Source organism: Mus caroli, unplaced genomic scaffold, assembly GCF_978045245.1.
Source record: "Mus caroli unplaced genomic scaffold, Mus_caroli_1 scaffold_19, whole genome shotgun sequence".
NCBI classification, from domain to species: domain Eukaryota; kingdom Metazoa; phylum Chordata; class Mammalia; order Rodentia; family Muridae; genus Mus; species Mus caroli.
Window position 1 is genome coordinate 16,261,568 of NW_028227274.1, and position 72,089 is coordinate 16,333,656.

Consider the following 72,089-nt stretch of genomic DNA (forward strand, 5'->3'; position numbering starts at 1 on the left):
AGGATTGAATATGCTAGAATAAACCCTTAACTCCCCTAAATAACAAAAAAAGACTAAAAACAATCCAGGTATATAAGACACAATAAAATTTGCAAGTTATTAAAAAGTTAAAAGTTGTTTGAAGTTCAAACTGAAATGTTCTTGCATGCTTTTTCTAATCTCATAAATGAGCAGACCATGAAAAAAATAATTCATATTTGTAAGTTATACAGTATTGCAGAGACATAAGACTGAATTTGTATACATTTAAAATGGCCAAATGGAGTTAAGCTAAAAAATAGAATTAAAAACAGACAGAATTGGTAAATCCGTAAGCAATTCAGGATAATTAAAAACTATTTCAATAATTAATAAGAGAACAATATTTAGCATTCAAACTACTTGCATAATTAACACAAAACAGGAAGAAACCTCATGTATATGTATATGTATATGTATATGTATATGTATATGTATATGTATATGTATATGTATATGTATATATATAATCTGTATCTACTATACAAAGATATATTTTTGAAGATAAACAAGAAAAATGGAACTGAGTAATTCATATACATTAACTTTCCTTTTTTTTTTTTTTTTTTTGGTTTTTCAAGACAGGGTTTCTCTGTATAGTCTTGGTTGTCCTGGAACTCACTCTGTAGACCAGGCTGGCCTCGAACTCAGAAATTCGCCTTCCTCTGCCTCCCAAGTGCTGGGATTAAAGGCGTGCGCCACCATGCCTGGCTACATTAACTTTCATATGCATTATTAAAAAAAATAAAACTATTAGCATTATATAGCCAGCTTTTCTATTTCTAGTAAAATTAAATTCAAATAATAAAGGTGTTAATGTAAATTAGGAGAGAATATTAAGAAATTCATTCCTTAATAATTCAGAAGTAAAAATACTAATGATAGTTTATCACATTAAGGATACTTTGTTATTAAAAATAAATTATTTTCTTCTACAATATATCCTGATTATAGTTTTCCTCCTTCTACATCATCCTTCTAGGTTCCCCCTCATCTCCTTTCCCCTCTGAATCCATTAATTTTCTGTCATTAGAAAAGAACAGACTTCTAAGCGATAACAACCAAACATGGAAAAAAAAGCAATTTAATAAGAGAGAACAAAATAAATGATGTGGAGTTTGGCAACACAACAGGAGGAAAACAGTCTCAAAAACAGTCATCAGAGTGAGAAACACACTTGTTCTCATAGTCAGGAGACCTATAAAAATACTAAGCAAATACTTGTAATATATAAATATACAGCATATGTGGAGTAGATGCAGTAGGCCCCATATTTCATGATTCTTTCTCTGTGAACTCATATGCACCTTGATTACTTGATTTAGATGGCCTTGTTTTCTTGGTGTCCTGCCTCTCCTTTGGTTCTTAGTCTTTTTCCTGCTTTTCCTTGGAGTTTCCAGAACTCTCAGGGGATGGATTTGATAAGAATCCATCTAAATTTGATAATTTAGACCCTCTATCCTATTTGATCTCATGTTTTTCTTTTGTTACATTCCAACAACAAAGAAACTATAAAATAGGGGTCAGAAACCATGTAGACAACAGCTCAATTTATCCATGTTCAATGAATTGTGTGTGTGTTTTCCTTAGCAATGGCACCCACTACCATTTTCAGAAAATGTCCTTTGTCCTAGAAACAGTTTAGAATTTTGGAGATTTCCATGGAAACTGCTTGGTCAATAACTCAATTGAATGCAACCAAGTCCTGCCACTGAAGTCTTGCCTTGGTACAAGAAAAGGGCACTTAAAGCTTCTCATCTTCCATTCCTAGCAGTCCTCACTAAGAATACCTTCACAGATTACAGGAAGGTCCCACTGCATTAGGTTTTGACACCACATTACAAATACTCAGCAATACCACCTGTATATCACCCCACTCTGTGTGTGTGTGTCTGTCTGTCTCTCTGTCTCTCTCTCTGTCTCTCTCTCTCTCTCTCCGTCTGTCTCTGTCTCTCTGTCTCTTTGTCTCTCTGTCTCTCTGTCTCTCTGTCTCTCTATCTCTACACTCCAACTTTGGCTCTTATTTCAACCTGCTCCCAGTCCACCTTCAAATCTGTTCTATTTCTGTCTGTGAGGAAGATAGAGATGCAATGATGAGAAAAATATATACCACATCAGCATTCAGACAGGTCCCAGAAGAGGAGATAAGGTACACACAGAGAAGAGTAATAGATGCAGGAGTAAAATATTATGACTGGGTGAATCCTGCATCTCTAATTGACTAGCAACCAGGGTGTTTTTTTTTTTTTTAATTTATACAGATTCCACAAAAGAGATAAACTTGTGATTTCAACAGAAATACAATTATATCAATATTGTCCCTGGACAAGTGCTAAAAGAATAAAGAGAATAGGTGTTCTTAAATCATTTTAGACTACATGAGCATTTGTGACATATGACATTCTATTCTTCAGGAAAGTGCAATATTAAACAGATAGGAACATATCTTTATCAGGCTAGGTGAGTTCCTAAACCCTGAATAGTTGAAGTACAACTTGTGAGTCAGCCTACCTTAAAGTTTGAATGTTCTCTTAGGCTGCAGGCTGACTTGTTCTCTTTGTTTGTTTCCTCTTTGTTTTTTAGTTAAAAGATCTCACAGTAACTTAATGTAAGTTAGTCTCTTTATGATTGGCAAATTCTTTTATTTCTTTTATATTAATATTATACCATATATACTAACTAAGGATGTTTTCAGCAGACTATCTTTTTTATTAAGTTTTTATTTTCTAGGGGAAATGTCCTGTAGACATTTCTCTCCCCCAGTCTTGAAACACAACAGTCCTGTAGACTACATATAAGATGAAGATTATATCTTATCTGTTCTTAGGGGCTAGTGTGCCAGAAGAACTCTGGGACTATCCAACATTTTTGTGCTTTTCACAATCTCCATGGCAAGGAAGACTTCTGAGTAAGACAGGTCTGGTTACTTACATGAGAGTAGAAATAATTTTCTGGGAAATGACATAAATGAATTATATTGTAAAAAAGCCCCCCACAAATGCAACAGGTAGAGATCAGAAACCCGAATAGAAGGCAGTATAATGGCAAAACAGCCTTCAGCTCAGCTTTGCTGGACTGTACCAAACAGCTGTGCCACCTGACTGTCTCTCATAGCTTTCCCGGCTGTGCCATCTATTTTTCAGGTTCTTAATCAGGCTGAGTTTTTTCTAATTTCTTCCATTAGTCCCCATGTTTCATGTTGTCATTTTTAATAGATGAATAATATTGGATTATATAAATTCTCTTTATTCATTCTTCTGTTGAAGTACATCTAGGTCATTTCTAGTTTTTGGCTATTATGAATAAAACCACAATGAACATAGATGAGCAAGCATCCTTATGGTAGGTTTACACATAATTTGAGTATATGCTCATGGGTAATATAGATGAGTCTTGAGGTAGACTGAATCCTAACTTTTAGAAAAACCACCATACAGATGTCTTTAATACCTGTAATTCTAGCAGCAACGGAGCAGTGTTCCCCTTGCTCCGCATCCTTGTCAGCATGAGCTATTACTTGTGTTAATTGAGCTCAGCAATTTTGAAATGTGTGGGATGCAATCTGAAAGTAGTTTTGACTCACATTCTCTGATGGTTAAGGATTTAGAACATTTATATTTTATTTTTTATTGGTTATTTTCTTTATTTACATTTCATGATATTCCCTCCTCCCATTTCCCCTTCACAAACTCCCTATCCCCTCACCCCACCCTTGCCTCTACGAGAGGATGTTCCCCAACCTACCTACCCACTCCTGCCTCAGTGACCTAGCATTGCCCTATGCTGTGGGAGTTATGTATGGAGCCTCCACAGAATCAAGGACCCTTTCACAGGACCAAGGGGCTCCACTGCCATTGGTGCCAGATAAGATAATCCTCTACTACATTTGCAGCAGAATCCATGAGTCCCCCCATGTGTACTCTGTGGTTTGTGGTTTAGTCCCTGGGAGAACACTTCTTTGAGGGTTCCTCTGCCATTTGAGATTCATCCATTGAGAATTTTCTGTTTAGATCTGTATTCCATGATTTAAATGTGTTATTTTAATTATTGACATCTGCTTTCTGAAGTTCCTTCTATATATTGAATATTTGTCCTCTATCAAATGCTCAGTTGACAACATTTTTCCACTCTGCACACTGTTGTTTTATCTGATTGAAATTGTACACAGAAGCATTTCAGTTTTATGAGGTCCCATTTATTAATTGTTGAACTTAGTTCCTGTTCTATAAATGTTCTGTTCAGAAAATTATCTTCTCAGCCAATATATTCAAGGTCTTTCCCTACTTTCTCTTTTGTCAGGTTCAGGGAATTTATATTTACATTGATGTCTTTATCCAACTTGGAGCTCAGTTTTGTGTATGGTAATAATTATGGATTTATTTATTATTTTACTTGCAGATATCAAAATTGGACAGTAACAGTTGTTAAATTAAATCCAATAATCAGTATATTACTGTAAATGAGGCATGAAAATTAAGAAATTTACTCCTTAATAATTAGAAAGTAAAAGAAAACATTTGTAACTGTATCACATTAACAGTATCCCTATTGGATACTTTAAATATCCAATTTACACAATGCTAAGATAATTTGGTTTTATTGGAAATTTTAATAAACATATTGATTTATTGGAAAAGCAGAACAAGGGGCTGGAGACATCATTCAGTGTGTAAGACAATAGATGTGCTTGTGTGACAATCTGAATTGAAATCCTAAGCACTAATGCAGAAAGTCTATGTGATTGCTTGCACTATAATTCAAAACTGTGGGTCAAAGACAAGAGGATCTCACAGTCTTGAAGGCCACAAAACTAGATCTAATAAGAGATGTTGTTTTTAGGACATAGAGTACTAAATGAAAAAGCATAACATTGGAAATTAGAAATCTTTCTTTGGCCTTCATGAACTTGTCTACACTGGTGCACTTACCTGAATATAGAAATATAGAGAACACACATACACACATACATACTCACAGGCACATGCATACACACACACACACACACACACACACATAGAATCACACACACCGTGTGAAGTTTCATAACTTCCACTTATACCCATATATATGAAAAATATATACATATATGAAACTATATGAACATATATAAGAAAAGTCCAAATTGAAATTTATTATAGCATAATTAACAAGCATGAATAGCAAGGCATATTATTAATAGAGAATTTTAAAATTTATATGGATTATTTCATTGGTTTCTCCATGGAAAGTATTAGGCTAAGAGTGACAAACATCAAAAGTATGGCCTACTCATGTTTGTTGAGTACTACTGAGCACTAAATACATGCTAGTATGCTTTTTTCTTTTATTATTTTATTTGTTTATATTTCAAATGTTGTCCTGCTTCTCAGTCCACCCCCCACAAGTCCCCACCCAATTCCCCCTTCCCTTCACCTCTAAGAGGGTGATCCTACACCCTCCCACTCACTCCTACTCCACCCCTCTAGCAGCCTCTTCTCTGGGGCATCTAGCTTCCACAGGACCAAGCACATACCCTCCTACTGAGGCCAGAAATGGCAGTCCTCTGCTACATATGTAGCAGGGCCCATGGACCAGCCCAGGTATGAGTTTTGGTTGGTGGCTTAGTCCTAGAGAGCTCTAAGGGTCTGGATTAGTTGCTACTATTACTCTTCCTACGGGGTTGCAGTTTCTGCAGTCCTTCTCCTAACTCTTTCACAGGGGTCCCTGGGTTCAGTCCAATGGTTGGCTTTAAGTATCTGCATCTCTCCCAGTCAAATGCTGGAAGAACATCTCAGAAGGAAACCATGCCAGGCTCCTGTCTGCAAGCACAATATAGCATCAGTAATAGTGTCAGGGTTTGGTGCCCACCCATGGGATCGATCACAAGTTGGGGAGGTCATTGCTTGTCCTTTCTTCAGTCTCTGCTCCAGTTTTGTCCCTGCGTTTCTTTTAGACAGGAATAATTCTGGGTCAAAAATTTTGGCGTTGGATTAGTGTCTCCATCCATCCACTGAGAACCCTAACTATTGGAGGCAGTTTCTTCAGCTTCATCTCCACATGGTTGGGCCCTCAGCAAATTCCATCCTCTTTGAGACCTGGGTGCCTTTCACATCCCTGGTTTCTGGAACTCTCTAGTGGTTCCTCCCATCCCCCACCCCACTCTACTGCATATTTCTATTAATTCTCCTGGACCTCTAGGCTTCTCTGCTGAATCTGCCAGTCTATATCCTGCTCTTTTTCCCCTCCCCTTCCCTTCGCCCACCCTGGTCCTTCCCTCATTCTGCCTCCCATGAATATTTTGGTTCCCTCTCCTAAGTGGGAGTGAAGGATTCACGCTTGAGTCTTCCTTCTTGCTAAGTTTCATATGGTCTGTGATCTGTGTCCTGAGTATTCTGAACTTTGGGTAATATCCACTTATTAGTGAGTATATACCATGCATGTCCATTTACATTGGATTGCCTCACTCAAGATGATATTTTCTACTTCCATCCATTTGCCTACAACATTAGTAATGTCCTCATTTTTAATAACTGAGTAGTATTCGATTGTGTGAATGAACCACATTTTCTGTATCCATTGTTTGGTTGCGTGACATCTGGGTTATTTCTAGCTTCTGGATATTATAAATAAGGCTTCTATAAACACAGTGGAGCATGTATCCTTGTGATATGGTGGAGTATCTTTTGGGTATATGCACAAGAGTGGTATAGCTGGGTCTTCAGGTGGAACTATTTCCAGTTTTCTGAAAAATCACCAGATTGATTTACAGAGTGGTTTTACCAGTTTTCAATCCCACCAGCAATGGAGAAGTGTTCTTCTTTTACCACATCCTCTCCAGCATCTGCTGTAGCACCAGTTTTTGATCTTAGCCATTCTGATTGGTGTAAGGTAGAATGTCAGGGTTGTTTTGATTTGCATTTACCTGAAGACTAAGGATATTGAACATTTCTTTGGGTGCTTCTCAGCCATTCGAGATTCCTAAATTGAGAATTCTGTTTATATCAGTAAACCATTTTGTAATTGGGTTATTTGGTTTTCTGGATATTTAGGACAAGAAACTGAAACTGCTATTTTTGAACAATATCAAATATATATTCACATGGAATTTCATTTCAATTTTAACAAAACCAAAATTAAATAAATGAGTCTAAACAATTGTGACTAAAGTTTATTTGTACTTCTTAAACATGGTGCAAGCCAGAGATCTCCCCAAATGCATGTAGAACAGTGCATTGAATGAGCTCCCTCAAATATGCTTTACAAATTCCTTTGCTTTCCAGTCAGAAAAAGAAGAAACTGTGAGCTCTGAATTTGTACTCTTGATCTTGGTTCTGACTGTCAATCTCATGAACACCAATCATTATAAACAAGCCATCCTTCAATATTTTACTACATTAAATTCATATCTTGAAATATTTATATCTACATCTTTATCTGTATCTATACATATGTATCTATCTGATCGTATATTTATATATAAATTTTAATTTCGGTTCTATAACTTATGTAAAGAAAACCTACATCAAAAGATCTGACTTTGTAGTAGATTTTTTTAAAAACTTTTCAGTAAGATTTTTCTTGAACTTGAAGATATAGGTAGTAACACATCAAAGTTAAGAGTTTTTCATCAATTCATGAGGGAAAAATAACAATTTTAAATTTAAGTTATATCAGTCATAAAATGTGAGTCCTCAACTTGCTTAGAACTGACTCAACTTTATAAAAAAGGCTGTGTCAGGCAATATTTTACATGTTTAAAATTGTTATATGAAAATATGTTTAATCTACTATTTAATATTAACAAAAAGTAATAAAATATACTTACTAAAAAAATCAACTCATCTCAAAGGCCTTATTTTAAAACAAATAACCATATGAAATATTTGTAACATTAAAAGACGGAATACTAAAGCAAGATACACAATTATATCATAAGCTCATACCTAAATAAATGATTAATTTATTAAAAAAAACCACAAAAATGTTGGTTCAAAGAGTTTGTTATCCATTTGAAGAGATATAGATATAGATAGATGCAGACATATAGGTATAAAGTATTTATAAAGAGGAAAATAAAATCTACCTTTGAAAATATGAGAAACTGTGTTCTCTGGTGTGAAAGGACAGTAGAGAAACTCTAGCTTGAACTAAAGCCACAGGAGTTATTTGCCAACAGCAGTTCTTTAACAGAGGATGAGAGAGAGAAACTACCAAATGAGGACAAAGGAAAGAGGGCCAAGCTCAAGATCTCCACTCTTGGCTTTAATCACTGCTTTTGAATGTCTTGAAGAACCTCCCCTCAGAGAGCCATCTTGGAAGGTAGAAAGAAAAGATCACTCGGATTTTTCAAACTATTGACAAGAAAATAGTGAACAGCTTAGTGTTGAAGGTCTGACAAGTCCTATAAGTTTTCCTCAACAAGGCAAGAAGAGTGTGATATAAAGACCTGAAAGGGGTGGAAAATGGCTGACTCATGCAAGAAATGAAGATGGCTCATAAAGAGTGTGTGCAGACTATTTAACATATCACAGAATATTGAAACTGTAAGGGAGATGTTAATTAAAAACACTAAAAACGTTCCATCAGTGTGAATTGTAAGTCCAATCATCCCTGCTCTCCTCCCTTCCTTTTCTTGATATTTCTGAGACCAGGGGCAATGACATTTTTCAGCAGACAATAATCACACAATATGTCTGCCCTAACTTTTCAATATAAACAGGTGTCACATTGTTTGCCCGAGCTTTTCTTTCTTTCTTTCTTTCTTTCTTTCTTTCTTTCTTTCTTTCTTTCTTTCTTTCTTTCTTTCTTTCTTTCTTCCTTCCTTCCTTCCTTCCTTCCTTCCTTTCTCTCTTTCTTTCTCTCTTTCTTTCTCTCTTTCTCTCTCTCTTTCTCTCTCTCTTTCTCTCTTTCTTCCTTCTTTTACTTTTCAGCTTATGCTATCCTAGACTTTTGACCTCATTTCCAGTTTTCTAATTCTCTTTCTGTTTCTTTAAGCCTATTTTAAATGGTGCTTTTAGACAAAATCTTTTCTAATACACATTTAGGCCTCTGGCCCACAGAGATTCTTCTGCATTTAAATTGCACTTGAGGTAAGAACTACACAATGTAGTACTGATTGATTTCTTAATGTTCATAAGTGGTCATCCTGCTTCACTTCCTGATGCAAAATAGAGACATAATTTCCTCTTATCTTTTTATGTACCCTTATTGCACAGAATAAATCAAAATTCAAGCAGCATGACACAATTAAATACATATTCTTAAAATATTATATATACTTAAATTAATTTTGTTCTTATTTTCATTTGACTATGGGTATAATCTGGTGTTAAACTAGATTTTGGAGTTATAGGATTAGGAGTTCTGGAAGGGAACACAATTCAATTTAACCAAAGAAGTGGTGAGTTGAGCAGAGTCCACAGACTTGAGGAGCCCATTTTTTCTGCTATGTATAAAGCAACATGAGGAAGAGCTAGCTATGCTCCTTAAGTTGCTATGCTCCAGAGGGTGAAAGAAGGAGCCTGTAATGCATATTACATTGCTAACCTGATCAATGCTCTTTAAGTTCAGCGAGAAACTAGCTTTGGAACAAGATTGCCTCATCCCACTTTAGAACGTTATGCCAAACATCCTCCAAAGCACTGATCCTGTGTCAAGTTGTCATCTGGCTCTGGTAACTGGGAGAAGCTGCAACTGGCTATTGTTATTAAAACCTTTTTAGCATACAGTTGGGAAGGAAACAGCCTCATGCATCCTGAAAGCATTGGAGAGGGGTAATGGACAAGGACAGGTGAAAATATACTGTGTACATAAATAAAAATTTCAAATATACAATTTTAAACTATTATCATAATATAAAACATTTGTCCTAGAGAAATATTGGAATGTAAACCATACCCAACCTAGGTGACTATGGTTTAGCCCATAATATAAAAGTTCTTATTATGGAAACGAGTAATGGAAATTCATAGGAAAGTCATCCATGGGGAAGCAGATAGGATCCTCTTTTGCTGATTCTTTGAATCAGGAATTATACATGGCCATCTTAACAGAGATTCTCTAGTACATTTTTGTATCATGTTGTAGTCCCCACATTTGATGAAGATATATGTTGTTTGTTCTTTCATTTGGGTCACTACAGCACAGAGTGGAGATTCCTTCTATCTGTTACTTCATAGCTATTCCTTTAGTTTTCTTTGAGTTATACTTAATACATTCACTCACTGAAAGCCCACATCACAGAACATATATACAAGCAGTGGGTTCACTGGATGGAAAACACTCTAAGAAACTAATGTGTCCAAGGAAAATAGCTTTCTCTCTGTTGTTTCCTTATTTAATGTGGTAGTGTAGCATTAGCCTTTTATGAAATTAAAAGAGGAAATTTTCCTTGGTAATACATATATTAGGAACCAGATGTGTAGAGCACAGAGCAAAGGACAGGAGTGTTCAGTAGAGCTAAAGCAGTATAATAAGGATTGACAGCTAGTTTATTTCTTGGTCTCATTCTAGCCTGATAGTAGTACAAATAAAAAAAAGTAAAAATCCATTCTTTTCTTTAGATCATTGAAAGTTGGACCAGATTTTAGAGCTTCTGTGTTTCTATTTTACAGTAGTATTTCCACAGAAAAGCATGGTCATATCCATGGATAGGATGTCTATAGAAGTGACATAAGTCTGGAAGTAGTATTTTATTTCTGTTTTGATTTTATTTGATGGTATTATTGACTTTAGAATTTCACCACTTACATATTTTTTCATAGACAAAGTATAGTTTACATATGGCCATGTCTCTTTATAATACCCTTTCTAACAATGGTTACCTAAAATAATGTTAAAATTCTGATTTCAAAGCAGCAAACAAGACTATCCAATGATTCATCCTCTAAGTGTCAAGATAAAGATTTAAAGTAATTAAATCATGTGTGTTTTTGAATCCTAGAAAGAATATCAAACATGTTTGTTTGTCTACTGTAGGTTTTGATTGCTTTGGCTGATCTGTTGTCTCAGTATGTGCTAGCCAGTTTGTGTCAACTTGCACAAATTAGAGATATCTGAAAGGAGGAAATCTTAATTAAGAAAAATCTGTGGGCCATAGTTCTACAAATAGGAAAGAAAGGCACTGGATTCTCAGACAATGCTTCATGATTTCCCGTCCTCAAAAGCTGAATATCAATAGCCTGGGTAGAGATGAAAGCAGAAAGAGAAAAACACTTTCATAATGAATCTGCTCCTGCAGTATCACTATAACCCACTTTATTAATCTATTTAAGAGAAAGAACTCTTATATTCTCTTCACCTTTTAATGACTGTGCCTACCAATACTGTTACTATGACAATTAAATTTCAACACATGTCTTAGAGAGGCTATCCGAAGCCCAGTACTTACTGTCTTTAGAAGCTACTTGATATATTGTCAAGGTAACCAGTGTGGATTAGAAAAATAGGAATAAAGATTTTTCACATAAAAGACCAGAGCACTTTGGCTTATAGCCTTGGTTTAAAGAGATTTTCTGCTAAGGGAACATAACTACAAAATTGACTAGGAAAAACAAATAATTTCATAGAGTTATTTGATAGAACTCTTTGTTCCCAAAAACATGAGACGAAATGATCAACAACAAGAGAACATAAATTATAACCCAAAATAACTCAGGGCTCTAAAATATATATCCAGCATAGATGAAATCATGGCCCATAAATACTGATAAAGTTCTTTCCAAGGACACAGAACACATTAAGAGCAGTAAAAATAAATCTTCAAATGAGGCAAAATCAGGGTTCTGATGGACATGCTTACAAGGGTACCCATCACTGGACGTGAGTCTGGAGTCTTCCCTATACTTGGGACAAGAAGCTAATGCCCTTACCTTTGCTGTTTGCTTTTCCTGTACTTTCCTGTTTCTATTGTAGTAGTGCATTTGTGTACTATATGAGAAGATGCTTAGTCTTACATTGAAGGACCCCAAACTTAGAACTGACTTTGGAAGCTGAAGGCTATTTTATCATTTTCATGGGTCTTTTAGTACTAAAATCTACAGCAGAGTGCATTGTTCAGCCTTCTCATAGTTATAACTAAGTCATATAGAGTAGAAACTACCTACCTTTAGGAGTCAGTTTTGTTTATTTTCACCAGCCTTATTGAATCATGTAATGAACCATATTTTTGTGTTCCAATATATATAAATATTCATGAAATGCTGACTACTATTAAAGTAAGAGTCATTTGGACATCTTCCAACATGATCTATCTCCTTTTTGTAAGTTTTTGGTATATGCATTTATATTTTTGTATATATTTAAAAAGACCTAAGAGATTAACACTGCACAAGTTTTAAAGACCATTATAATTAACTAATAACTATGTTTTATTGAAAATGTTTTTCAATAGATCTTTATGATTTGTTTACTTAGCACAGTTAATACTTTATACATATTGAATAATATCACTTAATTATACCCATCCATACACTTTTGCAAACTTCATTATCTTATCTGATTCCATAAGTCTGACTATCTTAGTCTTACCATAGGTTATTTTATTTAACATACTTTCATCTAAGTTGAGCAAAGCTGTCTTGAGTGGCAGAATTACATTCTCCTTCCCTCCTCCTCCTTCACCTCCTTATAATGAAAGCTTGATAAAAGACATCTTTCCTTACTTGTTCATGGTGGTTTTGGTCAGAAAGGTCAAAATACAGAGTTAGACCAAGTATCCTTCATTAGATGCATGGATTAAGTAAATGTACAAATGCAAACAATGAAATAATATAACTAGCTTAATTTCTTATCCTGTATTTCAAACTGTTGGTTGCTAAGCAGATATACAAAGAGCTCCTGCATACTACAATTTAATTTTTCTTACAATATAAATTACAAAATATCAATACAAAACACATTGATCTACTACATTGTACATAACATCAATCATATTTTACAGGAAGGAAAGCAAATTTTTAATTTTCTTAATTGAATATTATTTGGTGTTTTTGTTGTTCAGAGAGTAATGTAACAACATTTAACCAATTTGGTTTCAACCTAACCTAATATTAATGAATTGTATCTTATGTAGGTATAGTCATAATATGAAAATAATTTCAAATTACATAAAAATTAATAAAACAAAAAAGTTTACACATGAAAAGATATAGAAAGAGTTTGTGTTGAAGTTCTACAGTGAGACAGAGAAATAATAGGATATATATGTATATAAGAGGGATTGATTAGGCTGACTCCTATATTCAAAGAGGAATTATCATCCTACAATAGCTATCTTCAGGCTGAAGATTCAGAGAAGGTGGGTAATGTTCACTCCAAAAAGGAAAATTACTCACAGGAAAACCAAAATCAAGGAAGTATCCTGTCATGTAGCTTGACTCAGACCCCAAATGCCGGTAAAGCCCTGGAGTGCTGCTGACACAATCTCTACTCAAAAGCTGAAGAATTAGTCTCATGCCCACTTGGAATAGTAGCAGAAAAATATACCACCGAGAGAAAACTTCCTTCTTGTATTCATGTTTATAGGAAGGATGACACAATTCTAAATATAATAATATTTTGGAAGTCAAAGGTGGCTTAATATGTTCCTTTGATTAGGAAATCAGTGTACAATAAAATGATACATCATATTAAAGGATTTTGTGCAAGAGTGCTAGAGTGGATGAAATCTAAGTCTAGGACTCTAGCTTCCACTGTAGGGAGTACTGAAGAGAAATGGATTTGTTCATATTTGATCTCTTCATTGCCAATACCCTCATCTAATTAAGACAGAGGTAAATACATGTAGTATGAATTTTTCTCAGAGATATTTATGAGGTATGTTAACTTAAGTGATGGTTAAACATATTAAGAAAAATATATATTTATATAAATATTTTAAAAATTATATATAAAACAAACACATACATATATGGTTGCTTTTGGAACTCAAACTCAGTTTGGAGTTTTGCTTTGCAAAGTCAAATGCACCTGTGTAGTGCCAAGGACCAGTCTTGGCTTGGAGAGGGGTTCTGAGAGAAGGGGTGTCTGGGAGCTTAGAAACAAATGACTCCAAATCCTATGGTGGTCCCAAGCTGTCTACACACTAGCTTACCTCCTGTGGATGATAAGCAATCTTTTATTTTACATATCAATCCAGTCCTTTACTTCAAGTTTCCTTTTGATTATACTATAAATCAGTCTCTGATGACTCTAGCCTCTTAATTCTTACTTTAACCCTGCAAAAGAATTCAGAGATCTGCCTGTCTTGGTTAAGCAGAGATGCTAAAGTAGCTGGGTGGGACCCTGTCTTAAAATTACCATGTTTATCATGAATGGGTCTAACCTTGCTCTGTACCAGACTGATCCTGGACTCAAGAATTTGTCTGCCTTCATAAGCATAAACAAAAGAAAAATAACAAACAAACAAAAACATAGCTGGGAGGAATCTCTTGTATCCACCATTTCATAAATCTCTATTTTCTTCTTTAGTATATTTTTGACAAGTTAACTCATAGTGTAGATGCCCCTGTTCCTTTAGATTCATAAAGCCCCTCATGTAATTCATGCTGGATCCTTATTTTTTGCATAGTTGATAAATTATATATTTTCAAATCCTTTTTTTCAGAGTTCTTTTCCACAGACTTACAGGCTGTCTCAAAGGTCCCAGATTTAATATTTTGTTGAAATTTTAACCTCACCTTCACTTCTTGGACTCCATGCTGTCTGATTTTCATGGAGCCATTAATGTTAACAAAGAGATATTCCTTAAAGGAGGAAAGTAAAATATGTACATTGTTATATAAACAAGCCCCATGCCCATGGCAGCCGTTAACACTCTTGGAGGCCCAGTTCCACTGGCTTTGTTTCAGGGACAGGAACCATATTAATCTGTCCTCACCAAGGCCATGTGGGACGCAGTACTATAGGCATCCCACCTCACTCTTATGTATGGGAGAAGGGCAACAACGCGCGCGCGCACACACACACACACACATGTAACTTATTAAGTGTATATAAAAGCAAAATACTAAGAATGTAGAAATATCTAATTTTATTAGTTGACTAATTTAATAGTAACATGGGTAGCAGTCTAGGCCAAAACCTTTCCATCAAATCAGGTGATACTTTAGGCAGGCTACTCCCATCAGGATGTTCCCCACCACCCTCAAGTCTCCAGTTCTGCCTGTCTTCATAGTGTGTATCCTATGAATGATCCTGTGATCATTATCTTTCTCCCCCATTCTTCCACTGCTTGCCTAAATGTTTTGCCTCTGGCTAATTACTTAAGTCATTAATTACTTAAGTGAAGGTGGTAAAAAAAAACTCAGAACTAGAGTCCTTGCTATCTGAAATTTCATCAGAGGAGGGTAAGATAAGATTATTAGGAGGTGAAGATCACGTTCAACTATACAGCAACTTTAAAATAGGCTACAAATGAGCCTCTCCTCTTCAAAATGCAAAAGACTATATACATAATAAATATTAACCTTTAAATCAGGTGGTATCTTATCACAATCAACAAAAATAGAAATTATATAGAAACACGTAGAACATTTATATGAATTATAAATGAATTTATATGAATTTATATGAATTATAAATGTTCTATAATTATAGAATAAAGTGTATAAATTCTAGACCAGGAGTGAGTTGAAGATTCTGGAAACAATAAACTTCAACACTGTATATTTTACTTTCTTTTCTAGGAAGATGTCATTTATTTTCATCTTAGATGTTAGTGAAACTTGTCTTTTATTCATAAACATTCTGGGAAAGTGTTTTCAGTTAGTAATTCTCCTTCAGTGTTAAGACATTCTCCCTTTCTAACACTACCTTTGTAAGACCAAAGCCAGGCAGTTTTATTTATTTTTTTTTTTAAGATTTATTTATTTATTTATTTATTATATGTAAGTACACTGTCGCTGTCTTCAGACACTCCAGAAGAGGGAGTCAGATCATTACGGATGGTTGTGAGCCACCATGTGGTTGCTGGGATTTGAACTCCGGACCTTTGGAAGAGCTAAGAGCTGTCGGGTGCTCTTACCCACTGAGCCATTTCACCAGCCCCAGGCAGTTTTATTTTGAGTGAGCTTAGTAAGATGTTTTCTGATAGAGGCTTTTACAAATGATAAAGGCACCCAGAGTGCTAAATCCACTCCAATGAAGTCTGCGTGACAGGCTTAGAAACCTGGAAGCAGTCCCGAGACAGTTTCACTGAAACTTAGCCTCCTGGAATCTTGGCATTCCCAAAGTACGTACACTTAAAACCTGTCCCCACGTTAGTCTGGTGTATGGATCCGTGTGCTCTCTTTCAGTATTATTTTATTATAAATGCTTTAAGGATGGATTTTGACATATAGCTAAGCCTTCACCAATGTTCCAATGTCCTAGAAAGTCCTTGAAGCCAACCCTGAGCTTGGAATTCAATAAGAATGTTACCTATTCGATAACACTCAAATTTACTTCTAGTAGAGATAGTGAATCTAATTAGGCATTACAATTTACTTGAATAGAGCTAGAAAAGCTCAGGACTAGCCTACATAGTAATTACTTAGAACAATAGCCGAGTCACACTCAAACACAGGAATACACAATGGCCTAGGAAATAGATGGGTTGTACTATTATTCATGAAAGGATTAGTAGAATGGAATTCCCCTGGTGCAGGTTTTTCACAAGGCCCAGAGGAATAGCATAATCAAGTATTTACTAAAGAACCCCTGGTGGTGGGTTTAATAATAGGCTAGCATTGTATCAGAGCATTCACCTGGCTCCTGTGTTTAGCTGATCTTAATTAAGAGTTGTTCCTATTCTCAGTTGTAAACAAGGACTGGATCCCACCATCTTTTTATGTATGCATTTTCTTTGTTTTGTATTAAGAACCAGTGTACCTTGACAGATGTATTTGCCTAGATTTCTTGTTTTTCTTCTGTATTATAAGATTGGTGCTCGCTTTGAGAAAATACATCCAGGCACAGCACTCCCTATGTCTGTTTGTTACCTTTTTCATCTCCAACTCTATGCCCACCTATCCAAAATCTTAATTTTCCACGGGTTGAGAGAGGCCAACTGGGGGCCTGTCCGTGGCACCAGAGGTGTCTGCTATGTGGCCAAATGGTTGAAGACACCTGTGGCACCAGTACTAAGCAAGCATGAGATGGAGGAATGGAAGAGAAAGAAAATGGATAGGTATATGCAGATGGACAGAATTCTGAAGACAGGCAGAATTGGGGACTTGAGGGTGGTGGAGAGCATCCTAATGGGAGTAGGCTGCCTATGCTGTCACCTGATTTGACAGTTAGGTCCTGACTTGTACTACCATTAATGTGACTGCCAAAGGCAATGTGGAAGTCCCTGGTCTGGACTGACTCCTGGAATGATTTCTATAGCTAAGGGGCTATATAAATTTCACACATAACTCACCAGCCACAGACCTCTTAGAGGCTCACAGCAGGGCCTTGTCCCACTGGCAGGAACCCTATTACTCTTTTCCCACCAGGGCCACACAGGCCTCAGCATATGCTCAGGTTAATTTACCCTAGGCCATACATTTCTTTACCTTAGAGTACAAATAGCTTGAAGGTCAACAGTTATCATTCAGGAAAGCCGGACAATTGTAGAATGATCTAAGATGACAGCCCAAGTGGCTACCGGGCAACCTAAAATGCATTGCAATCTGACATTTATATTAAATGACATATAATCCATGACAAGAAGCAATGGAACTTAAAAATCAATGGCAGTTGAGAGCTCCGGAGATCAGAGCAGAATTTTATGATTGAAAATAGACAACCATTTGCCTTCCCTAATTCATTTAGATCCTATCCTCTATACCTGTGACTTCTTAGCTCTGAGGAGCTCAAGCATAATTCTGCAAGTGAGGTTTCCAACTTTCCATTCTTTGTCCACTGAAGAAAGTATGTTTTGGAAGCTAAACTCAGTTGTGGGCTTGTTTTGCAAAATTCCAACTGACCCCAGTAAGATCTTCAACTCACTCAAGGAGGGGCGACAAATTTGTTGATAGCAATTTTATGTATTTCTTATGCCTGATATCTCAGGGATAATCTACATATTTTTTCTGAAATATATCAAATAAAGTAATTATAAACTGGTGTTATTATCTACATTGATTAACTATTTAAAAAATTATTTTATTTTTTATTTATTTTTTTATTTTTTCAATTTCTGTCCCAATCACTGTTTTCACCTCCCAGTCACCATGTTTTTTTTTGTTTTGTTTTGTTTTGTTTTTTGGCAGAGTATTTTCTAGATCTGAATCATGGCATCAACATTGTGTTTTATAAAAAAGAAAGAGTCAGGGTATGTTTTATACAACTAAGTATCACAGAGAGGTGGGAGCAAGTGCACCTGTGGACATTCCTACACTCTGAGGTACCAGTTGTAAAACAGGTATAGTGTAGAATAGAGTTTATTTAGAGCATTGGAAGGGGAGTTGAGAAGGGCATAGAGACAAAGAATGGGAGAGAGACATAGAGAGAGAGAGAGAGAGAGAGAGACAGAGACAGAGACAGAGACAGAGACAGAGACAGACAGAGAGACAGAGACAGAGACACAGAGAAAGAGAGAGAAAAGAGAAGTCAAGAGGAGGAGCTGGCCAGGAACACAGGGAGGGAGGGAGGAGGGGAAAGGGGAAAGAAGGAGAAAGGAGTGAGGGAGAGAAGAGACTCAGAATAAGAGAGTAAGTGGGTGAGGAGGGGGCAAAAATCCTCTTTTTTATTAAGCCAGTCCTATTTGACTTTTGCTAGGTTAACTGCTGGGCAAAGCCTAGAAGGAATGGTAACACAACCCCTCTCACATCTTTCCCCATCCTTCCTTCCCTTCTCCTGTGAGCAGGTGGGGTCCTGCTGGGAATCCCCCCACCCTGTCACTTCAAGTCTGCAAGGCTAGGCACTTCCTCTCCCACTGAGGCAGCTAAGCTAAAAGAACATCTCCATGTACTGGTAACTACTTTTGGGATCGCCCACACCTCAGTTTGTGACCCAGATGAGGACCAAGCTGCACATCTGCTACATATGTGTAGGGAGGCCTAGGTCTAGCCTGTTTTTGTTGTTGTTTTTGTTTCTTTGTTTGTTTGTTTGTTTGTTTGGTTGGTTGGTTGATAGTTCAGTTCTGAGATCCCCAGTGGTCCAGGTTTGTTGATTCTATTGGTCTTCCTGTGGAGTTTCTATCCCCTTAGAGGCTGCAATCTTCCTCCTACTCTTCTATAATTAACCCCTAACTCCATCTACTTTTTGGCTGTGGGTGTCTATCTGTTTGAGGCAGTTGGTAGGTGGAGTCTCATAGAGGACAGCCATGTTATACTCCTGTTTGCAAGCATAAGAGAGTGTTACTAATAGTGTCAAGGATTATGCTTATCTACGGGATGGGTCACAAGTTGGGCTAGTTATTGGTTGGCCTTTTCCATTGATTAACTTTTAAAAATTACTCTTTAAATCTTTATAGTCCTAAAATAACCAAAGATTTAGTTAGATTTAGTGGGAATTTTGTTCTGCTTTGTCTATTGTGTTGATCTCCATTGTTTTTACATTTTTATCTTGTAAAATTGGTCAAACACATACGAAATTAACAAATGTTAATTATTTTCCTCCTTTCAATCTTAACCCAATAAAATGAAAAAAGAACCAAGATCCTAGCTGGATTTTTTTCTATGGGGCTATTCAAAACTGAAGTTGCTGATTAAAGATTTGACATTTGCATGATGTATCTCAGAGGAGAAAAAATTATGAATGAAGTCATGAGATTCTGGAAAAACAAAAATTCTCAAGAGGTTCATTTCTTACATACTTTTATGCTTTGTCTCTACAAATCTAAGATTCTAAAATGACTAAATGACCTACTTGTCCAACAAAAAATGATTGAAAGCTATAAAAATATAACAACATGAACTAGCATGCAGGTAGGATTCTGAATTTCTAGATGTTTTTATTTTAATTTATATCAAAAGAAAAATTCTACTTTTTTGGAAAAATTGACTAAAATATTAAAATCTATCCTATATTATATATTTGAAATCTCAGCTCAGTTCTACTTTTAAGTGACATCATACTAAGCTTATTAATTTATAAGAAAATATGATTCCTATCCTACCCAATAGACATGTTTAAAAATCCTTCCCAGTACATAAATAGATCAGTGTTGGGTGCCTAGCTCACACTGGTCATAATCCAGTCCCTGTAATACTAAGGGCAAGACACACACAAAAAAAAGACAAAACAAATTACCTATTTACTTTTTCTGTTTGAATAAGTACTAATCATTTATTACTATTTTGTTTAATGTTTAATAGTGCTTGGTTAGCAATATCTGCCTATAAAACATATGATCATGAATGATTTTTATGTCATTTTGGGTATTGATGATATCAAGAGCCTAGAAATATATGTATATACACATATATCACTATATGTATATTATAAGTGATGTTTGATATAAAAATACATATGCAAATACATACATTTATAGACATGTGTACACATATATCCACTAGTATATATCATGCATGTGAATGTGTTCAAGATACATCATTAAAGTTTTGTCATTTTAAAGTTTCTTTTTAAATTAAGTGAATCTTGGTAAACAACATAAGGTAAAGGTATGTCTTAGTTAGGATTTCATTTCAGTGAAGAGACACCATGACCAAAGCAACTCTTACAAGGGACAGAACTTAATTGGAGCTGGATTACAGGTTCAGAGGTTCAGTCTGTTATCATCAAAGCATGAGTATGGCAGCATCTAGGCAGGCATGGCACTGGAGGAGCTGAGAGCTCTACATCTTGTTCTGAAGGCAAACAGGAGAAAGCTCTAGGAGGAAGATATCAAAACCCTACCCACAGTGATGTACTTCCTCTAAAATGTCCACACTTAATACAACAAGGCCACACCTCCAATTAGTGCTACTTCCTGGACCAAGCATATTCAAACTACCACAGGGTATATTTGTCTAAGCGGAGAAATAACTCAGTTTACTTTTAAATATATTTTTTCTTCCATAATTGTAGTTTTAAACACAATGTCCACAAATACAAAGGATCTATGATTATGAAACTGTCCTGATTAATCAATATATTTTCTTTCTCTAATATATCTATACTGTCTCTTAAATGTTTGCAAACTATTAAAAAATATGTAGTACTTTAACACTGTGTAATTATACTTCTTTAGAATTATATCTATATATTATTGTGGTTCTCTGGAGTAACAAGAGAGCAATAAGGACTTAAAATACATGGGAAATTAATTACTTTGAGGCATCCATTTAATGACAATTTAAAACTAATTTGAGTTGTTTACAATGCTTTATATTTTACTCCCCTAGATTAAAGGGTTCAATTTCACATGAACATAATAGGCATATCCATGTATAAAGAAATAGAGAAAAACAGATCTACCAATTGGTCCCCCTGAGAATGAATAGAATTTAATACAGGTGCCTGCACGCTGATTTTGTTCATGACATAGGAATGCACTAATGCCCGTAGTTCATATGAAACAGCATGGTTCAGGAAAAGAGTGTTTTTCACTGCAATAAATAGCCTCCTTCCTTTGAATAGAAAATCCCACAACAGAAACTTGGCAAATTTGCTGATAATAACTTTGCTCAATTGAAAGGGAGATTTAGCATTGTTTCTAGTCCAGGAGAGGAATGATTAAAATGGCTCCCTACAGCAGGTGCTCTGTGGTGCTTCTGACCTTCATCCACAACTACATTTGCAGGTGCCTTTTTAGCTTTACAGGGATAAACACAGCTTTCTATGCCTCTGCGAGTGTAATTTCTAGTGGCATGCATTGTGGATGAGTATAGTCACTTCTCTTGCCATTACAGCTAAATTTTCAGCAAGAGGTTCCAAAACCTCATCCATTAAAGCTGGATGAGCATCAAGGGAATGAGACTAGATGGTAGCATTTGTATATACTGTAGATTTTGAGTATGAATCCACAGCCTGAAATTTACACTCACATGCACTTAAGAAGAGAATTTATGAAATATATTAATATTAATCCAATGTCTTAGGACTTTTAAAAAATACATACAAGTGTAATGGATAACTTTGAGTAATAACATTTTTTGTTGGATGATTGGACATGGAATTTGAAGCATAGTTTTAAATTTACATGGTGTTACACTAAAATAATGTAATATACTTTGTTCCTTATTGTGGTCATTGTATGAAGGAAAGTGAATTAGGAAAAAAATTCAAAATATATAGTCTGTCTATACTGTACATCTGATACAATAAGCAAGAACATAATTATTTTAATGTTAAACATCAAAGTAATTCAAAAATACATTGCAAAGAGTTATTTTTATGTTTTTTAAAATGTTGTCTTTTATCATTAACTGATTTGTCCACCCACCATGTAGCTAGATATCTACCCAAAATCTATTTGCCTACCATACATCTATATTACTTATATTTCACAATGGGTTTTGTATTGAAACACACTAGACATGTGAAAACACACATGAATTTGTAATGCAAATATAAACTACACTTATGAAGTGTAGTTTTATATGTTTGTATGAGGATAATTGTAGTTAGTTGTATATTATAAATCTACAAAGTGATAAAATGAATTATTGTAATTCCACAAACAAGAATATGCTCCATTCTTACTAAGCACTTAAAGAGAATAGTGGAACAGACTTATAAAATAAAACAGGTTATGAGTATAATATGACAGAGCATTTTCCTAAGTATGTGTTAAACCCTGGCTTTTATTTGTGTCACCACCCAAAAACCCTAATAATAGCAAATAAAAGTTTAAAATTTGAAATGGGGCTTTTATAGTTATTGAAATTGAAAAAAAAAATCATTCAGTGACAAAAGATGGCCGGTAGGGGCTTAGTCTCCCTAATTATTTGAGAATTCATTAAGATTGCCTTTCTTTATTATATAATATTTCCATACTGTGTTTCGTCCAGTCAGGTTTCTAGCCAAAGAGGTTCCATGAAAATCCCCAAACAACCTACCAGGCCATTGCCAAGACAAGAGATTGCTTTCCACAAACAAACATCAGGACCCTACTGCTGATGTCAACACCCACAAAGGAGTGCACCCAATTTTTCTATCTTTCTTGTCTATCATTTGTAATGTTTTATAATCACAGAGTAGTTTATTATTCATTCTAAATTACTACATTCTAAAATTCTACATACTAAAGTAAATAATAAATAACACAGAACCTTGAATCTCTATCTTAAGTAAAAATGTTAGAATATTATCAGATGTTAGAATATTATCAGGTACTGCTTTAAATTGATTGCTAAAGAGGACAAATGAATTAGAGAGGTCATTGCTATTAGTGAGCAACAATGGATAATTAGTTCATTAGAAATCAAGCAACATTTATAATTTCATAAAATAAAAACCAGGGCTAAAAATAATGAAAGTATAACATTAAAACTGTACTCAATTACACATTTTAATAAAAGATAACTGAAGCAACTTTCAATTATTCATATCATGAATAAATTTCATGATATGTATCCTAAGTTTCAATTTTGAAAAGATAGTTCAAGACATAGAAATGGGCTCTAATTTTCCAAGGAGACAGTACGAGAAAAAGAACATACAGCACACTAAATAGTTTTTTTTTTTAAACATGACTCTTTTTTTCTTAGTAGTAACTTTCTTAGCTTCTTCTTTGACTTTACTGTTGGCCAAATTCCAAAACTCTATTCCTTATATAATTTTTGAAAGAAGTTGAGACTTTACTTGAGCTTCAACTACTGTTTCTGAGACTTAGATTTAAAGGGAAAATTTTCGCAAAAGTAATATAAGATGTGAGTTCTTGAGTCCAGTCATCATATTATGTGCTTTTTGCCTATGGATCTTGTCAATTAAAAAGATGTAGAAACACAACACTGAATTCTCTAGTTTCTCTAAACCTTGTGAGTCATGGCCATGTACTATTGATAATTTGTAGCATAAAAAGTACATTAGAACGACACAGTGTGATGGGTGCTGGAGTTGTGGCATCATCAGAAACCATGTGCTCTAGTAATCTTATTACAAGGTCAGTTATAAATATATTGTGAAATTGTGTGAGGATATTACAGGATGTGGAAAATGTGGGAATGCCTACACTAAAATCAATGAAATAATTAGTCAAAATTGGCTAAGCTATTTAAAATGGTATTGCACTTATGTGCAGAAATATGCAAATTAATAAGGATAGCATCTTTAGAAAATAAAGTTTTGAAAAACATTTGTTTATGTTGGCTTATGAGAATAAATATGATAAAAATATTGGCAAAGCTTAAGCAGTGATAGTACCTTACTTATTTGGGGGTCCAGTTTAAAAGTGAGGGGTTCAACCTCTAGCAGTTGTTTAAAAACTGGGGGTTCTTATAGAAACTCATTGTAAGCAGGAAGACCACCAGAACTTCCAGACTTCCTAAATTATATATTGTCCATTCATAGGAAACTTCATTCTCAGTGAATGCTTTTAGAATTGATGTGAACTTTGTCTTCATACATGAAGGAGAACTTGCTATATTTAGTATATATGCTTGGGGTACTTTGAAATTCTAATGGTAAGAACTGTAGCAAAAAATAATTGACACTTGTGATTCTTGATCATGGGAAACACAGTTCCATCACATTCCAACCTGCAAAATTTCCAGTGCCAAATGACCAGACATAGAAACATACAAACAAGTAATATTCTATGATATGAACAAGTGATATTTAGAAATATATATGTATATGTATGTTACATATATGTATTCAATTATAATTACTGTTAAAAGAATGCATGAATTTGACGATTAGTAGAGAAGAGTGCATGAGACTATTTGGAAGGAGGAAAGGGACGAGAAATGTAATCATACTTTAATCTTGACAATTAAATTTAAATTAAATAAACATCATCAGGAAGAAAAGGCCATCTCTGTAGGTGTGAACTTTTGCCAATGTTCACTCATCACATAGGAAGTAGTTAATTTTTATTAGTGTTAATGTTTATATAAGGATTTAAAAATGGCTTTAGTAGAACAATTAAATAATAAATTATTTTGGTAGATATGAACACTCAAAGGGAAAGATGTAGAATGTTGTTTGGTCAGTATTGATTAAAGGAGATTTCTATTACATAGAAAAATGGAATTGAAATGTTTACCTTCAAAAATAAATGGAAATAAGTAGACTCCAGACACTCAAATCCCCATTGTAAATCTCTTAGATTCCAGATAAATCCAATCTAGAGTAAATAAGCTCTGTGATGCTGTAATGAGCAGTTAATGGGAGGAACATTAGTCATTTAAATCAAGGTAATACAGTCAAGATAAACTTTACAAATCAACCAGAGACAAAAATATAGTAAGACAAGTATTTCACTTAGGTCAAAGCCTCGAATATGTACATGTAGGATTGTAAAGTATTATATACAGGTGCGTTGTCATGCAAACCTGGTGACATAAGATGAGTTCTCAGAACACAGATGAAGGTAGAAGAATTGGACTGATGTGACAGAATGGTTCTCTAACCAGTAATCAACAGCTGAATTCTCAATCACCTAAAATTCTTTCTCTCTCTCTGTCTGTCTCTCTGTCTGTCTCTCTGTCTGTCTCTCTGTCTGTCTCTCTCTCTGTCTGTCTCTCTCTCTGTCTGTCTCTCTCTCTCTGTCTGTCTCTCTCTGTCTCTCTCTCATACACACACACACTCACACAAACAAACACATATACACACATACAAATGAACAACTTTTCAAATTGTGATCATCATTTAAATGTGAAAATATCGAATAAAAAGTTTAATTTAAAATAACAAAAGATAAAGGAATGAAACGATAACTGCATACTTACATCTAGAAATATTGTCTGGTTGTAAGGTCCTAATGATGTTCCAGACATAGGTCACATGGTAAAAGCAATATCCAGAAAACAACTTTATGCAGCTAAGATAAACAAAAATTAGAATTTTTTGTTCAACCATAAGGAGAAAGACTATGTAAGAAAGAATCTACTGAAATTGAGGCTGTGGGGAACAAGAGCATTGGAGGACCTTCTGGAAAATGTTAGTCACCAATGCTTGACCTTAAACTAGTGAACATTGTGTACATGATTGTGCACTAAATATTAGTCTCTCAGCATATGTACGGTACGTTGTTGATGATCTCTGTACAATTTGTAGTGAAGAAAAACAATAGGCTCACCTTCATTTATTCTAAAATCAGAGTAAAATTTACAAACTAAAGTTATTTACTGTCTTCCAGCATTGAGGCTATATATTACAGGAACTGAAGTTGGCATCAAAATAGACAAATTTGCTACCTTGAAATGTCCTAGAGTGGTCTTTTTTTTTCCTAAATTTGTGTTTTTGCTTTGTTAGGTTCATAGATGTGTTTATTTTTCTCACCATTTAAACCAAATTGTTATATAAAAGCACTGAAATAAATAAAATGTCTGAAAAATGAAATTTTACATCTTCTATTGACAGAGCATAGTATAATATTATGATGATACTGGACACAGAAGGAGGTTTATAATCAGGTGTTTATGGTGTTCCAGTTTGTTACACACAAAAAATAATCAGCTCTGTTTAAAATTAGTTCTGTTAGAAAATAAAAGTCCAGTTATACTGAAAGAATGCTAGCAAGCACAAGGATTGGCAAACACAGCCCTGGCAGATCTTACCCTTCTCCCCTATTCAATCTACCTTGCAAAAAAACAAAAAACCAAAAAAACCCAAAAAAACAAAAAAACAAAAAAAACAAAAGATTAATTACTAAAGCTAGCCCCCAAGGTCTGTTACCTGATCTGGCTACATTCTCCCCATGAGGCTGATTACCATGGTCTAGCTACCAAAAAATTGAAGTCCAGCAATCAAAAGCCCCCTTCAACTCAACTAATTAGAATTCCCAATGAAAATTAAACACCTCATTTTAACTCTGGGTTTCCCCTTTTCCTTTATAAATTGAAACTTGCTTATGTGTCTCATCTGTCTCATTTCTATCCAGAGGCAATCTGCCCTCTGTGGTACAAATATACCTTCATCTCCACTCCCATGTTCCCTTGTCTTTCTTTCCAATTTTCTATCTCTTGTCTTTGTCTCTTATTTCCTGCCCTTTGCTTCTCTGAGCAAATAAATCTCCTTTGTGCTGAGAACTTGGTCTTAGAGTGTCCTGAGCGCCAACACAGGCCCTTTCTCATAAAAATGCATTCTGAAATACTAATGATAGGGGAAAAAAGGAAATTCTCACTAGATTTTGAGAAGAATCTTGTCATATGATGACAATATGAAGACACATGCATATACAAGATATGTCAATAAACTGCTTCCAACTGAGAAGTATTAAATTCATCTTTAAGAAAATGTAGTATTAATTACAAGTTGTGAACCCTGAAAACATACATGTTAGCAACATGAAATGGACTAAGTAGTTGTATGCATATATTCAGGTATAAGTATGTAACGGCCATTAATGTGGCTATAAACTTGAAAGAACAAAGTGGGGGTTATAATATAAGAGTTGGAAGGAGGAGATGGAACATTATGGAATTAAAGAAAACAAAATCAGTGACCTGAAGAGAATCATGATATGCTCCTGATTAGCTTTAACAGAAATATTTGTGCTAAAATTATTTCTCCTACCAATCAGGTTTGCATGCACCACACAATTTTTCTAATTTATATTTTAAATTAAAATTGAATAAATGATTTCTAGTCCTTCCCAGTTTTCTACTCATCCTCTTCAAGATAACCTCCTTCTAGCTCTTTGCACAACCCGTTCTCAAATTGAAGAATCTTTCCTTTTGCTTATTGTTGCAATATATGCACACACACAAACATACACACACATACACATATTATATAGTGTTTTGTGTGCATGAGAAAGAACAAAACAATATAAATACAACATGTAGAGTACATTTTCTTCATTGTGTGTTTATGGTTTTAGGCTGATTATTTTATATTGAATGATCAATAAGTGGCTCAAACACAAGAAATGTTAATTCTATAACCAATCATTAGTTGTTGCTAGATCTTTCTCTAGGGATGGGATTCCATTAAAATCTTCCTCATTTCATGTAAGCATATCCACAGTTACTACAATTGTTCTGGTCTTGTTTATTCAGCCAGTTCTAAGATAGTCTGTTTCACAGCATATCCATGGTGTTCTTGCTCTTGTGATCTTTCTGTGCCCTCTTTTGCAAAGTTACCCAAATCATAGATTTATACATGGATAATGATATACTAATAATGTAGTGTATTTATTATTGCTGGGTTCCACACTGCCGATTGATCTCTGCACCATCCCAGGTTTTGGTTTTCTATTATGAACTCCATTTGCTTTAAAGAGAAACTTCTTTGATGAGGGATGATAGCTACATTTATCTTTGTCTATAAGGATAAGATGTAGAATATAATAAGGACTTATATAGATCATATTTTTATTCTAAAGATTCATTACATAAATTTTATGCTAAATCATTTTATGTTTTAATACTACACCACTGAACTCAACAATTCAATGATGGAATTTCTTTTATAAATTTCATAAGATTGAAAGGTGTATATAGAAAGGCTACTCTCTGAATATTTTTTTAACTATACCAATTTGTATCTTTACAAAGCTCTCAAACCCAATATTTTATTCTTAAATTCTCTTATAGTTTCCAATGATGACTTTCCTTTTACAGCTCATCCAGTCCCAATATATCTTCACTATTCACATACAACATATATCAATTCCAGTATATTTACTTATTACTCACAAATCATTTAGTTTGTTTTTTTTCCTACACATTGCAGCAAGCTTTTATTCTTATTTACATTTTTTTCCTGAACTGTTAATTTTCTCTTGCTTTGATGGTCCTTTAACATCTGAATTGTCTTCCCTTGTGCAACAATGACCATTCTAATTCTTGGTATATTTTTGTGGCTTTACTCTCTCAGAACAGAAAAACAAAATATGGCAGTTTAAGTTAAATTTTCATAAGTTATTGCACTAAGAGGAAAGGGCCAGAGTATAGTCTGAATTTCTTTCCTTCACAAGAAATGGTAATAGAGTTTTCTGCAGCTGAGGTAGAGGGAAGTCAGTTTATCTGAGGTTTCAAAGGAAAAGTAAACTTTCTCCACTCTTCATGGAAGGATGTATGAGGCTAACTGGGAGCAAGCTGCCCTGTAAAGTAAAGCTGCTACCCTCTCACAAAAAATGAGAAATGGAAGTACTCCTTTCTTGATAATTATGTTTCAAATGATGATTCACAGGGCCTTGAAAATGGCAATTACAGATCATAAAACTAGCCAAAAGCTTTTAACAAAATTTACATCTCAAAGGCACAAATATAATTTATACTTCTATGCTTCTTAAGTGAATGTTCTGAGAGAAGAAGGCTGGAAGGCTACATAAGGTGTAGAAGGAAATGTCCGGACTTTACTTAGACTGAGGGGAATGTTAAAGCCAATACTCTGTATGAAATATTTGGATATGGAGTTTGTGTATTCCATCATCTTCCCTTGTTTCCTGTCTGTGTGTATGACTTCATCTTCACTGCTCTACTGATTCCCTGCTCTTCAGCTCTAGCCTGACACTCTTGTTTACATCAAACCTGTCTACTTAATTATTCAAATCCTATTTTCCCTTTTGTTTTCAAGACACATCCACATTGATAAACTATTGACTCAGCTTATAACTTTTAAATTTTACAACCCCCCACATGCTACAGTTGCAGACTTGGACCACCATGTCTATATTATTAATTGCTAGACTAAATTCTGGAGCTTTCTGCATGCGAGAAATTATTCTACCAACAGAGTTCTATACAGATTCTGTCTCTAACCCCAAATTAACAAGTATATCTAGTAATGTAAATAAACAAAAACATTTCTTTTTCACTCTAAATGGAATTAATTATTAAATTGTGAATATGTTTTATCCCAATTTCCTCACAAAAGCTCTCCCTAGAATTTGTTGTTTTATTGAATATTTAGTTTACTGTACAAACTGTCCTGCCTGCCACCAGTACCTCTAACATATTCTGAACATTCACTCTCTCTTCCCTTGAGCATTTTATGAGAAGAGAAAATTAAAATACACAAAAAGAGTTAAACAACCTTATTTTTTTTAGAATGCTTCAAATACATTAGCAAATATTTAGAAAGTTCTGCAATACTCTCATGCCCTTCAAAGTCAGAATTTGGGTACATTTTATGCCAGGTGTCATCTATCTCCTTCTCTACTTTCTTGTCCTTGCTTTGGATTTTTGTGTGTCCTCACAATATCATGATTTATCACTCCATTCACGTTTAAAAAAAAAAATCTCATCTTTACAGGGCAGCATGCTCCCAGTTAGCATCATATCTCCTGGCATTTTCAGCTGACTTCCATGTTGTCTCACTCTCTCAAGTAAAATGCTAAGTTTCCTGAAAAATAATGATTTCATCCACAAAATTGATGTTCTTTTTTTCTGGGCTGCTTTCACTTTCTCCCTTCTGTAATCATCACAAGACCTCAAGTTCCTGTGCCTTGTTAACCACAGCATTCATGAGACTGAATCCAGAATCAAAGTTGCACACTGATCTTCTAGTTGCATGGGCCAAAATTTGAAATGAAGGCAGTGTTTGACAAATATAAATGAACTATACTAATATGCATCAAATATTATTAACTCATAGCACAAATGTGAAAAAACACACATATACTTACATACATATACAAACATATACACATATACATATACTCAACTCTAATGTACTGAATATTCTCTAATAACTAAAGATATAAGCTTATTTCAAATAGCTGAATCATATTTTGAGCATGGGTATGCTTATTTGGTCAAAACAATAACTCCCCTGGAAATAATATATAAAATTTTATAATATGTTAGAATTCCAAAGATGTCAAAATAATCATATCATCTAATATTGATTTTCTTGGTCACTTACATCATAATTTTGTGCACATATTACTTCTCATTCAGAAATTTAAGTACAAGAAGCTTAAAGATGTTGTCAAATCTACATCAGTATTAATAAATATTTATGAGCCTATAGATCTTCCTCAAGATACTCTTTGACAACTTCCAGGAGAATTGAGACTTTGTCAAAATGTCAAGTATCATATGAATGATGGTTCTGAAAGACTCAGAAGAATTTATCAAATACTAGATATTGATGAAGAGTCTGGTATTATATATTGTTAAAGATAATGTTTACTTACTGATACCAGTCAATCAGGATCTCACCAAAACAGTTGAATCTGCAAACCTGCCATATGAACATGCATAGCATGATTTCGGACACTGTAACAAAAGTTCAAATTAAATTCAAGGTATACATGTTGAATCAGTAAATAATAAGCACTGTATTCTGAGAACACTTAAACCTCTAGTCCATCATGTTAAAAAACTTAAGTCAAAGTCTGCAGAAGAAAATGAAACTTTGGCCACGTTGATATAAAAGCCCATCAGAACAGTTCTAAACTTCTGCATTTTATCAAACCCTTATATTTTTTGACAAAACCAAGGAAACACAGGAGCTATATTTTAAAAAAAGAAATCAAAGTAGTAGAAAATATATAGAATGACATTTTTTATCATTCAAATTTTAGAGTAATAAATTCCAGAGGGGGTATGTTATATGAAAAGTATTCTAACCTCCTCTTAGTAACATTTGATTGAAGGTTCTGAAGAAGTATCTCATATTCAACAAAGTAATAGCTTACTAATCAGCAGTAATAGAATGTAACTAATGCTACATTTAGATTTACATAAAATGCCAATAATTTAAAGAAACTTAGTAAATAGAAATAGTAAATAGAAATGTTTCTAATGTCAAATAATAGAATTATATCAATTATTAGGATATTAGTAGGACCACGAAAGGCACCCTGGTTTCTGGTTGCTCTAAGGTTGCAAACCCTGGTGACAGTGAGGAATGGCAATCGTTTTGCATGGTTTCCAGACACTAGGCTCCTGACAGGAGACTGCAGCCCTCCATAGATTTGTGGCCATGAGTTGCTTAAGGGCAATGCCCCAAGCTCCTCCACAGGTAGATGTGACCACAGTTAACATTAAGACAGATCTCCATTTTAATGAGGTACCTAAAGACCTGCCCTCATCACTCCCAGCCACAGCCTCTAACAAGCCAATTCAGGGACTCTCTCCCATGGAATCCAGTCAGAGGACCCCCTTTCCCCTTCACCACGGGGCTAGATCCAGCCTTTCGGGTGACCCCATTCTCTTCTCAGCTCTTCTGCTGCATCCAGCAGAGCCTGCTTGCCCTGAGAGCCTGAGAACCAGATGGCCCAGGTCTTCTTGAAGACCCAGGGACACCCAAGCCAGCTTCAGCTGGCTGCAGTAAGTGCAGTCAAACTCCTGCGTTTCACCTCCCTGAGCTGCCGAGCCCGTTGGTAGAGCAGATGCAGGAAAACACAGACCCTATATTACTACTTCTATATGTCATTGAGTACAAAGGTTAATTAATCAAAATAATTTGAAAAAAATAAATGTGAGTTAGTTTGGGAAAGAAAAAATATAAAACAACATACAAAGTCTGAGGTACAAACAAAATGTGTGTGTGTGTGTGTGTGTGTGTGTGTGTGTGTGTGTGATTTCAAGGAATTTTAAATATAGAAATGTTGGAATATCAACCAAGCTCAATAGTTACTTTAGACTCTACATACATTGTATTAGTTTGGATTATTATTCTTGTGATGAAATGCCACGATAAAAAGCAAGTAAGTTAAGGAAATATTTATTTTAGATTCACTTTTACGTCATAGTAAATTTTGTCATAGGTGGGCAGGACAGAAACTTGAGTCAGGAACATTGATGCAGAAGAAGCTGATTCAGAGCCATGTAGGAATGCTGAGTACTCGATTACTACTCATGGCTTGCTCCTCATTCTCACTTATATTACCCAAGAGCATTTGTTCATGGCTGACTCTTCCCACAGTGAGCTATACTGTCCCACGTCAATCAAGAAAATGCATCCTAGCCCAACGTTATGCACATTTTCCCATCTGAAGTTCTCAAAGTCTAGCTTTTGTCAAATTAACATAAAGTGCAAGCACAGTATCATTTAATATCAGACCACATGAAATTATCCTATGTTTTTAATATCAGACCAAATGAAATTATCCTATGTTTTATAAGGTACTAATGATTTTGGAGCAGTCTGAATCACACAACTGTACATTAAGGGGAATCAGCTAACACATATTTGCTGGTTGTACACATGGATTGTTAACACATCATCATCACTTGTGATCTCACTATATTTGTTGTAATCAGTGAGCCTATATTCACCCAGAAGATCCTGAAGTTCAGAATGTTATCTGGCTAAATTTTATTGTCTTATATTCTGTGTATGTAATAAAATATGCAATTATGGTTAATCACCTTTATAGTTTCATATAAAATAACATCATTGTCCTTACTAAAATTCTCTGTCCTATTTATACCCCTCTTACAGTAACTTCTTTCTTGTTCTCTCTGTAGTTTAGTGTCAGTGTGTTTGGAATAATATGTTTGGAATAATACTCAACTAAGTTTTTCTTCACTCATTAATCAAGTGAGTCATTATGATCACTCATTTTATTTATATAAAGAATACATAGACTTCAGTTGGGGGGCCTTTAAGAGAGTGCAACAAATGCATTATTTGTCTCTGTGAGACATCCCACAATGTTAGGTGGTAAGAAAGTTGGGAGGATTTTAAAGATAGTGTGGGTTAGCCATAAACTTTATGAATTATTGCCTAATTCTTCTATTAGGATGCTTTGTTTAACCCCCATTAGAACAAATTTACCAAGCTGACCTTTAAAACTCCACAATACTCATTGGAATTATTCCTACAAACCTTCATGTATCTTCAGCACAAATTTTTAATAGAAAAGAAAATATAAGTATCTTTTATATCCATTACTCAAATTCTTGACTTGAAACATCAAGTCTTCTGGGAAGAGAAATCTGAATAGAGTCAAGATGGCAAAGAAAATATTTTGTAACTCTTTTTGAATTGATTTTGCTACTTACTTAGATGGTTTATTAATTTAACTACCCACATGTATGTATGAATTTATGTGTATAAAATTATTTTTGTATGTATGTATATGTGTACATATGTATGTATATAGTGTATATAGTTTATCTGGTTATTTAATTCCTATACATCTGTATATCTATGTATCATCTATAATTTATCTATACTCTGTATATCTATATATCTATCTAGATGTATGAAAGCTAGCGAAGCCATGCGTTGTGAATCCTTTTAATATGCACACTTTGGAAATGCCCAAAACTTGAACTTCCATGCAGGGATATCTATACAGTTCTGTTATAATTTAACAGGGTTTGCTTCTATACAGGAAGATACAAAGGTCTCCAACAAATGTCTATGTCATCACAAAAATATCTCAAATGAGTTTTGAAATCATCTGGTATAGAAAATTATTCATTCATTTAATAATAGTTTAGGAAGGCATATATTTTAGACATATATCTTTTAAAACCATTGTTGCAAATTCTGACCTGTTTATTGATTTGTAATGATTTTCTCAACCAATCTGCCAAATAGTTACAAAATGAAATAATGAGACAATAGAAAGGGATCAAAACTACCGAAGCTTTTGACCACACACATACAAAATTATGAGCCGAATATGAAAGGGGTCATGTCTTTACACTTATAGTCTATACAACAGATTGTGTGTGTGTGTGTGTGTGTGTGTGTGTGTGTGTGTGTGTGTGTGTGCTGAGTTTGTGTTTGAGCAAGTACAGAAGAAGTGTAGAGTTATCACAGAAATTCTGATTAGAACAAAAGAAGAGACGAATAATCACTGAAATTCTTCTCTGAGACTTTCTCCTCTATTATCACTTTACAAAATAGAGATAGTAATGTAAGAATAGCAAAACACATATATCATAAAGCCTTTTATGGTCCAGGCCTACATCTGTGGGAACTGAAGGAAAGAGGACAGTGGTAGTCAACTGGAGTCTACTAGAGTCTAGTGGGAGACATACAATCAAAGACAAGACATGCCCTGCATGAATGGCAAGGAAGAGCAGCTTCAGATAGATTAGGTGACTGAATAGAGGAAAATTCCAGAACTGGACAGACCCCTGGTTTGTTAGGATTTCAAATGCTAATTCCATCTTCAAATTCCATCCTTCATATACATATTGTCTAAATTTATAAGAGAAGCGACTATTTATTTTTTTAAATTGTATATATTGTTTCTGAATATGTTTATGGATTGTTGTTATAATCTGAATCTGAAATGCTTCCCTGCACTTTACGCATAAAGATTCTGTTGACTGCTTGGGGTACTGTATTGAGAAGTCCTGGTACTCTTGAATATTAAGACTTGGTTTTCAGAAACAGATGACCAGGTCTAGGCTTTTGAAAACTATAGTGAGACCCTGACCCCTATCTCAGTTGCAGTATCCTGGTCAGTAATGTGAATAGTTTTGTGTGATGGTTCCACCTTCATGAATGGACCCATTCTTTCCTGATCTCCCTACCCTAATGGACTGTAAGTCTGAGAAATTGTGAGTCAAGTCTTAAGTTGCTTCTGTCAGGCATTTTATTTCAGCAATGCAAAATACCAGTTCATTTGGCTTCATTTTTCAGTTTAAGGTAAAGTAACCATCTTTATTCATCTTAAAAGAGCCCTCTTGGTAGTTAGAAGCTCCAGTCTTCTACAGAAACATATAATGTAAGGCATAATACAGGGATTGTAAATGGGAGAATTATCATCAAAAATCTACTTCAAGTGCAATTTTAGCTAAGTTTCTTACACAATAAAATATAAGACCTTTTATTATTGGAGCACTTGAAAAGGTTAAAGAAATCATCACAGCAACACATCCAGTAATTAACAATTAAATATGCAACTATTATGTACTAAATAAATAATGTGTACACTGGGAGTAGAGACAGAAAATAGTCTGCAAAACTTATATACTGCTAGCAATCTTAAAAGTAACTTGAAAGCAGATAAGAAACTATACTGGCTGGGCAGTAGTGATGCATGCCTTTAATCCCAGCATTTGGGAGGCAGAGGCAGGCAGATTTCTGAGTTTGAGGCCAGCTTGGTCTACAGAGTGAGTTAAAAGACAGCCAGGACTACACAGGAAAACCCTGTCAAAACAAACAAACAAACAAACAAAAAACGAAAAATGAAAAAAGAAAGAAAGAACCCATTCTGTACAGCATGTAAGGAGTTAAGGGAGGAATGACAGCAAATTAAGACAACAGGTACCAGTAAAATAAATAAACATGGCTTTATAAAAGATATGAATAAAATTGAGGGATTTCATCTTTCTTCTTACTCCTTCCCTCCCTCCCTTTCTCCCTTCCATCTTTCCTTCTTTTTATCAACTATTTCTTTTGCCCACACTCTGAACCTCAGATTAATATCCCTCCAAATTTTATTCCACTTCTATATACTCTGAATTTAGGTTTTACCTAAATCCTCATGATATTTTTTTGGGCACATTTGCAAGATGATAGAACCTAGCTGGATGATGTGTGGTATGTTGCAAATACCACCAGCCACAATTCTAACGCAATACATTAGCTGTCACTCACTATTAGATGGTATGATGTCCTTGAACTCCATCCAACTTTTGGCTCTAGAAAAAATATTGTCTGGGGAAAACTCAAACATTTTGAGAGAATGATTCATAAATTTTATGAATTTTCTTACTAATTATGAAAATTACTTACATTGAGTTTTAATGAAAATCTTTCACTTAAAAAAACTAAAATAACAAAGAAACACTCTATAAATACTTATGTCTAATATGTATACACACACACAAACACACACACACATATTTATGCATTGTGGTTAAATCCAAATTATCACCAAATAACACTTCTCTAACCACCAAAATTTCATATAAGATTGCCACAGTCTAACCTCTATTGGGTCTCCTAGTGTGGGGGATGAGTTTCTGGTTGCAGGTGGGCAAGGAGTCAGAGAGAAGGGGGTGATAAACAGACACGAAAAAAGGGAGAGTGCTAGATCTGAATGAATGTCCAAACGAACATCAGACTTTTTTATACAGATGAAAAACAAGAAAAGCTTGGCGAACCCATCCGCCAAGTTACATTGACACACCAAAAAGGGAATGCATACATAAAAAGATGGTGGGGACCAGGCCATGTTTACTACTTAAAATGGAGCCAGGTGAATGCTCTGATGCAATGCTAGTCTATTGTTAAACCCACAATCAGGGATTCTTTAGTAAATACCTGATTATGCTATTCCTCTGGGTCTAGTGAAGAAACCTGTACCAGGGGAATTCCCTTCCACTAACCCTTTCATGTGACAACCCACCTCTTTGCTAGGTCATTGTGTATTCCTGTGTTTGGATGTGAAAAGGCTATTGTCCTAAGCAATTACTATGCATACTAGCCCTGAGCTTTCCTAGCTCTGTACTTTGTAATGCCTGACTATTTTCACTGTCTCTACTAGAAGTGAATTTGAATGTTACTGAATAGATAACATTCTTACTGAAATACAAGCTCACCTTAAGCTTCAAGGATTTTCTAGGAACCATTGGAACACTGGAGGAGGCTTAGCTATGTCAAAAATCAATCCTTAAAGGCACTTATAATAAAACAATACTGAAAGAGAGCACATGGATCCATACACCAGACTAATGCAGGGACAGGGTTTGACAATATGGGCTATGGGAATGCCAAGGTTCCAGGAGGCAAAGTTTTCTTGAAACTCTTTGCTTCATGACTGCTTTTAGGCTTTAGGCCTACCAAGCACACTGCACTGGAGTGGACATAGCATAAGATATTCGAACAACCCTATAAGTTTTAATTATTTCTTGCATAGAATATCTCTTTGGGAAAGGAAACATAGCTATTGTGATATTCTCAATGATAAATTTTAAAATTCTGACCTAGCCAGTTGGTGCTGATTTGTTTTCTAGAACATTCGCTTATGATTTTAAAATATCTCTATGACAGCATGCTGTGTCATGTCATGTGTATTTAAAAGATATTCCTATAATTCTTTTACAGATTTCTCAAGTACATCATGATTCATAAGTGTATATATATATATATATATACATATGTATATATATACGTATACATATATACAATATTCAAATATATATAAATATGTGTGTAAACTGTTCTTTGTCACTTAAATTCTTGGCTATTTCACTGACTTGTTTTTCTAAAGAACATAAAATATTTTTATGAATTTATAAATGTAGAAAAAGCAAAACAAAAACTAAGATCAAGGTTATTAAGGAGAAGAATATCAGTAGATTACAGTTTCTGGAACTTGATATTCTCATAACTGGTCAACTTTTATATATAAATAATGTAAATACAGACTAATATAATGAGATGTTTGAATGAAAGCTACAGAAACATTTCAATAAAATAAGAAAAATTGAATGTATTCTTTTCTAAAAAAAAAAAAAAAAAAACTCAAAATTTTAACTTGAACCATTCAGGAAAATCTTTCAACAAAACAACAACAAAAATAGGTCATGTTATTACACATACAATTTCTTTAAGTAGCAAAGAAAACTATTGTATTTATCAATTATTTCTTGTAATGCTTTGGTGCCTAATTGTCTTGTAATGCTTTGGTGCCTTAATGGCACAAAACTGCTAGTTGTAAATTTGTGAAATGTGAGAAGATAAATCTGCCATTGACCAGTGTTTCAGTACTGATTTTCAACCTTCCTAATGTAGAACATAGTCTATGAAGTTAAAAAATCCATTAAAGTTTCTATGTGCCAGATGGCATCCTGTAAGAAAGTTTGAAGTACACAGCAATTAAAGCTATTAAATATATACCAGCATACAGGCAGTTTGTTATATATAAAGAGTACGAGTGTCCCAAATGTGGAAACATAGTGTCCATCTGTGGAAGCTGAGTATGGAGACACATAAATATTGCTTAACAAAAATTCACGTTCTAAATCCCGAAATTAATAAAACTGTTTGCTAATTGACAAGGAAAAACTACATTTCTTTTTTTGTTAAATTATTTTATTTATTTACATTCCAAAAATTGCCCCTGTTTCTGGTCATCGCTCCCCAAGTTCTTAACCCCATTTCCCCTTCAGACCCCACCCCTCGGAAATGGTGCTCCCCAGCTCTCTCCCATCTTACCCCTACAAGCATCCCTGAGACATAAAGTTCCACAGGATTAAGCACATTTTCTCCCAAGGAGGCCAGCTATGGCAGTCCTCTGCTACACATGTGCCTAGGGTCACAGACCAGACCATGATGCTTCTTGATTTAGTCTCAAGGAACTATGAGGATTTCAAGCTAGTTGATATTGCTGTTCTACCTTTGGGTTTGCAATCCACCTCAGCTCCTTCACTCCTTCCCCTAATTCTTTCATATGGGTCTCCGACCTCAATTCAATGGTTGACTGTAAGTACCTGCATCTGTCTCCATTAGTTGCTGGTTGAGCCTCTCAAAGGACAGCCATTCCAGGCTCCTACCTGCAAGCCCAGAATGGCATCAGTAATAGTTTCTGGGTTTACTGTGTGGTCATGGAATGGATCTCGAGCTGAATTGATCTCTGGGTGGTCTTTCATTCAGTTTCTGTTGCATTTTTTTTTTGTCCAAATAAACTTTAAGTCTCATTATTTCTGAAAGTTTCAATGTCTTAAAACACATTAATTACATTAGCTATGCTTTTCCTTTGTTAATCTATATTGTGTGAGTAGGTGTTAATCATTACCCTTATAATGGCTCACCTCATTGTGTACAGTAGAAATGGTAATCACTTTTGTTAGATATTTTATTTATTTGCATTTCAAATATAATCTCCTTTCCCAGTTTTCTCTCCAGAAAACCACTATCCCCCCCATCTCCCTCTTTTTCTATGAGGGTGGTTCCCCACCCACCCACTCCTACCTCACTGCCCTGGCATTCTCCTACAGTGGGGCATAGAGACTTCACAGGACAAAAGGCCTCACCTCCCTTTGATGCCAGACAATACCATCCTCTACTACTTATGCAGCTAGAGCCATGGGTATCTCCATGTGTATTTTCTGGTTGGTAGTTTAGTCTCTTGGAGCTCTGGGGGGGGAGGGTCTGGTTGGTTCATACTGTTTTTCCTATAAAAATGCAAACCCCTTTAGCTCCTCCAGTCCTTTCTCTTATTCTTCCATTGGGGTCCCCATGCTAAGTCCAATGGTTGGTTGTCCTCTGTGTTTGTCAGGCATTGTCAGGGCTCATCAGGAGTCAGCTATATCAGGTTCCTGTTAACAAGTACTTCTTGGCATCCACAATAGTGTCTGGGTTTGGTACCTGTATATGGGATGGATCCCTAGGTGAGGCAGTCTCTGGATGGCCTTTCCTTCAGTCTCTACTCCACACTTTGTCCCTATATTTCCTTTAGAAAGGAGCAATTCTTGGGGCCATGTTTATCAATTGTAAGTGGACTCTTCAAGTTTCATCTCCTCACCGTTGGAAATTTCAGCTAATATCAACCCTATTACTCTCACATCCCAGGTGTCTGGGACTTTCTAGAGTTTCATCTCACCCCCAAACCCCTGCAACTGCATATTTTCATTCACTGTCCTGGCACTCTTGGCATCTCTCCTGTCTGCCCCATACCTGCTCCTGTTCACCCTCTCCCCTCCCTTTTTGTCCCCTCTCTTCTCCCACGCATGTTCCTCATTTCCTCTCCCTCCCATAATTGTTTTGCCCCCCCTTCTAAGTGGATTTGAGGTATCCATACTTGGGCCTTCCTTCTTGTTAAGCTTCGTATAGTCTGTCTGTTTTATCATGGATATTCTGAACATTTTGGCTAATATCCACATCTCAGTGAATATACATCATGCATGTCATTTTGTGTCTGGGTTACCTCACTCTGGATAATATTTTTCTACTTCCATCAGTTCAGTTGTAAAATTCATGATGTCCTCATTTTAATAGGTGTATAGTATTCCATTGTGTAAATGTACCATATTTTTGTATCAATTCTTCTGTTGATTATTCTGTTGAGGGACATCTGGGTTGTTTCTAGCTTCTGGCTATTACAAATAAGGCTGTATGAATATGGTAGAGCATGTGTCCTTGGGGTATGGTGGAGCAACTTTTGGGTATATTCCCAGGAGCAGGATAGCTGAGTGTTTAGATAGAACTGTTTCCAATTTTCTGAGGAAGCCCCAGATTAATTTCCAGAGATGTTGTACCAGTCTGCGATCCCACCAGCAATAGAGGAGTGTCTTCTTTCTCCACTACCTTTCCAGCAAGTACTGTCATTTGAATTTTTGATCTTAATCATTCTTATTGGTATAAGGTAGAATCTCAGTGTTGTTTTCCTGATGACTAAGAATTTGAACATTTCTTTAACTGCTTCTCATTCATTCAAGATTCCTTTGCTGAGAATTCTGTTTAGCTCTGTGCCCCATTTATTTGGTTTTCTGGAATCTAACTGCTTCAGTTCCTTATATATTTTGTAAATTAGACCACTATCAGATGTAGGGTTATTAAAGACCTTTTCCAAGCTGGAAGGCTGTTGAAACTGCATTTGAAGTGGAAAAAAGTACAGAAAGACACAGATACCAAGTATTAAATTATTTTTAGTGACCAGTTTATTTTCCAGGGAATGGAAATCCCTTTTATCTTTCAAGAAAATGTGTATTTTACAGTTAGAACACAACCAAAATATGAAATTGGATTTTAATGAGTATCTTAGAGTTGAGATTTTGAATCTGAAGAATAATTTGTCCATTTCTTCATAGGCCACATTCACTAAAACCAATATCTTTGGAAATATAGCAATAAAAATGACATCAGGTTAGCCAGTTATGAAATTTTGCTCTTCTGAAAGTCCAAGATCCAGTTATTCACCCTATACATTCTTCATCCTCATTGTTTATCATTAACTGAATGACAAAATTAGCCAAAATTCAGAATATAGTCATTGCCTAAAATACATTTTTACTTTAAATTGTATTTAAGAGTAATATTCTCCTTTACTTTAAATGAAGCTAAATTAATGTCGGAGACAAAATATCTTTTTTCTAATAAAATATGATTTAACAAAAGATAAAAATGTTAACTGTTGAACTATATTTAACAGACACTAGTTATGTTCTACATGACCTAATATACTTTGCTATAAAATATCCATGTTGTGAATTTTATGATTCAATATTTAAGGAAGAAGAAACAAACTTTCAGTGGCTAAGTTATTGACATAAAGTCAGAAATTTGGAGAGTAAAAAAGAAAAAAGCAAATGGTAGATCCTATGCTAAACTTTGAAAAAATGATTTTTGTTTTTGTTTTTGTTTGTTTGTTTGTTGCTTTTTTTTTTTTTCCTAGACAGGGTTTCTCTGTATCACACTGGCTGTCCTGGAACTCACTCTGTTCTGTTTTTGTGCTCTCCTTCTCCTCCTTCTCCTTCTCCTTCTCCTTCTCCTTCTCCTTCTCCTTCTCCTTCTCCTTCTCCTTCTCCTTCTCCTTCTCCTTCTCCTTCTCCTTCTCCTTCTCCTTCTCCTTCTCCTTCTCCTTCTCCTTCTCCTTCTCCTTCTCCATCTTCTGCTCCTCCTCCTCCCCACTTCTCTTTCTCTCTCTTACCTAATAATCTAGTATTGAATTTTTGGTGAAAACTTTGGTCTACTCTATTTTTGAAAAGCTATGATATGTACTTGCATTATAGAACAGCTTTAGTGTAAAGTTTAAACTTACTAAACACCAAGGATATAATTTTTCTAGGAAACAAGAATTCACACAAAAATGAATTTAGTGTGTCAAACCATAAGCAGGTGCTGACGTACAAAAACATGGGGCAAACTGAAAGTTATAGTTAATTATGAAAGTATGATAATCTTGTAATATATGCCAAATGCTATAATTCCTCTGTATGTTGAAGATAGAGACCAGAACATTTGTGATGAACTCTTGCAATGAACCTGTCTTTGAAAAATTACATGTAACTATTAGAAGCAATATAATTTTCAGGAATATGTATCAGGGTGATTTCAATTTTTAAATAATTCATAGTTGTTACCAATCACATGCATGGCAGTTTAATAATAAACTCCCCAATTATTAGCGGAAATCTTGCAGATTTTTTTTTTAATCAGTGGCTATTATTCTAAAACTATTTTAGTGCAAAATCTGACTTGTGGGTTTTGGTTGGTTGTATTTTTGTTGTATATTTTGTTAAATTTACAAAAACACTAACTCTGCTATGACTTATTACTGCTTTTCTTGAAATACATATTAACCGAGTAAGCAATATTTCAAAATTAATACTTTTACCTTAAAAAGTAATATTTGTACAGTAATATTAGAAATTGAAATTAGAATATTTTGAGTCAAAATATAAAAATGTTAAAATATTGGATCAAATTATTAAGACCATTTTCTCTTTTCTATACAAATTAATTTCCTTTTAAAAATATTATTTTATGTGTTTGATGCCTTTACTACATGTATATTTGGTGCTCAAAGAAGACAGAAGAGGGCATTTGATACTCTAAAAATTAAGTCAAAGAATCATGGGACATGAAAGAAAGAGGATCTGTCTTTGCATGAATTCCATTGCTCTGGCTAGCAAGTTTATTCTTCACTGGCATTGGATCCTTCTTCAGGAGTCAGCAGTTTATTGAAAATTAGCTGAGACACTCAGCCTCGTGGACTGAACATCTACTGGATTCCTTGACTTTCTGTGGGTAGACAGCCATTGTTAGATCTGCTGGACCACAGAACCTGTAATCAACTCTAATAAATTCCATGACATAGAGTGTCTACTAATATCATCAGGAGCTACACACATTTGCATGCATGTGCACACACACACAAACACATATGCATATAGGTAAAAACTTTGTTACTATATTAGTGTATTAGTCAGATGAAGAGAACTATTAAAATGTATATGTGAATATATATTCTAACATATATGTGTACATATATGTGTATATTATATATCAAATACAGATTATTATAGATAGATAATAATATACATTATTCTATCAATTTTTTTCTCCAGAGAACCCTAATACAGTTACTGACTACTCAGTGCAAGTGAAGTCGTTGTTACTTGAAGAGAATCTGCTACCCCTAATCTCTAATAGCAATCTATAAAAATTTGTCCATATACCTACAGGTAAGTGTACTCTTCACCCTTCAACAAGAAAACATATTTTTAAAACAGACAAGATCATCATAGAAAACCACAAGTGAGGGGAATGAAGAGCTCTGCAGCCAAGTCCCAACTGATATATTATACAAACACTCCTGAACCTAAGGCTCAGGAAACCTTTCAGAGTAAGTTTCAGAAAGATGATCAAAGCGAGATGATCAGGAAGGTTGCTGTGAGATGGTGTCGAATGCAATGGCAGGAGCTATACCGATAATGATATCTAATGGCAGGAGATATACCCATAAAATCTCCTCAAAATGATCAACTAAACTTCAGTTGAACAAGATGACACCGATGAATATCCTGAACTGGAAAAGGAAAGGTACGTGAAGCTTGAACTGTACACAACGAACTACAGGCAGCTGGAGAGAGTTGGGAGTAAGAAAGGCTGTCTTCCTATGGGAAGAAGACAATTGTTTGCCCAGTGCTGAATGCTCTTCCATAAAATCATCCATACAATAACTTTACATGGACTAAACTGTACATACACGCACACACACACATGAACACACACATACACAACACACACACACACACATGAACACACACACATGAACACACACACACATAAACACACACACCACACACACACACACACACATGTATATATATGCAATTAGTGAATTATTGTGAAAAAATGCCAAGAATTTGAAGGATGTTGGGAAGGTCTGTTTGCAAGGGATAAGAGGGAGGAGAGGTGAGGGAGAAGTGTAATTATATTATAATCTTTAAAATAAAATACCTTCACCCTTAAGCTGTTGAGTAGTATAATTGATATTACATTTAAGTATATAATACTACAATATTATATAAACAGTGGATAGATTTATGTATATCCAAATATTTTAAATTTTATTTAAGTTATTATTATTGTGTGTGAGTACAGGAAAGTGCATATGGAGATCAGAAGACAATTTTCAGTAGTTGGTTTTCTTCTTCTACCACAGGAAATAACGATCATACTCCATTGTCAGAAGACTGTAGCAAGAACTTTTACATCCTGTGCCCTCCTTCTGACCTTAACTAAGTATATCTGAACCCTTTAAGAGATATTATTAGGTACCTTATCTCTGTGTGATACACCTAAATACACACACACCTGCACATATGTAATCACCATCTTTATTTTTCAAATCTGTCCTTTATATTATTCTTCTTTCACACTCTTCCATCACAGGCAATATAAAAGTTATTTTTCACATTGCTCATTCACATTTGCTTTAGTCTTAGTATTTTTCTTTCTTTTCTCCATCCTGCCACTTTACTTTCTGTACTGTGTTTGATGCCAATGACTCCAAAGGTTTATTACTATTGTCTACTTCTCCTTAACTACAGAAGATTGCTGTACAATCAACCATGAAAAGCATGCTGAATTTTCTCCAACATCCTCTGGACCTTTGCTTTGTATTAAATGAGTGAATACTTAGTTATATGTATCTCATTGTGTTACTTGATGTGGTATTTCTTTCAAGAATACTAATTGCATCAGCTTAGTTTACTTCAGATCTACAAGGATGTAATTAAGCTGCAATCCATCAACAAATTTTTTTTTAATATTTTGCTTAATATAATTGGAAATGGTTTTTAATTTTTAGCAAAAATATATTACACAGGTTAAACCTTTCATTTCTTGAAGAGCTTTTTTTATAAGTATAACAATGGAGACAGACTCTGGACACACTGGATTGTGATAACTAGGTCTGTGTCCTATGTGTTAATAAAATGTACTAGAACATCTCTCAGTGATAATGTTTCTTGAGTTATCTCTCAATGTTACCTATGCTAGTGTAGATTTTGAAAATCCATCATGAAACATACTTAACATAGATATCATATGTTTCATATAGTCAGGGAATAATTTAACAATTATAATCTAAAAAGGATTTAAGAATTTAAAATAATATATTGAGAGGAAATTTCAATGATAATTATGTTAAAGTCATCTATTCAGTGACAGGAACCATATTTTACAACTACCACACTATTTTGTCCTGATTATTTATTCAATGACTGTTGCTTATCTTTATTTCATTCAGAAGAATACTGGATTCTTGAGTCATAGCAGATCACACTATCTAGCTGTATGGTGTTCTGCTGGGAATACAGTCTCTCTGTTTAGACCTGCACATGATAAATGCAAAGTGGCTTCTTTAAGGAGTAGACTTGGGAACACAACACTCTCTTTTTTTACAAAAGGAAAAGGTAAATGGAGATTAAAGGATTATTCCAGGAATGCTGTCATTGTAGAAGACGTTTTCGTCTCCCTTCCTTGTCTTTGCTGCAGGAAGAACAGTAACAAATAAAAGAATTCACCCTAGACTACTCCTGGAGGTACATTCATGCAAATTTTTATCAAGTAAAACTTTTTATTTGATACATTGCATTTCATTAGATTTTGGAAAATCTTTCTGCTAACATATCAAGCAGGAGAACTTAACCATTATAGTGGAAAATGTGGGAAGGAAGACTTGTTCTTATTGACTTAATCAGCACCTGAAATAACAGAAGCAGCAGCATCATGTAGAAACTGCTGGACAAAGATGGAAGATAGCTTGTGCTAGGACAAACTAACTGTAGCAATTGAATCTTGAAGAATTTTATTCTTCCTTAATTTATGTTTCCTTATAAGCAAAAGAGATACAAAAATATGAGACATAATAGACACCTTTATTATATATGTTTATTTAAAATGTTTATTATATGTTTATTATAAATGTTTTTCTCAAAGGACATCAATGGTGTCTCTCCTTCTTTGGGGTCAGTATATATGTGTATGTGTGTATATATGCATATATATACATACAAATATACATTCTTACCAACACACACACACAAGCACAAACACATATAAATATAGATAGATAGATAGATGATAGATAGATAGATAGATAGATAGATAGATAGATAGATAGATAGACAGAAATCAAACAGATCATAAAGTTTTCCCAGTAACAAAATCAGATAAACTGCCAGATATTTCTTTAAACCTTAGATTAATCAATACTGATGACTTGCTTTAAATACCTCTCTTCTTAGGGAAATATGAAACAAATAAAAGATAGAGTTCTATATGCATTCTCACTCATAAGCAAACAATGATAGCTGGTTAGAGGGCCTCAATAGGCCCTACCCTCCCTGGGTTTGTGTTGGCAGCTAATGATTCTTTGGAAAGGGATGTCATCATCATGGTTTAGAAGCCCATATTCATGTAAATCATTCTCCACCCAGGATTCTGAGTACAACTTCAATGTAAAGGAGCTGAGTCATCAAATTAATTCTTTGCTGTTAGGTAATTAATTAATTAACTCATGACAGTAGAAGAAATATGAGGTAAGGAAAGGAAGAAGATTAAAGTGAGCTGGAATGGAAGGGAAGCAACGGAAGCTTATGTGAATATGATACAAATATACTTGTGAGATATATTATTGTGTATTACTAACAGATACTAATAAATAGTAACTAAATTATACTATGTACTCTCTATCTCATATATTCACAGTAGGTTAATCTAATAGGAGGAGAAATTACAGGAAGCACCTGACCCACGCTACCGTCTCTCCAGCGAAAACACACGCAGGCCACTCGGATCCTTCTTCAGTAAAGCTTTAATACATCTCGAGAGATAGATGATCAGCTTCAGGAGAAGAGACCCAGAGAGCAGAAAACCCTTCCCTTTTCTAGGCTGCGAAAAACGGTTGGAGATGTGCACCACCCGGATTGGCTGCTCACTATCAGTCAGTTAATGCCACGAGAGAGGCAGGGCTTAGGCCACACTTACGAGCAATGGATGTCAGCGCCATCTTGTAAGGCGACTGTGAGGGCGGCTCCTCACAAGCAGCTGTGGTTTGAATACCAATAAATCTATATGATCTGACAGCTGAACATTTTCCTCATTTTTAATTAATCTGGTACTGAAAATCAAACTCGAAACATGGAACCTGTTGGAAATAAACTCTATTGCTTAACCAAGTAAGCCTTTTTCATGTTTTTAAAGTTTATCTCTTTTCTTGTCAGTCGATTGTTTACAAACACTGTTTATTGATCAGCTTCATTAGTTAGTTAGTAAACTAGTTAGTGTTTGAGTTAATTAGTTAGTGTTCCCACAATGTTTCTCAAGTTGGCCATGACTATTAACCAGCTCCAGCGCCAAAATAGTAGTGTTAGACACATTCGATACAATGTAAACCTTAAGCACTTTTTATATATTACATTGATTGTTGTCTTACAACAATCTAATTTTCATAAAGTTTACATTACTTTCTGAGTATGCTTCTGACTTAGTAATGTCAATGTGGCATGCAAAAAAGATTGTATATTAAAAGAAGACAGGCAGAATAAATTGATGAAAACAGATAGTCTAAAATTATATAGTTAATAAATTTAGAAATTTATATAACATATTTCTTTTATAAAACTGGGGAATATAGTTAGTTATTTGAAAAATGAAAAACGTTTCAAAAACTACAAATATTATAATCAAATTAATATGTAAAAATTTTAACATGACCCAAAGAAATCTAGAAGTGATAATTATGTGAGTAAAGTTAATAAAGTTAAAAGGACACTTAAAGCATTAAACTATGATCAAGAGAATAAACATAAAATGACATCTATTAAATAAATAATACCACAGATGGGCATATCACTGAAAAATGAGTTTCAGATTGAAAATTTATTCCATGTGCCACTCTGTTCTCTTTTAAAATGAAATTAAGGTCATCATGAGGAATTTTCATATATTAAATATATTTGAAATATATCATATATTTTAATATATGAAATATTAAATATCATATATTAAAACACTATTTGAACTAGACCAAAGTGCAGACTCTCCTAAAATTAAAAGATGAATAAATAAAATTAAAACATGAAAGAAAAATGAGAAAATTAAATGGTAGTAGACAAATACAGAAGTCATAAATCAAATATGAAATACAGTATGATAAAAATAAGCTTTCCAAGCTCAGCAAGGAAAATCAAACATAGACTTCTATACTAAATACTACAATGGACTCTTTCAATGAGGTGGTGGGTGGAGATGTCATCTTGGAGGTGCAGGGGGAGGAGGAATGGGATGAGGAACTGTTGGAGGGCACATCTGCGGGACAATAATGACTGGACTGTAAAAAATGATTAAAGATATTTAAAAAACAAAACATAACCTCAATATAGGTTTTTTTTGCATTATATAGAAATGTTACAAGAAAAAAATAAGTAACAAATAAGAGTTAGGGCAGTAGTGAGGAAATCCCTACAAACAAAATTCAAACCAAAAGAACACCAGAGTGGACACAAGAAGAGTCAAGCAGCTTACCAGTCTGAGTTGATGGATTACAGCTGGGATCCATTTCTCTCTGGAGGAAAGCCTATAGACACACAACCTAGGGTTGTCGAAACCAATTGATTTTGACCAAATGTGAAATTAAATAAATGCATGTCCTCTATAAGTATCTAGTGTATTATGAAATTCAAAAAATTAGAGAATATAAGGTAGGTTTCTATTTTTATTAAAAGTCGGGTAGATACTTACCCTTGCAAAGATATGTACTTATATAATTTTATTTGATTAAGTATTAGAGCAGAGATATATTTGATCAAAGAAATGTAAGAAATAGAGTTTGTAGATAGATAATTGGCCTCACTAATGTGTAGCAAATTCCTAAGCCGAATGTTCAGTTAATATAATCTTTTTCTGATTAAAAACCAATATTTAGAAATACTATAGATTATAGATGATGAAATTTCATTATGTAACCATAGCTAAAAGTCAGAAAAATATATAATTGAGGGGGACCATTGAAATACAAGTTGTCTCAACAGTTAAGAGCTCATAATGTTCTTGCAGAGATCAGCTGAGTTGTATTTCACACACCACACACCAATGTCAGGAAGCTCATTTCTCTTTTAACTCCAGTTCCACAAGATCTTATGCCTTACAGGGCACATGTACATGAACACAGTTATACATACACACCTATACACTAATACACTAATTATATATATATAATATTATATATATTTATGGGGGTGGGGATGTGTATGCATGTACCCACTTCCACACACACCCTACATATACATATGAGGATCTAGGATGAATTGTGGAATAGAAGGGAAAACCATAATCAGAATATATTGCATGAAAAAGAAATCAGTTTAAAAAAAAAAAGACATGGCAATCTAAGCGATTTTTGTTTTATTTTTGCACTTTCAGTCTTTGTTTTCTTTTCCATTATTATCTAGATAAGTCTTTTAAATTTAATTAAATGGCATCTTTATGGTGTTAGCTTTAGCTTTTTAAAACTTTTAAGCTACATTATATCTATTATGAAGGACATGACATAAAGTCATCCAGTTTTATAAACAGAATTTGGATAGCACAAACTATACTTCTATTTCCTTTAAATTTAAACTGATTATAAAAATAATATAGATATATTATTTATTACATATGATACTAAATACAGAGTAAGAATATATATTCATGAATAGAATTTCCTATGTAAGCATTCTTGCTTGAAACTTGGATATCTACAAGTCTCTTCCTATATTCTGTTAGTCATAAAGGTGAGTGCCTATATAGAAAATTACAAGACAAAATCAAAGTATGAATTTAGGATAAACAATAAGTCATATAAACAATAGATTTAAAAAATAATAAGCCCTGTTTTTCTCAAACAAGTAAAAGTCAAGAGCAATTAATTGTTTGAAATATTAATAAGTTCCCAAAGAATAATATTATACTTCATCTATTGAACTATAAACTATAGAGACGTCACACTTATCCAAACTTAAATGAGATAAGTAATATTCACTAATCAGTCATACCTCAACAAAAGAGGCAGTACCTACATTTCTGTTCCACAGTACAACAAGGTAGCATTTTTGCACAGAATATGGAAGTTAGATGTAAATGAAACATGCTCGCTTACATATCAACATTTAGTCCATGATTAAATATGTCAAATGCTCAACTTGATATGATAGAACTTTGACTTCTCTGATTGGTGGAAATGCAGGTATTTCTCACACAAGTGTAAGAACAACATTATGAACTAAACAGTACCCCGGAGCTCTTGATTCTAGCTGCATATGTATCAAAAGATGGCCTAGTCGACCATCACTGGAAAGAGAGGCCCATTGGACTTGCAAACTTTATATGCCCCAGTACAGGGGAATGCCAGGGCCAAAAAGTGGGAGTGGGTGGGTAGGGGGGGTTGGGGAGAGGGTATGGTGGACTTTTGGGATAGCATTGGAAATGTAAATGAGGAAAATACCTAATTAAAAAATAGAGAAAAAAAAAGAATTCGGGGACTTTACATGTATAGATTTTAATAAAAGATTGAAACATCAAAGGCACTCACATATCAAATTTTATTTAACATACTATAATACAGAAAAAGATAACAAAATTCCCTCTTAAAAAACATTAAAATATAAAACAAACAAGAGTTTCAAGACCCTGGTACTAAAATTAGAAAGTTATCACCTTTTTAGAAGAATGACTTTGTGAGTGATATAACTGCACCCACATCCTCCATAACCAGGAATGAGGAAGAAATGGTTGATGGCACGTAAAGCATAAGACATAATTTAAAATAGGATCATTTGCCGCAGACCCTTTTGGGTCTCTTGTCTGCATAGAACAGGTCTCTAGTTGCAGATGGGCAAGGAGTTGGCAAATGACAGACAGACGCAACACATGAGATTTCATAGAATTTGAATGTAATTTTTCAAATTGAGCATCAAACTTTTTATACAGAAGAAAATAGGGAAGTTAGGTGATACATTGGCAAGGTACAAATGAGGTTACCAGATGCTTAATGACTCTTACACAAAACAGAGGAATGTAAACACAAAGACTGGCAGGAACTGGGCAATAAAACAACTGAAACAAAGTCAGCTCTATCTAAGTTCAGCTCTATCTAAGGAAGTCTAAGAAGCCAGGTGTGAGGTCTTTACACTCCTAGGGCAAGATCTTTCACACCCAAGTCATGGTTCTAATTAGGGAGTTCAGCGCTAGCTAACCATCTCATGAATAATGCAATACTCTAAAATCACAGCCCGATCTACTTCCTAAACCATTGTAAATTCCTGTATATGGGAGCGACTTGGCTTTGATTCTAAGTGATAGTGTGGACGGACTTTCTACTAACAAGTAATGTAGTCTGCCATACATAACTATAATAAGAATTCTAAACTTACATTGCTAAGCTTGCCCTGATATTTCTAACTCTATGTAGTAGATAGTAATGCCTGATTTCTTTCACTATCTCTCTTACAATACTAGAGGCAATTCTGAATGTCACTGAATAGGCAACATTCTTACTGAATTCCAAGCCCAGAGTCGGCTCAAGGACTAACTAGGGCATTGGTGAAGGCCAGGAAGCAAAGTTCAATTTTCCTTAGGTATTTGGCAAGTCATTGCTTGGAGGCACCTATAACAAAACAATACTGAAAGGAAGCACACAGATCCATTCGCAAGGACAAAATTGGATCATATGTGCTATGGAATGCCACAGTTCCAGGAGACTAAGTTTCCATGAAACTCTTTGTCTAAGGACTGCATCCAGGCTTTTGGCCTGTCATGCATGTCACTACTGGAGTGGATGTAGCAATAATTTTGTTTTGAAAAAGCAGAGCTGTGATATGTTAGATAAAGCATCAAAATAGAGAATTCTGCACAGAAAGAGCACACACAGTCATTATGAAACATCACTGTAAATACTAAGGTTATTGCTTGGGTATAGTAACTATCCAAAGCTCAAGAAAGAAAATTTGTAAAGGCCAGAGGCATGAGATGATAGTTTGCTTGTAAGAAATTACATCCAATCACAAAAGCCAAAATGGATCCATGTGTAATAGGTTCTTTCTATTTGTGAATAACATGACAAGTAGTTTTGTTTCTTACTTGTTGATGAAAAACATCTACCAGTGAATATATAAAATCTTGAGTCATGGAACTTTCTGTACAGCATCAGAGAGGAATTGTAAATCAATCGTAGGAAATACCTTTTGAAAACATATCAACAGAAGCAATGTCATCCCAAAGGTAGGAAATTGTTTCTTGGGAATAGACAAAATCTTAAACACCTGTCTTTTATGTAATTTGGAAGGACCACAGTGTATACTTTGTGTGTGTTTGTGTGTGTGTGTGTGTGTGTGTGTGTGTGTACTTCATGAAAAATGTAGGAAAGTAAAAACCTCTTAAAAAGTTTAGGACAAAACAATTAAAATGGTTCAATACCACTAAAAGACATGCTTTAAAAAAGAGAAGAAAGTTTGCAGCTAGTTTGAATAATTTACCTTATTTCAGAAGCTTTCCTGAATACAGAAATATATAAAACTTAATGCTGATTATTTTATAGTTTCTCATTTAATAAAATATTGCCTTGCAGGAAAATGAGAGCTGAAAAATTTAACGAATATGGTTTTGAATATTATTAAAAGACGAAAAAGAAAAGCTCCCGTGTGTAGAAGATGTTTTCAAACCATAGAAGTTGAAAACTATTTATCAAAAATATGCAAGTAAAGATACGAATTTCATGTAAATTCCTCAAAAGAGTGGGAAAATATTTTGAGCTGACACTCAACTAGAAATTCATGAAAGACAAACAAGTGATAGATTGATAATAGATGAATGGCCACATGGATAGAGATATTGGCAAATAAGTAAATTAAAATCTCAGTATCATAATCATTATGGAATTTGAGATTATAGAAGTGTAATGGCTATTCTTGTATGTCAATGTGACTATTTCTGGAATGAACTACAATCCAGAATCGGAAGTCTCACCTGTGATTCAGACCTTCAGGCTGAAAGACACAAGTTTCTGACCTGGATCTTGGCAAGGAGATCTTGAGGCATAGTGTCCATGAAAATCTTAGGTCTAGGCAAGGTAGTATATGCATTTAATCTCAAGAGACTAAAGAAAGATCTCTGAGTTCAAGGTCAGCTTAAGACAAAGCATGTCCCAGATCTAGGCACGGTGGTACACATCTTTAATCTGGGCCATACCTTCTGCTTGAGACCACACATAAAGACATTTGGAGAAGGAAGATTCACTCTTCTTAGCCTGCTTGCATTTACTTGCTAGCACATCTGTTGGAACCTACTTCTACAGAAGACCAGTAAAAACAGCTAGTTTTGTGGAACTGAGCAACTACTGATCTTGGACTTTCCATTCTCAGTTGACCATTTTTAGGGTAGTTGGACTACGGACTGTAAATCATCACAATAAATTCCCTCAATATAGAGAGACATACTATATTGTGTAAAGAACCCTAACTAATAAAAGAGGTGTTTAGAGAATAGCACACACTTCTTATAATGAGAAGAAACAAGTTCAAGTATTGAACTTGAAGAAAATTGGAAGAAACAAATGTTATAAGTCAATTCTGGAGAAAATGTAAAGTGATAACTTCAGGATTGATTTGAAAGTCTTACAAACTTTAAATACATAATTACCATATAATGTCTGAGGCACATTCCTTAGTGACATCAAAGTATTTTTATGAATGATAACTTATAAAGAGTTTTCTAAGATTTTATTATGTAAAGATAATTTATATTAAACGTTGCTTGGATTGTCTAATGTATTAGCATTATTAAATACTATATATCTTGCAGTCAGCTTTTCTTTTATGGATAAATTGTGAAAATTAAGCAGTTTAAGGTATTTCCCTCTATAGTTTTTAGTGATGCTTAAGTCTTTGAATTGAAAAAACATTTTATTTATTTAAGTTTTGCCTTTTCTTACTTTGTATTGGGGACATACAAAGAAGGGTGTACATATGCTGTCAGAGAAAACTTGAAGAATTCAGCCCTCACCTTCTGTGTTATGAGTCTCAGGAATTTAACTAGGGTCAAACTTGGCATCAAATGCCTGACTCCAGAACCCTTATAGCAACCCTCTTTTGAATAAAACAGTGTATAAGACATTCATTTATAAAGCTTGGTTTGCAATCAATTATGTTAGAAATTGGCATTACAAATATGCCTGCATATTCTTTAGATGATTAAAGTTAATGAATTTTAACATTCTTACACTGCTACTGATAATGTTAGCTTTATTTTCTGTATGTTCCAATGTCACAGAGTCAACAAAACAAAACAAAACAAAACAAAAACAAAAAACAAAACACCAACAACAAAAAACCCAACTATAATTCCAGTGATTCCTCTGCTTAGTTATACAAGGAAAAGATGTTTCACTCAAACTCAGACACCATGAGAAGAAAAATAAAAACCCACATATACTAACCATTAAGAATTAGATGCATATTTTAATAAAATATAACTTACAAGAGAGGGACAGTCAGCTCAAGGCTAAGAGTGTTTACTGTGCAATCATGTGGACCTGAGTTCAAATCCCAGAACTCAAGTGAAAGGTCAGGCATACCATGAATGCTTGTAACTCCAGTTTTGAGGAGTCTCACTCCTATTCTGGCCTCTGTACTTAGAGGTATACACAAGTGCACACACACTGTCACACAAACAAACTAAATATTGGACATAGTTAACATAATATTTTCATAATAAGAAATCAATTGAAGACCCAGAAATGAACCCACAAACCTATGGTCACTTGATCTGTGACAAAGGAGCTAAAGCCATCCAGTGGAAAAATGACAGCATTTTCAACAAATGGTGCTGACTCAACTGGCAGTTAGCATGTAGAAGAATGCAAATTGATCCATTATTATCTCCTTGTACAAAGCTCAAGTCCAAGTGGATCAACGACCTCCACCTAAAACCAGAGCTACTGAAACTTATAGAAGAGAAAGTGGGGAAAAGCCTTGAGCACATGAACACAGGGGAAAATTTCATGAACAAAACACCAATACCTTATGCTCTAAGATCAAGAATTGACAAATGGAAACTCATAAAATTGCAAAGCATCTGAAAGGCAAAGGTATAGGAAAATAGGAAATTTCAATAGGAAAAAAGGGCAACCAAAAGAGTAGAAAAAGATCTTTTCCAATCCTACATGTGATAGAGGACTAATACCCAATATATACAAAGAACTCAAGAAATTAGACTCCAGAGAACCTAATAACCCTATTTAAAAATGGGCTACAGAGCTAAATGAAGAATTCTCAACTGAGGAATATAAAGTGTCTGAAAAGCACCTAAAGCTATGTTCAACATCCTTAGTCATCAGGGAAATGCAAATCAAAACAACTCTGAGATTCTACCTCATACCAGTCAGAATGGCTAAGCTCAAAAACTCAGGTGACAGCAGATGCTGGCAATGTTGTGGAGAAAGAGGAACACTCCTCCATTGTTGGTGGGATTACAAGCTGGTACAACCACTCTGGAAATCAGTTTTGCCCTTCCTCAGAAAATTGGACATAGTACTGAGGCCCCACTAATACCACTCCTGAGCATATCCCCAAAGATGCTGCAAAATATAATAAGGACACATGTTCCACTATGTTCCTAACAGCCTTATTTTAGTAGCCAGGAGTTGGAAAGAACCCAGATATCCCTCAACAGAGGAATGGATACAGAAAATGTGGTACATTTATACAATGGGATATTACTCAGCTATTAAAAACAATGTACTTATTAAATTCTTAGGCAAATAGATGGAACTAAAAAATATCATCCTTAGTGAGGTAACCCAATCTTAAAAGAACCCACATGGTTTTCACTCACTGATAAGTGGATATTAGCCCAGAAGCTCGGAATACCCAAAATACAACTCACTAACCACATGCAAGTCAAGAAAAAGGAAGACCACAGTTTGGATACTTTGATCCCTCTTAGAAGGTGGAAAATTACCCGTAGAAGGAGTTACAGAGACAAAGTGTGGAGCAGCGACTCACAGAATGACCATCCAGAGACTTCCCCACATGGGGATCCATCCAACTTACAATCACGAAACCCAGACACTTGTGGATGCCAACAACTGTTTGCTGACAGAAATCTGATATAGCTGTGTCCTGAGAGTCTACACCAGTGCCTGACAAATACAAAAATGGATGCTCACAGCCAACCATTGTACTGAGCACAAAGTCCCCAATGAAGGAGCTAGAGAAAGGACCCAAGGAACTGAAAGGGTTTGCAACCCAATAGGAGGAACAAAAATATGAACTAACTAGTACCCCACCCCCAGAGCTCCCAGGGTCTAATCACCAACTGACGAGTACACATGGTGGGACTTATGGCTCCAGCTGAATATGTAGCAGAGGATGGCCTAGTTGGTCATCAATGAGAGGAGAGGCCCTTGGTCCTTTCCTGCTAAGGCCTTATGCTCCAGTATAGGGAAATACCAGGGCCAGGAAGCAGAAGTGGGTGAGTTGGTGAGCAGGGGGAGCAAGGAGGGAATAGGTGGTTTTTGGAGGGTTTACCAGGACAGGGGATAATGTTTCAAATGTAAAAAAAAAAATAACAAAAAAGACAACTATTAAAAAAACAAAAACAAAAATAAAATAAAACAAAACAAAAGGAGAACAAAAAGAAATCAAAATACATATGAAATAATCGCCGCAAAACATACACTTGCTTCCAAACTACATGGGCATTTCAGGATGAGTGAAAACATATCTCTGAATTATTCTCAAGCATCATGGGAAACACTCTTCAGTTGTGACCAATTGCTTTATGTTTGTTGGCACACGCCTGTATTCTCAGCACTGGGGTTCAGAGACAGAAGGATTACTCCAAATTCAAGGATGACTTGTCCTGCTTACGTAGACACCGATTATCCAGCGGTTACATAGTGAAAACAGGTATGAGTCAATAATCCAAAACCAAATATCCAAGCATATTCCTCATCACGATGATATACTCTGATTGCTGGAGATCAAACATTATAAATAATCACAAAGTTTAAACATTTTCCTTTGATTTCAGCATATTTTTCTCATGATAAATCTTGAGATAAATAAAATTGCTTTCCAGGTAATACATCAAAACAAGAGTATCTTTTCACAGATACAAAGTTTGAATTGTTTTCAAATAATAGAAAAATAATTCTGACTCTGTTTAAATTACTAATAAACATTGCTTGTTTGTTACTTGTGATAATGTGTCACAGTGCAAAAAAAAAAAAAAACCCCAAATGTGGATTATTCCTTTAAAGTTGATAGATAGATAGATAGATAGATAGATAGATAGATAGATAGATAGATGATAGATAGATAGATAGATGGTAGATAGATGATAGATAGATAATAGATATGTACTGGAAATGTCATTCTGAAAGGACTTGATATCCCTTTCATTGAGATTGAAGCAATTTTCTCAAAATAAGGATTTTATTCCCTTGAATTCAGTAATAGTAAAAATCTATGAACAAGTTGTCATTTTTATTTGTAAATTATCTTGCATTCCAGAAACATTCACTCCTTAATAAGTTGAATCCATTGGTTTATTTGAAGTATTGAATATACATTTAACTCCAAACTCCCTGGCTTGAAATCAAATTAACATATTGAATAAAGCTCATTGATTTTATTCACACAATTCTTATTCTCTTTAGGTATATTGTTGTATAAATTGGAAACAAAGGAAGCTAGCTAGGGAAGCATTCTAGTACTTGAAGAATTTGTTGAGCATTTTAATAAAATATTAGAAGAAAATTACCACTTTAGCTCTTAAAGCTGCACACACTCACAAAAGCATAATCATAAAAAGAAATTTCATTTTCAGAAGTCCCTATTATGACCTTTACCATGTATAATTTTGAAACAGGTTTCATCTCTTGAAGTCTCACTTTTATTTGAATTTTCATTGAATCAAGTATGAACTTGAAAACAAATTGAATCATTACATAATATGTACAGTCATCTATTGGATGGAACAAAGGACCCCCAATGAAGGAGCTAGAGAAATTACCCAAGGAGTTAAAGGGGTCTGCAACACTATAGGAAGAACAACAATATGAACTAACCATTAACCCACAGAGCTTATGTCTCTAGTTGCATATGTAGCAGAGGATGGCCTAGTCAGCCATCAATGGGAGGAGAGGCCCTTGATCTTGTGAAGATTATATGCCCCAGTACAGGGGAATGCCAGGGCCAGGAAGCAGTAGTGGGTGGGTTGGAGAGTAGGGCGGGGGAGTTTATAGGGGATTTTTGGAGGGGAAACTAGGAAAGGAGATAGCATTTGAAATGTAAATGAAGAAAATATCTAATAAAAATATGTTAAAGATGAAATAAGGATTGTTGGTAATTATATTTCCATTTGGAATAGATATATCATGAAATTATTGATCAAGAGATAGTTTTAGCACTAAGGATAGCTACTTCACAATGATCAATATGATTAAAAATGACATATAAAGTACTATCACATTTATGAAATTTATACAGAAATTTCAAATTAGTAATTTTTTAATGTTAGTAGTAAGATACTTTTTTATTAATTCATGATCAATGAATAACAAAACAAAAGATGGATGCAGCTACTTAGAATGTAAATGGAATAGAGATCATGAATGTGAACATCTTATATGTGATTTATTCCAAAAGAATATACACAAGAATAAATTACTTGGGATAAAATTAAAGAAATAAACTCATGATTGAGACTATTACAATTTGTCTCTTACACACAAGAATATATTTAGTATACTATTATTCCTTTACATCTCAATGAACACAGGCTTATGCAATTAGAAATATTTCAAATTTAAATGAACATGCTCTTAAAATATGTAATTGGAAATTGTCCTACTTTCTTTTTAATATCAAAATCCATAATAACTTGAAAGTTCATTTTCATAGTCCATTCTGATTACCTGAAAAAAAAATACTACACATGATGTGATTTCAGCAACAATGTTTTATTTTATAACTATGTTTGTGTATGTATATATATATATATATATATATATATATATATATATTCCTAAATAAAATCTGTCCAGTTATATATTATTTCTTGTAACTAACCATTTGCTATTGGTAAATTGTTCTCTAAGTAGGCCCACAACCATCAATTTGCTAAATGAACATAATCCCTATGTATGTCCTAAATATTTGTCCTTATACCAACATATAAGTTTTCACCCTTCAACAAGAAAATATCTCTTTGAAATAGATGGAGACCATCACATAAATCCTCACCTGATCTAAATGCAGATTTGTGGAGCGTGGTCCTAATAGAAACATGTTAAAGCAACACCTTCAACTAAGGATCAGGGATGAACCTGGAAAGGGACTGCTGCAAGATTTTAAGAGCCAGGGCATAATGGACTTTTCTGTTAGATTGTGTATCACAGTAATTTCAAAACTACACCATAAAATCTCACAAACATGTATGCATAAACATGTGCTGAACATGAAAACAATAAATACATATCTGTTCTACCTACCTCACTTTAGTTCACTGATTTTTTTCTAAAATTTATAATATGTAATAATATATTGTCTATTTAGAGACTATAAACATGCATTTATGTAATGCCTTGGGCATTCCACCAATTTCCCAACATGTTAATGTGCTACGGGTTGTCTTCAAGGCATAAGGTTTTGTTTCTGGAAAAAAACAAACAAACAAAAAACAAACAAACAAAAAACCCAAAAAGCTGTCCTCTTTCCCTCAGCAGTCATAAAGCTTTTTATAAATAATTTAGCACGATATGGAAATTAGTGTTAAGTATATTTTTAATGAATTAAAATAAGTATCTTTAATGACGAATCACCACTTTATCTGTCTTTGAAAAAGTGTCTACATTCTTGCAATTTTAAGGAACTAAAAGTCATTATACTTTCATTGTTCTCTAAATTGTTAGAAAATTCAGTATTATTCTGATCAAATATGGTTCAATTTATTAATATGCACTGCTTGCTATTTCTGCTCACTTTAAACTTAAAACTCACTCTGACACTGATGAGAAAATTTTCTTAAATCCAAGTACTTTACTGCAAAGGAATTTTGGCTCTTAGCTTCTCAAGTATCTTACCTCTTTTGAATTTGTCTCTATTTTCATTTTAAGATCCATAATGTTCTCTGAAGAAATTAATGTATGTCAATACTAAAAATCCCTGTACATTCCTTTGTCCATATTTCTTTCAATCACAAAACGTGGGAGCTTTTTAATCTCCTTTACTCTGAGGTTTCACTCCTGACCCCTACCACTGATTCAGCACACAAAGAACACTGGATCCTCTGCTTTCTATTATTCTAAAATCTGTATCTCACTCCTTATATCTTCTTTTTCTTTAACAGAAATACATGTTTTAATTGTATGGTTCAAAACTTAATTTTTAGTTCTTCCATGTGGCAATTCCATGTAGTTTTGTATTTGTAGCTTGGTTTTCATAAATATAAAAGAGTTGTTGATTGCTTAATGCCCTTTTTATGTGGGTGTTTCTTATAACCACTTAGTGATGAGGAATCTAAATATATCATCGGAATTTATCATAAATTAAAATCACTAAAACTTTAGTAGAAACAGAGGATTAACTGTACAATATTTTTTAACTCTTTCCAACTTGTTTGTGAAGAAATGAAATACTATCTGCTCAGAATATTGAATTTTCAGATAAGTATGGCTTAGAAGGCAATCAAATGACTGCAAAACAATCATTTTAAAGATGCTATAACACATACAAAAGTCCACATTAAACCGATACATTAACAGCATACTTTAAATACTGTATATTCAAAAATATTTAGAGTCAACATTTTTAAATATTAGTTTACTTTTATTTTATGTGTATGAGTGTTTTGACTACCTGTATATGTACCACATATGTGTCTGATGTCCTGAGAGTTCAAAGAAAGGATCAGATTTCCTGTTATAGAAGGTTTTGAGCTTCTATGTAGATTATTTGAAAATTGAGTTTCAGGTTCTCCGCAACAATAGAAAGAACTTTAACCTACTGAGCCTCATGACTTAACATCAAGATTTATCACCAAACAGAATATTGATTGTTGTCTCATTATACTCAAAAATGCATACAGTTGGAACCATACAAAATATCTCCTTATTTTAGCTTAAGTTCAAGTGATGCTATTTGACATGTAAATTTGTTTTAGAGTAGAAACAGAAAACTATTGGCATGTGTTAAAGAAAGAAAACATCATGAATGAAATAAAGTTGATACATACTAATAGAAAGTCTTAAAGATGTAGGGTAGCAAATTAAAAATAGCCCAGGGGTAGGAAACAATTACAATGCAGATTCTTATTCAGCACATAAAGCCCTCTACAAAATTACGGACCTGCAAATATATGGATTCAAAATTGTACAAGGTTTTTTTTTTAATATTTTTATTAGGTATTTTCCTCATTTACATTTCCAATGCTATCCCAAAAGTCCCCCATACCATCCCCCCTACTCCCCTACCCACCCACTCCCACTTTTTGGCTCTGTCGTTCCCCTGTACTGGGGCATATAAAGTTTGCAAGTCCAATGGGCCTCTCTTTCCAGTGATGGCCAACTAGGCCATCTTCTGATACATATGCAGCTAGAGTCAAGAGCTCCGGGGTACTGGTTAATTCATAATGTTGTTCCACCTATAGGGTTGCAGATCCCTTTAGCTCCTTGGGTACTTTCTCTAGCTCCTCCATTGGGTGCCCTGTGATCTATCCAATAGCTGACTGTGAGAATCCACTTCTGTGTTTGCTAGGCCCCGGCATAGTCTCACAAGAGACAGCCATATCTGGGTCCTTTCAGCAAAATCTTGCTAGTGTATGCAATGGTGTCAGCCTTTGGAAGCTGATTATGGGATGGATCCCCAGATATGGCTGTCTCTAGATGGTCCATCCTTTCGTCACAGCTCCAAACTTTGTCTCTGTAACTCCTTCCATGGATGTTTTGTTCCCAATTCTAAGAAGGGGCAAAATGTCCACACTTTGGTCTTCGTTCTTCTTGAGTTTCATGTGTTTAGCAAATTGTATCTTATATCTTGGGTATCCTAAGTTTTGGACTAATATCCACTTATCAGTGAGTACATATTGTGTGAGTTCCTTTGTGATTGTGTTACCTCACTCAGGATGATGCCCTCCAGGTCCATCCATTTGGCTATGAATTTCATAAATTCATTTTTTAAATAGCTGAGTAGTACTCCATTGTGTAAATGTACCACATTTTCTGTATCCATTCCTCTTTTGAGGGGCATCTGGGTTCTTTCCAGCTTCTGACTATTATAAATAAGGCTGCTATGAACATAGTGGAGCATGTGTCCTTCCAGAAGATGTTCCAACCGTTAAGAAGGACACAAGGTTTTAAACTTACCTCATCAACACATTATAATTTATTTGGTAATATTTGACAATAATTACCAAAAGTGGAAAGTAGGGAAGAAGAGAGAGATATTCAAAACCATGATTACTCAAGTGGTTCCAGAATAAGCTATCACTTATTCCATTTATGGTGAGCACTGTGAGGTTTTGGCATCAATTATGTCACCATAATGTGGGACTGAAAGAATTATTCCCTTTTCACTAGAGGAATGACCTTAATGGGAACTAGTTACCTCTGTCAACACATTGACTCCAGATCATAAGATTTTATTTCCTCATGATCTTTCTTTTAGAATTGTTTTCTAAATTTTCTAATAAAAATAATAATGTTAGAATAAAAGTATGTTGTAAAAGGCTGTTTAAAAGTATGGTTGAAGGTAAGTAAAAATAATATAAAGGTCAAAATATATAGGGTTAATTACATACCCTGAGATAAAATTAATGATAAATAATCTTCAACAATATTTTCTTGAGCATTGATATGTTCTCAGTATCATTTTACCAAATGATCATATTAAAGTTATTATTTTATTTTCATGTTTTTAATGATTTCTCATTGAAAAAACACCCATGCTTCCTGAAGAACCATTCATTAGTTTAAACAAAAAATTTGCTAGGAGGGTGATGCTACTTTGGATATTATTATTAAATTACATAGTGATTTTAGACTAGCTTTAATGAACAAATGTTAAAATTTGTTTTTAAATTTTGGTCTGTTAGATTAAAAATATACATAATAGTATAAAAATGTTTAATTTGGCTATGTAATTTTCAAATTTAATTACATGCTTTCCTCAAAAATCAGATGATTTCTTCAACTAAAAACTAGATATCACATCGAAGAATCCAATCAATCAGACTTTATATAGGTAACTCTACCATATTCCTAGGAGGCAAGAACATGCTCACAACATCTGAGAGCACACTAATGTGAATTTCAAGAGATCAAGGAGGGTTATATGAGAGGTTTTGGAGGAGGAAAACAAACAGGGAAATTATGTAGTTATATATAATTATAAAATTAAATTAAATTAAAAGTTTTAAAAACATGTTTATAAAGTTGGCAAGATTGTTTAGTGGATAAATACATATGGTAATCTGCCTGATGAACTGAGTTCCATCCAAGACCCAGGGTGGAATGAGATAAACTATAACCAATCATGTTATGATCTCCATAAATGAGCACAATTGTACACACACATGCAAAACAAAGATATACATGCAATAATTTTTAAAATGAAAAGCATTGAATGGTACTACTCTCAACCTTATACACATCTATCTTTCATTTTTCTAGAACTTAATGATCATGTTATTGCACATCTCACCATGCTGCATGTCATGATTAAGACCAATTTTCATTTGTACATTTCATAGCATGGCATTTATTTACTTTTACAGATATATTTGTCCATACTATCCTCTTTTAAATATGAATGAAAGGACTAAAGTGTCTTCAAAAATTTTAGGAAGCCTCATCAAGTAGCACCTTTACAGAAGATGAAGGCTTCATTGCCATCTAACCTAATGCATTTTATCTATAATCTATAAAATAATAGAAAACAGAACTTAATAGGCTGAAAATTGGAGGCACAGAACATTTTCTCAAATCGTGTTGAAATAAAATTGAGTCATTTTGGCAGTTAATTAAAAGTTTAATAAATGTTTGTATCTTAGCCAATGGCATATGAACCTGCAAAGATGCAGAGTTGAATTATCATTCAATTGACGGTGTCCTAGAAATAAGTGCAGCTAGTGAGAAAAATATCCAGAGAATAGGAAAGCACATTATGATAATTACTAACTTTACAAATAAAAATATACCATTTTGCACATTCAGAAAACTTAACAATTAAGTCATGGAAAATAAAGATGCAATGGCACACAGGTTATTCATGTATATGCTTGTATATTTGTTGTGTTCATGCCATTCCCCACAACCCAATCTCTAAAACTAAACTTTAGAATTAGCACAAGTGATTGAAGTCTTGTCATTTTAGATCGTGTGACCTTGTTATTTAAGTTATTACCATTTCAGGCACATGTGAAAGATAAGGAAGGCAAATAATATAATGAAATCATCATACTCTCTCATTTATAGTTTTTCATTTATATTGATCACGTTTTACTCATTCCATGCATTTCACAATCTAATAGATTTATCTCAAGGGCTGTCTCAAATAAATGGGTACATGACAGGGTTAAACAAAAATGTTTAAATAATAATCATATAATATAAAATAAATAAATATTTTACAAATATTCCCCCAAAGGTATAATAAACTTGAGTGAGGGGTATAATAAAATTTACCTCACTTCTAATTTATCCACTTAAACTATTTTCATTTAGTTCTTTCTAGAGAACGCTATAGACAATTATATCTTCTTCATATCTCTTCTGATCCTTTATACTTTGATAAAATAATTATAACATCACCAATCATCTCCTTCATTGTCACAAGATCAACACAGAAACTCCCCAAGCATGGTTAAAATGTTCCTTTGGGTGGTTCATGGTCATTAATAGACAACTGCAGTATTACTTGACTTGAATTAAAGACTGAACTAAAAGAAACTCACAAGCTCTTTAGTAATATGCTAGTACTAAAAATTCAATTAAAATTATGGTTTCTATTTGTACTCTTTTTAATTGAATTCTGTATTAATTAGCATATAATTGATTATAACCTCAAATTTAAATATATTACACAAAAATGTCCTAGAATTTCTAGTCAACAAAAGATGTAATAATTAGTGTTTAAAATTTTATGACTTTTTTCTCTTATTCTTTTCTTCACATTCATGTTAGAGTAAGTCTGCAGTCACATTACTTTAATCTCGGTCTATTTCTTTCCAGAACTGAAGCATTTGTTTTACCTTGGTATCTCAGAGTTGTTATTCTATCCTGTCAGAAAAGACAAGCAAGCAATCCTTCTCCATGTGGTACATGCTGAACTAATTCAGTTTAGCATAAATTTTATTTCATAAGAATCTAATAACTGTTTCTTAGTTTTAGAACTTATAAAATATTTTTGCAAATTTACCTTTTTTTCTTCCATATATATGATGCCTAGTTGAGGTTAAATTTCAAAGGCACATGGCATGATTAAAGTTTATATACATGAACTAGTAATTTATACGAACAGAAAAATACTTATTCTAATACTGAATAGACTTAAGGAAAAATTAATAACATTTAAAATCAAAATATGATGACATTCTACTGTACTTTGTGACTTGGGTAGGTTGCTGTCACAAAGACGTGGAAGCTTTACGTTCCTGACTGTCAGAAGAAGATTACAACTTTACACGAGGGTGTAATGCAGAAACAATAGTCTTCTACTTTTTTATTGATCATTTTATTTATTTGCATTTCAAATGTTGTCCCGCTGCTGTTTTCCCCTTCATAAACCTGCCATCCCATCCTCCTTCCCTTTGCCTCTATAAGGGTGTTCCTCAACCCTCTCACCCACTCCTGCCTCACAGGACCACAGGTCTCCACTCTCATTGATGGCAGATAAGGGCATCCTCTGCTACATATGTAGCTGGAGCCATGGATATCTCCATGTATACTCTTTTGGTTGATGGTTTAGTCCCTGGTAACTCTGGGTGGTCCAGTTAATTAACATTGTTTTTCCTACGGGGCTACAATCCCCTTCAGCTTCTTCAGTCCTTCAGTCCTCTATCTCTTCTATCAGACTAAGACCTATGGTTGGCTTTGAGTGTCTGCATCTGTCTTAGTCAGGTGCTAGTAGAACCTCTCAAGGGACAGCCATACCAGATCCTTTCAGCAAAGGCTTCTTGGCATCAGCAACAGTGTGAAGGTTTTGTGTCCACAGATGGGACAGTTCCTGATGTGGGGCAGTCTCTGGGCAGCCTTTCCTTCAGTCTCTGCTGAAATCTTGTTCCTGAATTTCCTCTAGGCAGGAACAATTCTGGGTTAAAATTTTTGAAATGGGTGAGTGGCCCCATCCCTCAACTGGGGGCCATGCTACTGGAGGTGGTATCTACAGGTTCTCTCTCCCCTTTGTTGGGTACTTCAGTTAATATTTTCTCCATTGGTTCCTGGGTGCCTAGGTTTTTTCTAGTCTGTGCATTCAGTTCCCCAGTAGGGTACAGAGCTAAATAAAGAATTGCTAACTGAGGAATCACAAATTGCAGAGAAACACCTAAAGAAATGTCCAGTATTCGAAGTCATCAGGCAAATGCAAATCAAAACAATCCTGAGATTCCACTTCATGCCAATCAGAATGGCTAAGATAAAAAACTCAGGTAACAGTAGATAATGGTGATCAGGTAGAGAAAGAAGAACACTCCTCCATTGCTGGTGGTAGTGCAAGCTGGTAAAAACACTTTGGAAAACAATCTGGTGGTTCTTAAGAAAATTGGAAATAGTTCTGCCTGAAGACTCAGCTATACCACTCCTGGGCATATACCCAAAAGATGCTCCAACATATAGCAAAGATACATGCTCAAATCTGTTTATTGCAGGCTTATTTATAATGGCCAGAAGCGGGAAACAACCCAGATGTACCCGAAGGGAAGAATGGATACAAAAAATGAGGTAGATTTATACAATGGAGTACTAGTTTGCTATTAAAAACAATGACTTCATGAAATATGCAGGCAAATGGATGGAACTAGAAAATATCATCCTGAGTGTGATAATCCAATTTTCTAAGCTCATAAGGGTGATCATAATATTATTCAGACTGCATATTCCAGGGCATCAATTTTTAAACCCTCCTTTTATTTCTTTCATTTACTAGTGAATAAAAGACAATAGAATACTGGTAAGACTAAAGTAAAATATTATTTAAATTTCCCTCTCCTAATAAAATATATAAAGAAGTAGAATGATTTTTTTGTTTAGTTTTGTTTCAAATAAATTTCCTCAGATTTTAGTAGGTCATTTTAATTAACACATAATATTCTAGTCAAGCTTAAAAATAAACCTTTAAAACATTTGGAACAATGATAATGTACAGCCGAATCCTAGAAGTAGCATGGTGTTTCTGTTATATACGGTTGCACAATCTGTGCTATTATATCCATAGAGATGACACAGAGCATGTTTTAGCAGTCTGGGTATATCTGCTTCTGTGAAGAATTTCACACAAGCCAGATTGCAAAGTGTCATTGCAGAGAGCTGTCTTATAAACTACTGCTATTATCACATAGTAACCATCATAGTTAGGAGAGTTTTCAGAGGACTGTATTTCAAGAGTGCTTCAAAAGACAGTATTCAAAAAGAGTATTTCAAAACAAATATTTAAAAGGTATGCTTAATATTTTAATAACTAATTTTAGTAAACATTGGAATCTAGGAATTTGAATTTTAAATGTTTTACTCCAGGCTCAAATCAAATTAAAATTCTTGAAGGAAATTCTATGAGTTTATTATTCACAGCAAATATTAAGCTATTTTAATCAATGTAAGGTTCTCTTTTAAACCCAGATAGGATATTTTTCAAGAACCAATAAAACATTACTTTGTTTATTTTAAATGTATCTTATTAAAATCAAGCACAGTCTAAAAAGTTGCTTGGAGAATTCAAGATAATTGTTTTTTGAGTCAGTTTATCTCTAAACAAGGTGTACAAGGGTTCTGTCAAATAAATACAGATGTATTAGCAGCAGTTTTGTTCAAACAATTTATGAAGAAATCACCAGAAAGAACTTTTTAAAATAATATTCCAATAATTTTAACAATATTTCCTACTGATCCTTGATGTTTTCCCACAAAAGCACACTAGTGTTTTACTCTCTAAATTTGCATAAATAACCTATGAATATATAGAAGAAAAAATGGAAAAGTTTCTCATTATAATTCAAAATTCTATACATGCCAAATTCTAGTTTTCAGGGCATTTGTTTACTTGCCTCCCGTGCGTTCACAAGCAATTTTATTCTCCCTTTGGTCCTAGAAGACCCTGTTATGAAATGAATCCAAACTGATGAAAAAAAATTAGGCATGTGAATGGTTTTGACATTCTAGGACAGCTGATCAAGATTTCTGAGGTAGAGCTGAAGTATATATTAAGGGGTAATCAGCACTTTAGAGACAACGAATCCTGTGATTGCTTTCTTCACTCTCCACAGTGGGATTGAGGCATCTCCACTTGGGCCCTTCAGCTTGTTAACCTTCTTGAATTCTGTGAATTTTATTCTGGGGATTCTATAGTTTTTGTTGAATATCCACTTATTTGAGAGTTCATACCATGCATATCATTTTGGGTCTGAGCTACCTCACTCAGGATGATATTTTCTAGTTCCAGACATTGGCCTGCAAAACTCAGGATAGCTGAGTAGGATTCCATTGTGTAAATTAACCACATTTTCTGCATCCATTCTTCTGTTGTGGGACACCTAGGCTAATTCCAGCTTCTGGCTATCACAAATAAGGTCGCTATGAACATAGTGGAACATGTGCCCCAGTGGCATGGTGGGGCATGCTTTGGGTATATTCCCAAGAGTGGTATTGCTAAGTCTTCAGGTAGATCTATTTCCAATATTAGGGAACCTCCAGATTGAGTTCCAGAGTCAGGTTGTAATAATTTGCAATCCCACCAATGGGGGAGTGTTTCTCTGTTTCCACAACTTCACCAACATGTGTTGTCACCTGAGGTTTTGATCTTATCCATTCTGATTGGTGTAAGGTAGAATCTCAGGGTCATTTTGATTTGCATTTTCCTGATAACTAAGGACTTTGAACTTTCCTTTAAGTGCTTCTCAGCCATTTGAGATTCCTTTGTTGTGAATTCTCTGTTTAGTTCTATACTGCATTTTTTTTTTTGCATTGGGTTCTATGGGTTCTTAGTGATTAACTTCTAGAATTCCTTGTATATTTTGCATATAAGACCTCTATTTGATGTAGGGTTAGTGAAGACTTTTCCCCAATCTGTAGGTTGCTGATTTGTCCTATTGGCTATGTCTTTTGTGTAACAGAAGCTTTCCAGTTTTGTGAGGTCACATTTATCAATTCTTGATCTTAGAGCCTGAGCCATTAGTGTTCTGTTTAGGAAATTTCTCCCTGTACTAATGACCATGAAGTGCTTTCCCATTTTCTCTGCTATTAGATTCAGTGTATCTGGTTTTATGTTGAAGTCCTTGATCTACTTGGACTTGAGCTTTGTGCAAGGTGAGAACTTATTAATGTGAAGATGGAATTTAAAAAAAAAGACATTATAATATTAATTGGAGGAGTTGGTGAAAAATTTTAAATTGAGAATATTATCATGTATTCTCTTTTCATTCCAACTTAATGATCACAAGAATTTTGTTGTATTAATTGAATGAATATTATAGTTTTTTATTATTTAGATTCTATGGTTATAATATCTTCAACTCTTTTATTCTTAAAATCTTCTGGAAGTGTTTAAAATACATAATATGACACTACAAACATGGCACTATGGATATGGGCTTCTCCTGCTGTTCCTGCAGACTCAATTATGCCCCTAGCACCATACTTTGATGGCCTACATCCACCTTTAACTCCAGCTTCAACTGATCCTGCATCCTATCTGTGGCCTGGAAGCACTGCGCTCATTTGACATATACAGTGAATGCGGAACAAAATATAAAAACAAAAACAAACAAAGAAACAAACAAAACAAGAAATCAAAAACAAGCCTGTGACCCCCAAGCCTGAGCTCTTAAGGGATAATAATGCGTGAGTAAATACCATTTATAAAAGAAGCAAATACATCACTTTTATATATTTATCATAATTAAAAATTGCCTGTGTTATAAAAGACAAACTTTAAAAATAACTTTTATTGTTCTGGACATGGAGGTGAAGGCCTTTAGTACCAGTACTTGGAAGGCAGAGATAGACACACCTGTATGAGTCAGAGGCTAGCTTCATTTATGACCTGAGTTGCAGTCAATGATATACAGTAAGACATTTAAAACATATTTACATAAAAACATATCTTTCTTTGTTTGTTACTTCATAATTTGACATTTAAGTATAATCCCTTCCTATCACCTTAATACTTACATCTTCTTGCAGGTATCTTTCCTACATTCATGAAGTTGAAAAGCTTCTGTAAGTCAATTTCACAGAAAGTTAATATCCAGAATCAATAAAGAACTCAAAAATTAGACACCAACAACCAAAATAACCCAATTTAAAAGTGAGGTGCAGAGCTAAACAGAATCCTCAACAGAGGAATGTCTAATGGCCAAGAAACCCATATAGAAATGTTCAACATTCTTAGTCATCAGGAAAATGCAAAACTAAACCATACTGAGATTCTATTTTATGTAGCAGATGTGCAGTTTAGACTTTATATACATTCCCCAGTTACTGGAGCAGGACTGTCCCTGGATCTGTTGTCTGACTGCCTGTGGATCCTGTTTCTCTAACTGGGTCACCTCGTCTGGCCTTAGTGAGGATGTACCTAGTTTTGCAGTGACTTGATGGAGGAGAAGGTGAGGAGAGAATGGAGGAATGATCTATTTGAAGGGTACTTGGAGAAGGGGAGCTGATATTGGATTGTAAAGTGAATAAATTTATTTAAATAATAATTATAAAAATACTAATAGAAAATTAAAAGATGTAATACATAAAATGAACTTTCATTTAAATGAACTGATACTCAATGAATATACATGTTATGGAGCATCAAAGTATAAGAATATCAACAAATTATATAATTTTACTTTTATATAAATATAATTATTGTTCATCTGTTCCTAAGGCTGAGTGAATGCACAACACATCCATAGACAGCAGAGAAAAACTACTGCCAAAGGCATTAATCTGA

At 34.4% G+C, this 72,089-nt stretch overlaps 1 long non-coding RNA gene across 1 annotated transcript; it reads right to left on the bottom strand.

Moving 5' to 3' along the window:
- Nucleotides 1-20,727: 20,727 nt before the first annotated feature.
- On the bottom strand, nt 20,728-31,237 carry LOC110284464 (uncharacterized). The gene is made up of 4 exons (XR_002376949.2): nt 31,163-31,237; nt 25,803-25,894; nt 25,118-25,222; nt 20,728-20,774 (listed from the first exon to the last, which is right to left on the bottom strand). It is a non-coding gene; the product is annotated as an uncharacterized LOC110284464 (long non-coding RNA).
- Nucleotides 31,238-72,089: the final 40,852 nt, after the last annotated feature.